The 72,089-nt window shown below is 42.9% G+C and overlaps 1 protein-coding gene and 1 non-coding gene across 3 annotated transcripts; one reads left to right on the plus strand and one right to left on the minus strand.

Annotated features, from left to right (window-relative positions):
• Positions 1-17,563: 17,563 nt before the first annotated feature.
• Positions 17,564-44,692, minus strand: POU2AF1 (POU class 2 associating factor 1). Of its 2 annotated transcripts, XM_025356930.1 has the most exons (6): positions 44,163-44,577; positions 42,765-42,843; positions 23,913-24,043; positions 23,038-23,080; positions 22,688-22,953; positions 19,385-19,859 (listed from the first exon to the last, which is right to left on the minus strand). In XM_025356930.1, exons 2-6 carry the CDS (start codon positions 42,838-42,840, stop codon positions 19,545-19,547), a joined length of 831 nt encoding a protein of 276 aa, XP_025212715.1. In that variant the 5' UTR covers positions 42,841-42,843; positions 44,163-44,577; the 3' UTR covers positions 19,385-19,544. The 2 variants fall into 2 exon arrangements, with proteins under 2 accessions (XP_025212716.1, XP_025212715.1); XM_025356931.1 differs by lacking the exon at positions 42,765-42,843 and having other exon boundaries at positions 17,564-19,859; positions 44,163-44,692.
• A 3,422-nt stretch (positions 44,693-48,114) lies between these two features.
• Positions 48,115-48,300, plus strand: LOC112607531. The gene has a single exon (XR_003115860.1). It is a non-coding gene; the product is annotated as a U2 spliceosomal RNA (small nuclear RNA).
• Positions 48,301-72,089: the final 23,789 nt, after the last annotated feature.

Genomic DNA, 72,089 nt, shown 5'->3' on the forward strand with positions numbered 1-72,089 from the left:
GTAGGTGGGGAAGTGGGGATTGGGAGCGGGTAAAGAGCTGGATCATCAGGCTTCCTGGTGTCTGAGGCTGCCGACAAAACTCAGGCCTACCAGCCCAGAGATCAGTGGGGCCAGCCCGGAGGTCAGAGGGAGTCTAAGAGTCCCAGGCCTCTAGCAAGAGACAGGCTTGAAGTGACATTACAAAGGGGCAAAGGTTATCCTCAACTCCCAGCTGGTGCCTTTGGACCTTTCAGTGACATCCAGGACCTGGGCCTCTTCGCTGTGCTTTCCCTGAGAGCATTCCAGATCCCTGAATATTCAAGGGAAAACACAGTGAATGGGTTTAGGATGGTCAAGACTCCTGTCCTCCCTTCCACTAAAGGGGCAGGATTGGAATAGGAGTTTCTCCCTGGAGATGCGGCGAGGGGGACCCTATGTCCTAGGCTGCCTTGTTAACAGAGAGCTTCGGGATCTTCTTCACAAAGAGGGCTTCTCATGGTAGAGAGCACTCCAGCTAAGAAGGGGCAAATGTTCAGATGTTCAGTAGGGTGATGAGCTTAGGCCCTTTTAACTCCCTCTGCAGGCATAAGCCAAGGTTTCTGCTGCACCTGGCAAAGAAGTGAATCAGATCAGAAGCGTAAATGCACGGAGCTGAGTTTTCTGCCTGGACGGTGTCCTAAGACTCTCCAGTAGGATCTCTGGTTTAACAACTTCCTGTGCTTTCTTTATCATTTCACCAGACAGCAGATCTCCTGAGGGCATGGAGATCCCCATGTAAGTGGAAACCCTGATCACCCCCAATGGAATTCCAGAGTTTAGAAAGGTGGTGGCCACATGTCTCTAGAACACAGTAGACAGTTTTCTGTTCAGGGGAGAGCACATTGGCATCAAATCCCACAGACTTCAGAGAGAAATCCCTGAGAAAGCAGGTTTTCCTCCTCATTGTCATCATAGCCACCCATCACATAAAACATCAGGTCCTAGGCTGAGTGCTTTGTGTGTATGATCTCATTTAATCTTCAACGCAATCTCTTGAGGACCCATCTTATAAATGGGAAAACCGGGACAGATGGGCACCAAACAACTTGCTCTTGGTCACAGATCTATGAAGTGATAGAACCAGGCTTTGAAGCTAAGATCTGTCTGACCTCCCAGGTCATGCTCACCATAGCCAGTCACAGACTCTGAGCCAGAATGCTGAGGTTGCCATAGGAGGGAATGAGTTAATATCTGTTAAGTACTTTCAACAGTGCTTAACACATAGTAAGTCCTATATAAGTGCTTACTAAATAATTAGAGGTTTTGTGGGACAACAGAAGATGACTTTGCACACCTGTGTGACTGGGATAAGTCCTATGAAAAGAAATAGAATGGGGCAAGACTGAAGAGCCCCTCAGCCCTTTGTGCCTTACTCCTGACCTTACTGCTAACCCTATCTGGTGAGAAGGTGGTGATAGTCACCTGTAGCATAATTCTTACCCCCAACATAGGAAGTTCTGTCAGGACTTTTGCTGTCTGTCCCCTGGGCTGGAGGATCTGCAAGAACTCCCAACAGTTATCTGCAAAGGCTCCCAGGAATGGGCCAGCCAGACTCCTTAGCCACCAAGGCTAACACAGCTGGAGCTTATTTGCATTGGGATTGCAGGGCACTGCATCATCCAGGAGATAAGTCTGCATTATCCAGGTTACTTGTGCTAATTCTCCAGAAATTACTGAGCCACAGGGGGATTGCCTAACTGCTTAACCCTTTCTATCTAGCTATAGAGCTAAAGTAGACACCACTGGTCAATGCAAAGAGTCTTCCCCAGACATGACAACTTGATGAGTGGAGAGTGACTGGTAACCAGCAGAAACCTTGGCGTATGCCTACAGAGGGAGTTAAAAGGGCCTAAGCTCATCACCCTTCTGAACATCTGAACATTTGCCCCTCCTTAGCTGGAGTGCTCTCTACCATGAGAAGCCCTCTTTGTGAAGAAGATCCCGAAGCTCTCTGTTAACTTGATGAGTGGAGAGTGACCACTCAGGACTGGTGTAACCGGTGCACACCTCACCCAGTGGGTTTGTCCTTGCCCCATGGGGTATGAAGCCCAGCCCCTGCCTATGTACACCTTCTGAAGGGGAGTGGGTTTCCTCCTGGAGATGCTCAAGGTTCGCTGGAAGGGGAAGGATGTCTTCAACAGGCTTTGGGAGTTCAGAGTCATTTACTCTGGCCATATTGGGTCGGTGGGGAGCTCTCAGATAAAGTGGTATTTGAACTGGGCATTAGATGTGAGTCAATGAGGAGAAAAAGGGCATGTCGAAAACATAGGCGCGGAAGGTCACAGCTTATTTTAGGAACAACAAATTGCAGAAGCATAGATTATAGCATTGGATTAGGTGGCAAAAGAAAGCAAAATAAAATTTTGTTAGATAAATCACCAGAATGAAGCTAGGAATAACTAATAAAATCACAAGTCCAAGCCTACGAGTTAAGAAACACACCATTTGAAAAAAAACCAAACTAATTAAAAACTACTGTTCAGATTTTCTAGACAGAATCTCTTCTAGTGGGCACTGGAGATTTAAAAACAAGAGGTGAGGTTGCCACAAATACAAACTCATAATGGGTATTTGCATAGCTGAGCTCCTGGGTCCAGCTGGAACAACCAAGCCTGGGGGACCCACAGCTTGGCCGCTTGGGACATAGATTGCCAGATGAGTAGCAAGGAAGGGCTCCTGCAAGGAAAGTCAGTTTCTCCATCTGACCGGCACCTCAAGACATCAACTTCTCTTGTGGCTCCCCTAAGAAGGAATCATGGAATCTTAGGGTAGGTAGCCCAGCAGAGATCATCTTATCCTGCCCTCTGCCTCTAGGCCAAACTATAATACATACAACATAATGAAGGTAATTGGATGATGGCCATTACGTGTGTATGTTGTGACAGTGACATTTAGAGCCCAGCCTCTTCTTTGACACTGACAGATCTTGCTGATCCATTCACTCCAGTACTCCTGACAATGCCTCACCAACTTTATAACCAAAAGTTTCTTCTTTACAGCCAATCTTTTTTTTTCTTTTGAAGCAGGGTCTCGCATTGTCAATAAGGCTGAAGTGCAATGTGATGAACACAGCTCATTGCAGCCTCAACTTCCCAGGCTCAAGCCATCCTCCCACCTCGGCTCACCAAGTAGCTGGGACAACAGGCGCATGCCACCAACATACCCAGCTAATTTTTTTATTTTTTATAGAGACAGGGTTCTGCCATGTTGCCCAGGTTGGTCTTGAACTCCTGGGCTCAAGCGATCTACACACCTCTGTCTCCCAAAGTGCTGTGATTACAGGCATGAGCCACTGTCCCTTGAGCCCTGGAGTGGAACTATGAACACTGTGTCTTTGGAAGACACCTTCTCCATATACACTTCCTACCTTCGCTCTCACCTATCCTGTGATTTGCCACACAGGATCTCTCCAATTCTCCTTCCACTTAATCTGTAGAGGATGGCATAGCATAATGGTCAAGAGTCCAGGAATCAGGGTAAAACAGTGACCAGGCTGGTGCTCACTCACCACTGTGATCTCGGGACAGTCACATAATTCCTGTGGACTCAGTTTAATCTCTGTAAAATGGAGATAACAATATTATTTATCTCTAAGATTGCTGAGAATATCAAAGGAGAGCATAAAAGCCAATCTCTTCATCAATAATGTACCATATAAATATAAAATTTTACAATATTATTTCTACTTACAAAAGTAACACAAGTGCCACTGAGCAAACAGTAAGCATAAGGAGATTAAGTGTCTATATTTATATCAAATAAAGTAGATTTCAAGACAATCAGTATCAGCAGAGATAAAAAGGGATATTTTACAATGATAAGACAGCCTACTCATGAGAAATGCCTAACAATCATAAATGTGTATATCTCAAATAACAGAGATTCAAAACACATGAATCAAAAGTCAACAGAATTAAATGGAGAAATAAATTGAAAATAATAACTAGAGATTTTAACATTTTCAACCAAAATAATCAATAAATACACAGAAGTCGTGAACAACACTATCACCTTGACTAAATTAATGTTTATTAGTTAATTGTTATGAAGCACACTACACCCAACCATTACAGAATTTACTTTTTTTTCAAGATAACGTGGTATATTCCCCAAGAAACACTAAACGTTTGTTCGTAAAACAAGTCTCAATACATCTAAAAAGACTGAAGTCTTACGGAGTATATTTTCTCACAAAGGAATTAAATTGCAAAGAGGTAACAATGTATCTAGAAAAATGCCAAAATACTTGGAAATTAAACAGAACATATCTAAATAAATTATGGGCCATACAAGAAAGCATAAAGAAAATTAGAAAATATTTCTAATTGAATAATAAAATAAAAAATATTAAAACTTAAATGCAGCTAAGATAGTATTAAAGGAAATGTATAGCTTTGAATATGTATATTAGGAAAGAAAAAAGATACTAAAAGAAAAATCAATGACTTTAAGCTATATCTTTAAAATATAGATCAATAATTCTCAACCAGAAGTTACTTTGTTCCCCAATATCTAGAGACATTTTTGTTTTCACAACTGGGTGGGGAAGAGCTATTGGCATCTAATGGGTAAAGGCCAGGGTTGATACTGAACGCCCTACAATATGTAGGCTAGCTCCTCCCAACAAAGAATTGTCCAATCAAAAATGTCAATAGTGCCAAGGTTGAGAAACACTGATCTAGTTGAAGAAGAGTGAAGTAAAACCAAATTAAGTAGAAGGAAGAAATAATAAAAGATAAGAGTAGAAATCAATGACATACAACATTGAAAAACAATAGACAACATTCACAAAGCCGAATAATTCTTTGGAAAAATCAAGAAAGATCAAGAAAATTAATAAACCCTAGCTAGATAAGTTGAGGTAAAAAAGAAAGAGAGAGAGTTCAAGTTGCCAATATCAGGAATGAAAGACATCACTACAGATTCTACAGTCACTAAAAGAACAACAATAACATATTGTTAACAACTTTATGCCAATAAATTTGACAACTTTGATGAAACGAACAAAGTCCTTGAAAAATAAAAATTACCACAAATGACACTGGTTTTTTGGAAATCTAAGTAGTCATTTATCTATTAAAGAAATTGAACTTGTCATCAAAAACATTTCCACAAAGAAAATTCTAGGCCCAGATAATTTCACTGGTGAATTATGTCAACATTTGAGGGGAAAAGTAACACCAATCTTTTATGAACTATTTGCGGAAAACAGAAAAGGAATACTTCTTAATTCAGTTTATGCAGCTATACAAAAATCTGACAAAGACATTATGAGAAAAAAATTACAGACAAATAGTCCTCATGAATGTAGACAAAAAATCTTTACCAGAAAAACAATATGTTGTGGCTAAGTCAGATTTATCCCAGGAATACAAGGTTAATTTAACTTTCAAAATAATCTATCAATATAGTTCACTATATTAATAGTGAATGAGGGAGAAAAATCAGCATGATCATCCCAATGGATCAAAAAAATCATATGACAAATTCAACGCCACTTGTGATTTTCTTTTCTGCAAATTGGAAATAAAAGGGTGCTTTTTCAAGCTGACGAAGGGTACCCATAAAAAATCTACAACTAATATCACACACAATGGTGAAAGATTGAGTGCTTTCTCTGTAAGACTGGAAACAAAGCAACAACGCTGTCTCTCACTGCTTCTATTCATCATTGTACTGGAGATCGTAGCCAATGCAATACAATTTTTTTAAAAAGAATACCAATTGGAAGGAAAAAAAAGAAGGAAAACCTCAATTGAGATATGAAATGTTTACATATAAAAACCTAAGGAATAAAAAAAGAGCGGCCAGGTGCGGTGGCTCACTCCTGAGATCCCAGCACTTTGGGAGGCCAAGGCGGGCAGACCACCTGATGTCGAGAGTTCAAGACCAGCCTGACCCACGTGGAGAAACCCTGTCTCTACTAAAAATACAAAATTAGCCAGTGTGGTGGCACATGCCTGTAATCCCAGCTACTCAGGGGCTGAGGAAGGAAGATCACTTGAACCCGGGAGGTGGAGGTTGTGGTGAGCTGAGATCACTCCATTGCACTCCTGCCTGGGGGACAAGAGTGAGACTTTGTCTCAAAAATAAAATAAAATAAAATAAAATAGCTACTAGAACCAACAAGTGTGCTTAGCAAGATTGCAGGATACAATCTCAATCCACAAAAATTAATGATATTTGTATCTACTAGCAGCAATTAGAAAATAAAATTTTAAAAAATTCTTTTTACAAAAACGTAAAATACTTAGGACTACATTTTAAAAACATGTGCATGACTTATGCACTGAAGACTACAAAACCTTGCTGAGAAAAAGTTTAAAAGATCTAAATCTGTGAAGAGACATACCATGTTTTTGGGTTGGAAGATACAATGTTTTAAGATGTCAATTATCTAAAAATTGATCTAAAGATTTATCACAATCCCAATTACAATTTCAACAGGTTTTCTTTGTAGGAATTGACAAGCTGATTCTAAAATTTATATGAAACTACAGAAGACCTAAAATATTTAAAGTAATCTTGAAAAAAAAAACAAAGTTCGGGAACTTACATATTTGATTTTAAAACTTCTTATAGAGCTGTATTAAGACAGTATGGTACTGACGTAGGATAGATAAATAAATCAGTAGATCAGAAAACAGTCTAGAAATAGAATCACACATATAATTTAATTTTCAACAAAAGCATCAGAGCAATCTAAAAAAGAAAGGAAAGGGTTTTCAACAACAATGTGCTAGACAACGAAATATCCATGTAGAAAACAAAAGAAAACCTCGACTCCTGCCTCATACCACACATACACACACACACACACACACACACACACACACACACACTGAATTATAAATTTAATTGTAAAACATAAAACTATCAACTTTCTAGAAGAAAATAAGCTATCTTCACAATTTGAGGGGCAAGCAAAGATTTCCTAGATAGGAAACAGAAATACATACCCATTAAAAATGATAAATTGTACTGCATTGAATTTTAAAACTTCACAAAATACACCAGTAGAAAAATGAATAGGCAAGCTGCAGCCTGGGAAAAAATGTTCACAGAACGTATATCTGATGAAGGAATTGTATTCAGAATGGATAAAGGACTATAATTCGATAATAAAAAGACAAGTCGCCCTATTAAAAAGTGATCAAAAGATTTAAACAGACACTTCACAATGGAAGATAAATAAACATCAAATACATATATGACAAAATGTCTTTCATTAGTCATCAAAGAAATGAAAATTATACCCCAAATGTTGGGGTGAAATACCCCAAATATTGTCGAAGATGTGGAATAACCAGAATTCTTATTTGTTGGTGGTGAGAGTAAAAAATGGCACAACCACTTTGGAAAAAGTCTGATGGTTATCTTGTAAAACTAAACATATATCTACTATACGAGCCAGTGATTCATTCTTAAGTATTTACCCAAAAGAAATAAAAACATGCAAAAAAAAAAAAAACTGTACAAAAATGTTCTTAGCAGCTGTATTCATAATAGCCAAAAACTGGAAACAGCCCAGGTATAGATCAATAGGAGAATAAATAACCAAAGTATGGTAGATTCATGCAATGGAATAATATTCAGCAGAAAAGGAACTGCCTATACATGCAACAATATATGGATGAGTATGGAAAAACATTATGCTAAGTGAAAGAAGAGCTACACAGAGTGCATGCTGTTTAATTCCATTCACACTTATTCTACAAGCAATGCTAATCTACGGTGAAAAGAAATTGGTGGTTGCCTCTAAGGAGATAGAAGTGGAGACAGATTGATAAGGAGCATGAGGAAATTTGGGGATTAATAGTATTGTTTTGTATATTAATAGAGATTTGGGTTACACCTCTGTACGTATTTTCCAAAACTCATCGAATGATATCCTTAAGATTTGTATGTTTTGCTCTATGTGAATTTGACCTCACAATAAAAAAAAGAAAGAGCTTTAGGTTAATATCAGTTTAATATATACATCCTAAAGTCTATAGGGTGAGTGCACTGATGGCTTAGCTTACTTTGAAATGCATCTAACAGAAAAATACAGGGTCAATAGATGGATTGATAGATTTCTGGTTATCTAGTGCTAAATGTTCATTGTAGAATCTAGGTGATTACAGGCATTCACCGTATAATTCTTTAAACTTTTCTGCATGTTTAAAATTTTCATAATAAAATGATAGATAGAAGAAAAAAAAGTAACGCTGATGTGAAGTATCAAAACTCTCTATGGTAACCTCAGGGCATAAACCTAAGGAACCGAGCCCCATTAGATATACCTCTCCCGGCTACTTACCAGCCCACCTGTGTCTTGAATGGGTTATCCAACACCCAAGCTTCTGATCAACCTGGACTATTGCATTGCATTTTCAAAGCAGAAGTATATGCAGGGTTTTCAGTAAGACTGTGTGTACATTCTAATTTTAATAACTGCAATTACTAGTATGATAAAGCTTCTGACAATCACATAATTTAAGTATATAAAAGGTACTTTTACTTCAGACTGAAAACTGGTGAAAAATGACTGCGATATGGAAGAAAGTAATTATTTTCCAGCCAGGAGATTCTATATCTATAAGAAAAATAATTTATATTTAAATTTTGTTTATAAAGTATTTCTATCATACCTGTGAGCTGTTTTTAATTTTTTTTTTTTTTTTTTTTTTTTTGAGATGGAGTCGCTCTGTCGTCCAGGCTGGAATGCAGTGGTGCAATCTTGGCTCACTGCAACCTCCTCCTCATGGGTTCAAGGGATTCTCCTGCCTTAGCCTCCTGAATACCTAGGACTATAGGTGCCTGCCACCATGCCTGGCTTGGCTGGCTAACTTTTTTTTTTTTTTGTATTTAGTAGAGATGGGGTTTCACCATGTTGGCCAGGCTCATCTAGAACTCATGATTTCAGGTGATCCCACCCACCTTGGCCTCCCAAAGTGCTGGGATTACAGGCATGAGCCACTGAACCTGGCCAACTGTTTTTAAATTTTAAAAGTTTAAGATGCAAGGCCTAGTCTTCTGCTTATGGTATGTCATCAGTGGACATTCTGTGTATGTAACCATATAATAATGGAACACAGCAGTGAACAGATGCACAGCAGTCTGAATTCTTCCCTGTGTATTGCTGCTGAGTCACTGTTGGGATCTGGCAAGGCTCCTCAAAGCCCCTGAGCCTCACTAGGATCTCCGGCCTGCCTCTTGGTCTTCAAGTACACAGACCAGGAAGTCACTGTTCCTGAGAGGTGAATAGGGCCAAATGATGCAGCCCTGAAAAAGCTTTCCTCTAACTTACTTTCCCAAGGCAGAGAGAATTTCTCTAGAAATCAAGTCAGCCATGTTATTTAGGCATTTTTATTGCATCTTTTCCCCCAAGGCCCTGGGACTCTGTGTTTGTGTATACACAAAGGATTATACTCTTTTTGTTTAGTAAGATGGCTTGCTGATTTCAGTTTACAAGGTGAGAACATGGATATGTAAGTCTGAGTCATTTGGAAAAACAAAAGACAATCACTTTTAGAATAAAGAGAAATACTTATTTAGAATTTTCTCTGTAAAAACATCACATTGATCACATCTTTCCGTCTTCTGAAAGGCATTTTAAACCAAATCTACAGATTAGAAAATTTTGACAGATAACTTATCAGAACTGTATTTTGTGTTAAAACTGACCAAAATGCTTAATACATTTACTTTTAGTCTTTTAAATATTCTGACTTGTGTTAAATATGTCAGGAAACAAAGAAGTAAGGCAACCTTCTTGATGTGTACAGTGTCCAAGTTCTAGGCTGGACATAGTAGTTGCTCACTAAGCATTTGTTGAATCGGTAAATAATATATCCCTAAAAAAGGCCTAAAAAAGGAGCGTAATGAAAATAAAGCTGCCACAATCGGGCCCCTTGATTTCATAAAGCACCGAGGCATCAACTTGCATCAAGTACTTCTGCAGACACAATCTCGAAATGCCTCATTCTCTAAGAAATGGGCAAATGATACTCTCTTTGATTGATGGAGAAAAAGAATCTGAGCCCAAGAAGGCACGGCAGACTCAGAATTTTAATTGCAACTTGCAAGATCAGAACACCCAGAAAAAAACCCCTGCACACAGCAATGCTGCTGCCTCTGCTGACCTATTCATTGGCTATAAGTCAACCGAGGGACAAAGTTCAACAGAGACCACAAAAGTACCAGAAGGCAAGAATTCCAGCTATAATCTGTGTGTATCCATTAAATATGTCTATTTATGTAGATTCATGTTTATTCCTCTGTCTCCTAAGTGTGTACACTGTGGATTTAAAATAAAATTACTTCATTCTGTTACTTCATTCATTTCCAAACCATGAGGTTTGGAAATTAATACATAGGCAATCAGCATGGTAAGATGAAAGTTTAGGATGCCATTAGGCTACTAGAACCTATATATGATTTTGAAGAGAAGACCACTAACCATCTAGATTCTAGATCACAGGGGCACAGAGCAACCAACATGCTGGCAGAAAATATTGCCTTTCTCTCTGCATGTCTACTCTGAATTCAGAACTGGCTAGATGTCCCAGAGCACAAGCATGAAACTTTCACATCCACTTTTCTCTGTCTGCTCCTCTCAGTGTGAATTCTCCCATTATATAAGCCGCTGAGTTGCCATAATCTGAGGTACTCCAGGTGGAAACATTCCAACCATCCAGTCCTCTTCATCCATAGTGTCTGCCACGACAGAAAGACACTCAATAAACACTTGATGTATTGATGTGAGCTAAGGCTTGATAAAATAAAAATAGCAGTCATCCAAATAGCCACCAGTAATGTCGGTAGCTATGTGGCTACAGGATTAAAAGAACAAACATTGGCCGGGCGCGGTGGCTCAAGCCTGTAATCCCAGCACTTTGGGAGGCCGAGACGGGCAGATCACGAGGTCAGGAGATCGAGACCATCCTGGCTAACACGGTGAAACCCCGTCTCTATTAAGAAATAAAAAAAAAAAAAAAAAAACTAGCTGGGCGAGGTGGCGGGCGCCTGTAGTCCCAGCTACTCGGGAGGCTGAGGCTGGAGAATGGCGTGAACCCGGGAGGCGGAGCTTGCAGTGAGCTGAGATCCGGCCACTGCACTCCAGCCTGGGTGACAGAGCAAGACTCCGTCTCAAAAAAAAAAAAAAAAAAAAAAAGAACAAACATTGATTGAACATGCTGGATTTGAACACCAGCACTGCCGTTGACTGACTGTGTAAACTTGCATGAGTGACTTAACCTCTTTAAGTCTGTTTCTCCCTCCTATACATGGGAATTAAAGTAGTGCATCCCTTATTTGCTTTCTGAGAGGCTTAAGTGAGAGCATTGTAACATCTCCTTAGCAAATGTGAGATGAACAGCACCTGTGTTTATATCTACCACTCTACCTGTTTTACTATATTATAACCTTCCATTTGCCCCAATAACTCTGAGTTTCTTGTGATCAAGGATGCACCTGACTTTTCTTTGAATTTCTTAGCAGGTAGCACAGTATCCAGCACATAAATGTTATAGCACATTGTAAAGGAAGCAAGGGTCTCCATTCTCATCTACCAGAAGTTGGTGACAATCTTCTTCAGGCTCCTGAGCCCCAAGTCCTCCAGCTCTTTCAGCTACTACAGACAATAAAACCTTTCTCCACTGAAATAGGTAGAATCAAAAATAGGAAATAAGGACACTAGTTGTGGAACTACACTAGTTGTGGAACACTAGTTCTTATTAGGAAAAGCAGATTTATCAGTCCTATATGGTTCATTCTTTAAATTTTGGTTTGACTTGAATGTCATAAAGCCCTTTGCCCAGGGAGGCACTGAGCGGACTTCAGATAAAGGCTTAAATGTGGGGTTCTACCATACTTGCTGTCTCCATTATCTTTTCACCTGACCACCTTGCCCCATATTTGAATACGTCAATCTACTACTGAGGTTTAAAAGTACACAGGTGAGACAAGGAGCAGATGCCTCTGACATCTTGCTATTTTCTTTATGTTTCATTCTTGCATTTGCTTATGGGTCTGCACACATGAAAAGGAAATCGTCATGCTGCCAGATAAAAGACATTTAAAATCACTTCAGCTGATACCTTCTTGCTGAGTCAGTCTACTCTAAAGACCTTCTATAGTGACTGCTAAGACCACTGGGCTTTCACTCTCTAATGACGAGAGTCCGCATTACCCTAACCCTGCCTGGTTTAGTAAGGGGGGAAAAAAACCTCTAATTGAATAGGACAGCATCCATGCTACATGCCACACACAAGTTGCCTCTGAGAACTCTTTCTTAGCATTCAGATTCAACCACAGTCCCACCCCCCACAGGAGGGGAAAGGTAGATGCGTGGTGGTTCTCAGCTTTCACCACACATTGGAAACGCCTGGAAGAGCTTTAAAAATTCCTGATGCCTGCATCCACCCCCAGCAAGTCCATTTTAATCAGCCAAAGGCACAGTCTGGACACAGGGATTTTTCAGATTCCCAAGTGATTCTAATGTGCAGCCAAGGTTGAGAACTGCTGTTATAGATTTCCAACTAATTGGCTTGGGTGGGGTAAGACAACATCTGGATCTTATGAAAAGTGTGTTTTCTTCCTCTTAAGGTTTTCCTAGATGAGTTAAACATTATCATATTAATATGAGTGTAACTTTAGGATAGGTTGGATAAAGAAAACTTTTAATGAGAAGCGGATTTTTGTTGCAGGAGAGCATATAAAGATGGTGTATCCCATGCTACTCCACTCCTGACAAACACCATGATCACCCCCTGGCAGAACCACTGATGCCCCTGGACCCAGTCCCATCTTAGAACAAATAACATCAGTGTTCCTCAGGCCAGAGCCAACTTCTCTCCTGTGGTGTCCAGAGGGGATCTGAGTGAGAAATCTGTTACGCAAGAATTGCTTTCACAAGCTCCAAAGAGACCAAAGTGGGTTGCACGTGTCTTAGGGACCACATGAGACAATCCATTGGAATGAAAAAAGAAACTCCTAATTTATTTTTAAAAAAAGAAGAAGAAAAAGGAAAAAAGAAAGAAAAAAGAAAAAGAAGTAAAAGAAAAAATAAGCAAAGGAAAAGGAAATTAAGATTTATTTATATTTGAATAATAAACATAAATAATAAACCTGGACATTCGGTCACACCAGTCCACATTAACATGGACCAGACAATATTAATGTGGACTGGTGTGACCAAATGTCCAGGTTTGCCCCAGACTGAAGGATATATTAGAACAGGACTTTCAATGCTAAAGCCATGAAATTCCCAGGCAAACCAAGATGAGTTGGTCACCGTAGTGCTGGTGCTCTCCACACTTTAGTTATGTGTGACTCATGGTTCTGAGCGTGTCCTCAGATACAAGAGGAAGTTATGCATGGAAACGGGGTGTAACGGTGATGCCCTCAGTTAATTCACTCCCATCATATTGCAACATATTGAGATTTAAGGATGATATCAGTGTGGTTAATTTTACAGACCCAACATCACTAGATGTACAGTCTTTATAATGATATGAGACCCTTTTGTGCCATAAAAAGAATCACTGATTATCTCATGACTAAAGACACCCAAAGAACTGTGAAACTTAAAAATGAATCACATATATAATTAAATTAATGAATTATATAGAATTAAGTTAATCATATAATTAAATTAATGAATTCTATATAATTAAATTAAATTAATTAACAATACATATTTACTTAATACAAATACAAGCACACTAAATTTGCTGATCTTTTTTGGTTGATAAGTTGGTTGTCCAAAATATGTTACCTGCAGATATTTTTTAAGTAGTAAACACAATTTGTACTTAATCCAGCCCATCAAGATCAAGATAACATTAATGCTTTTTGAAATTCATGCAATGAGGGGAACATTTATAAAGTGAAAATTTAGTAGATATCTAGGAATGTTTCCATCATGTGATATTGTTGCTAACAACAATATAGGTGTGTGTCACCCATAAAAACTTCCACATCTTCAGTCTTTTTAAAAAGATGTAGAAGCAGAATTTTTTAGGTTGCTGAAAATTTTTCCAAATAAAGAGTTTGAGTGGGTTTAACTCAATGAGCTAAAAAGGCAACTCCTTCAATAAGTGTGTAAGACCAGTTGACATCAGCTAAGATGGAAATTTACTGACTGAATTTTAAAATAACACCTTTGCATGATTGATGGAAGAAATTTTAAAATAGTTTTTGTAATTCATTTAGCACAGCCAATGATATACTCTTTTTATTTGGATCTAAATATCTTTGTGTGATATCTTTTTCAGCTATGACAAAACACCGAAATCAATTGAAGCTAAACCCAGATCTTCAAATCATTATATCACAAAGATGCTCCTTCTAGATATTATTTACAGTTAATGAGGTCAAAGGAATTGTTGGAGTCAATAAATAAAATAGTTAACGTACTTATTTTCATATTTACCTCATCTTTTAAAATTCCTATTATCGTGAATGTTTTATAGTTTATACAATTAGCTATATGTTTGTAGGGTACAAATAGCTCAAGAATACAATTTATAAATAACTAAATGTACATGTATAAGAATGGACACTCATACTGAAAAGAGATCACTAAGCTAGAAAACTATTTCAAAGCAGACATCTATAATAATCCACTATGCCTGCCTAGCCCAGAGTTGGCACTCAATAAATATGTGCTGATGGCTAACATATTTATGAAAAAAAAAAGTTCAACATCACTAATCATTGGAGAAATGCAAATTAAAACAATGAGATATCATTTCACACCTGTCAGAATGGCTGTTATCAAAAAGAAAAGATAGCAAGTGTTGGCAAGGATGTAGAGAAAAGGAAACCCCTGTACACTGTTGGTGGGAATGTAAATTAGTACAGCCATTATGGAAAACTGTATGGACATTCCTTGAAAAGTTGAAAGTAGAATTACCATATGATCCAGCAATCTCACTTCTGGCTACTTACCCAGAAGATTTTAAATCCTTGTGTCAAAAAGACGTCTGCATTCCAATGTTCATTACAGCGCTATTCACAATAACCAAGTTATGAAATCAACCTAAGTGTCCTCAAGCAATGAACGGATAGAGAAAATGTGGCATATATACATAATGGAATACTATTCAGCCTTTAAAACTAAAGGAATTCTACCATTGGCAACAATGTGGATGAATGGAGAACATTATGCTGAGTGAAACAAGCCAGACACAGAAAGACAGATACTGCATGTTTTCCCTTATATGTGGAATCTAAAAGAATCGAACACATAGAAGCAGAGAGTAGAATGCTAGTTATAGAGGCTGGGGTACGGGGGAATGGAGATATGTTCAAATGGTACAAAGTCTTAGTTAGAAAGGAGGAACAAGTTTGTTGTGTTTTTTTTTTTGAGATCTATTGCACAGCATGGTGAATATAATTAATAATAATGTATTGTACATTTCAAAATTTCTAAGAGAGTAAACTGCAAATGTTCTCACCACAAAAAAATAAGTAGTGGAGATAATGGATATGTTAGCTTGATTTAAGTGTTTCACAATGTATTCATAAGTTATAACATCAATCTGTAAATTGCATCCCGTAATATATTATATTATATTCATACCCCACAAACATATATAAATTGTCAATTTTCAATAAAATAAAATTTTTAAAATCTGTGTTGAATGAATGAATGAAACACCTTCCACAGCAGCCACAGCTGTAGAAGAACTGACAAACAGATTAATAGCACCAGCTTATGGATGTTTCTACTCAAGCTTTCAGAAAAAACATCTGCCAAGGATCATGTCTCTGTCCATCCAATAAAGGAGACTTCATTATAATCAACTTGCAATCATCTATATCAATATTTAGAAGTAGTGGATAGGGAATCCCCCCATTTAATTCAATTCAGCAGGAAATTATTGAGAGAGTCTCATATTTGACACTCAAATGAAGTAAGTTAATGCAAAATAAGTTATCTGTGGTTTCTGATTTCAAGAAATTTGTGTTTAGCTTTAGAACATGTCTTCAGATTTCCACTTAGAGATGAGTGCAGCCTGATATTCAGAGAATTTAAGACACTTGGTCATGTGATTTTGTTCTTTTCCAGATGTCTACCTTCTTCATCTTAGCCACATACTTGTCTCCTTGCTATCCTGTTTTATGCTGGAATTGGACAGCCTCATGGATCAGAATCTCGTAAAGCAGTAGTCTACATCGCACTGGCCACACTCTTCTACAAGTTGCAGATCAAGTTGTTCAAGCCTCTACCTCAAAAGAGGGTAAGGCAAATGCATTTTTAATAGATCTTCCCTTTCACTTGAGCCTCACTAAAGCTGAAGATAAAACCTCAAAACCCTTTCCTTCCATGTCATTTTTCTAGGTTCTGGTTTTCAGGGAGAATAGGCCAAAAAGACAATGGTGCTGGTAACCTAAAGAGGGCTAAATCACTGGATGTGCTCTCGTCCTCCAAAATCTGGAAATAAGACACATAGCAGAATAGTGTGGATAATTTTTAAACAATTACTCCAACAAAGATTAACAATGAAGGCAGTGAGCTCAGAGGACTTTAGAAACTCAGAAAATCATCAGGAAAAGGAGACCCCTTCCAAACTGTAACTCACTCCATGGACTGATCTTGGAGAGGACTAATTGGCTTCTGGAATTTTCATTCCGTGGTGATGTCTGGCCCTATGAGATGGCTTCCTTAGGTCACGGTTCCCACCTGATGTCACATGCTCCTGGATCCTGATTGATGGATTTTCAGAGCCTGCTGTGGAGATGCCCATGGTAGAACTTATCCCTGAACACTCAGCATCATGAGAAGTTACTCATGATGGCATGAATAACAGGAAGAGCCATCAAGTTAAAAGATTTCCTTCCTCTCCTTAGCTCCCCACTCTCCTGGACAACAAGCCCACTAGTCACACGCATGTTCTGCTTGGGAGAAGTGGACTGTAGGCACAGTGGGGGCTGGTTTTATCTTCTTCTGCAACAGATCAATTTGCAAAGTCAATAAGACTAGTGTTAAGTTCCTTCCTCTAATCACACTGTCTAACATGCGACTGAAAGCTTAGGGGGATTAACTTGATAAGAAATGAAACACTTTGGCACAGAAAAGTCTCTACAAATCTTTATGAAAATGTTTCCATCTTAGCAGAGTAACTCGGGAAGAAACCCAGATGTACTACTACCAAGACATTTGACCTCAAGATAAGAGAAAAAATAGACCATTTATCTTAGCAAATACGTAAAGTACTTTTAATTCTTTGCTGGTTTTTGCCAACTTTAACTCCTTTATGGAGGTTGCTTCTGAACCCTCTCAAATAGTACACTGAAAAATCTTGCATAATAGTGTCTTTTCTTATGAAAAACCAGGGCTTTTAATCAAACAGGACTGAAACCGCCACCCACCTACTTACCATCACTACCAAAAAAGATGTAAATGTATCGTCTCAAATGCTGTCTTGAGCTTTTAAATCTAAAAAATATCTGAATAAAAACAATCCAAGATTTGTGTAGTGGGATTTTAGGCAGACACAGAGAAATCTGGGTCAAAACTAATCCTAAGTAGAAAAAAAAATCCAAAACAGGCAACTTTCTCCAGAGTTTTTATTTAACGTGGGCAAAGAAAATGTGTCAAAGAAACTGTCATTTCCCAGAAAAGTCCATGACTTCTACATGGATTCTACCAGCTGAAGTGTCTGCTTAATAGTGACGATGTGCTATTAGCAGATGAATGTGCCAGTTCCAAGGTACACGTTCACTATCAGGAGCTAAGCATCCCTGCTAACAACTCAGTCTCCTACAAACCTGATGTTTCTTCAGCAAAACAAATTAAAATTAAACCTAACGGTACTTCTGGCTGAGGCTCTAGAAGTCCACAGGAGGGAGGGTGTTTGGGTAGAGGGGACCTTGGCTCCACAGAATGGTGGGTTATGGATGCTTTTAGGACACTAAAGAAACCCACATGGTAAAAGGCCGAGTGCGGTGGCTCATGCCTGTAATCCCAGCACTTTGAGAGACCAAGGCGGGCAGATCACAAGGTCAGGAGTTCGAGACCAGCCTGGCCAACATGGTGAAACTCCATCTCTACTAAAAATACAAAAATTAGCCAGGCATGGTGGCATGCACCTGTAATCCCAGCTATTCAGGAGGCTGAGGCAGGAGAATCACTTGAACCTGGGAGACGGAGGTTGCAGTGAGCCAAGATCATGCCATTGCACTCCAGCCTGGACAATAGAGTGAGACTCCATCTCAAGAAAAAAACAAGAAAGAAAGAAAGAAAGAAAGAAAGAAAGAAAGAAAGAAAGAAAGAAAGAAAGAAAGAAAGAAAGAAAGAAAGAAAGAAAGAAAGAAAAAGAAAAGAAAAGAAACCCACATGGTAGCACTAAGCCTAGGCAAGGACCCATCACCTTTAGGCTTCATGGGGTCTTGGCCTCCACAGCACCAGCAGAGGGCCTAGAGGTGAGACAGAAATGGTCAAACACGTCCTTCGCCCTGTTTACAACAGCCCAACTTCCCTTGCACATATCCTCAGGGAGAGCAGTGGTTTTCACCACTTCAAGCAATGCTTTCCTTCAGTTTATTGTTCTTCTTAATAACCAAGTAATCTGGAGCCAAGTCATTCCTCAGACTTCCTCCTCCCTGCATCAAACTCAAGCTTCCTCCCACACCCCTCTCTCCAACTAAGACGCACAGCCTGTTCCCATCCCTCCTCTGTCCCTCTCTTCGTCACTGGCCTGTCCCCACCCACCCTAATGTTCTTTTTTCCCTCCCACCCACTCCCCACCCCTTACTACCCTGAGCCCCAGGCCTTGCGATTTTGCTGCCCAAACTGTAAATCTGGCTGATGCTGAGAAGAGCAAACAAAGGAGCAACTGTGGGAACTGACAGCTCAAGGACTCTGGCATCAGGGTAGGCCCTTGGCTGCCTTTCTCAGGAGATGCTGTCAGGGCTGATCTTCCTGCTGGCCACCGCATACATCTTAAAATGACAGAGGGTGTGAGTGGCCCTAAGAAGTTTCAGCAGACACTGGAGAAAGGGAGCCTTTTCCAAGAAATGAAATGTAACAGAAATGAAAGCCCATGGACCACAGACTTGGCAACATTTGACATAAAACGTTATTGCTAAAATCCCTATAATTACCTCCCAAAATGGGACAGAATCGAAAAAAGAAGTAAGGAAGAAAGAAGAAGCGAGAGAGGAGGGGGAGGGAGGAAGGGAGGGAGGGAAGGAAAGGGAGAAGGAAGGAGGGAAGGGAGGGACGGAAGGAGGAAAAGGAAGGAAGGGGTTGGGAAGGAAAGAGGGAGGGAGGGGAAGAAGGGAAGGAGAGGGGGAGAGGAAGGAAGTGAGGGAGGGAGGGGAAGGAGGAAGGGAAGGAGAGAGGGAGGAAGTGAGGGATGGAGGGAGGGGAAGGAAGAAGGGAAGGAAGGTTTACAAGTCTACAATTCTAGCTGTGTGTAGAAAGTGTAGTTATCAAATAACTACTCCAAACAAGCTTGAATTCGGGGCTCAATTCCAGGCTCATTTTCAAATCCCAGTTTCAGGGAACAGGACTCAGGTGGGAGCCACCCCTAAAAGCCTTCCACAGAGAGAGTGTGGTTGAGCGCGTAGGCGTCGCTATCCTCTTCCTCCAAAAGCAGCTTGTCGATGGTCAGTGAGCTGGTGGCTCTCCTGGGATCTTCCATGTCCTGAAGGACTGGCTCTGGGATAGAGATGGGGAGCTGGACAAACTGGGGCCCAGGTAGGGCTGGGGCCGGAGGCTGGTACTGCAGGGTGGAGGTGGGTAGCGTGGAAAGGGGCTGAGGCCACGGGAAATAGGTGAGGGGTGCCTGGTGCTCTGGGCCCTCCAGCGGAGGCCCCACTGCGGGCGTGGCGGAGCTTCTTGTCTGTGACAGGGAAACACGGGACAGAGGGTTAGCAGCCCTGGGAGACCCACCCACCCATCCTTGCCCTTAGAGGGGTCTCCATCTCCCCCTTCAACTCTGCCCTTTCCTGGTTTCTCACTTCATGGGACTCCACCTCCTCCTGCTCAAAGTCTCCCCCAAGAGAGAAGCCAGGCAGACTTCAACCGCAGCCCCAACCCTGACCCTTCCTAGCTATATGTCTTTGCTCAGGCCACTTCTTGCTTGGAAGGCTCATTTTTCTCATCTACGAAATAGAATACAAATAGTAATGAACTCATTGGGTTAAGCCAATTAGAGAGGATTTTCCAGGTTTCGTTGAATACAAAATTCATTTCTATTTCAGAGATCTTAAAATGTGAAAAATAAATGCACCTTAAAATCTGTGAAAATACGTGTTAAACCATAGCGTGGCAGCTGTATCTGGAAGGTGGCCACTACCCTGCCCAGACACAAAGACAGTCCAGGCTCCACACAACAGCTTTGGAGGTCCCCATGAGCCAACACAGTTCTGTCGCCTCTAGTAATGGCCAGCATGGGGAAGCCTGGCCATCCCCAGCTGGGGGAAGCACTACTTTGTCAGCAAACTTGGCCTTGCTTCCTGCTGCTGCCTGGTGCCTTCCACATCCTCATCCTCCTCTGTCTCTGAGCTGATCTCCATCGCTGTCCCACTTATGGGCACCCACCATGACCCTCCAAGGGTTAGAATCCTTCTCCTGCCTGCCTGCTCTACGAGTCATACCTCTCACCTGCACGGGCGACTTCCCTCACAAACCTCAGGTCAGGCCTGCAACAGAGGCGGGGCCTGGATTCTTACTTCTCTTTCACACTTGAGGAAAGCAGATAGAAGAGGATGCTCTTTGCATGGATTCATGAGAGAGATGCCAAAATCTCTCCCTACCATCCCCGTCTCTCCTGTCACATATTGCTCCTATTGTCACTGTGTCTTGACAGCAAACTGTTAGAATCATTTAGGGCAAGGCTTTTCTTAACCTCCTGCAGATCTTGTTACAATGCAGCTTCCGGCACAAGAAGTCTGGGATTTTGCATATCTAATCAGATCTCAGGGGACTCCAATGTGGCCAGTCCAGGGACCAGAGTTTGAGTAGCAAGATTTTAGGGTGTTTTTGCATAGAATGATAGAGCTGGAAATGGTCTCAGAGGCCTTCCAGCCTTCCAAAATCTGGGCTGAGGTGTAAGCCAGTGGTCCCTATCCCAGTGTCCTGAAACCAGACAGAATCCGGGAAAGCCTCATTATTCCCAGCTTTCAAAAATCCAGATGGAAATTCTACATTTCCCAGTCATACACCTGTACAAATCTATTGCAACTATAGGTTTATTTGCTGGGGAATAGAATTACATCCACTCAGCACCACAGCAGGTCTTATCTCTGCTGATCAGGAGTGTGGACTTATAGCTCTAGACAGCTTTGATGAGTTAATTCACAAAATGGCAAAACAAATAAACTAATTCTTAATAAATACCGTTTGTTTGATATACAGAACTTTTCAAAGCAAAAGGTGGGGATGATGAAAGGGGATAAACAATGAAAGGAATCCTTGGTAATGAAATGGCTGGAAACCATGAGTCCTCCACCCACCACCCTCTCCCCAGGCTCCCTGACATGGAAATGAGGTGCCTGGGAGAGGGAGTTGGATTAACTCCTTCTTATCTATCATCATCCAGCCTCCAAAATTGGTTTGCTGGGTAGCAGGTGGACCTGAGATGGAAGGGCTCCTGCAGGCCTTTCATAGAAGGTGTTTGGAGGCAGGGGCAGGTGCATCAGGATGACACTGGACCCTGGAGGGAAATGGAGGAGACAAGGTGGACCAAAGCAAGCTCCACCATCGAAGGCGGGCTCTGGGACTGCTGAAGGCCAAGCTCTACTTCTCATGGTTTCCCTGGACTGGAGCTGAATACAGCTGTAACCACAGGTCTTTTTGCCCTTGAACACTTGCAAAATTCCCATTCCTTTAGTCAAATAGGCACCATTAATATAAATCTCTTTCCTCTCCTTCCTTCACTCCCGGGGGAAGAAGCTCTTCCTTTCCCCTCAGGCCCTTAGTTAATGTTAGCAGATTTTGATATGATGATAATAACTAATATATATTAGTGATTTCTGTATGCCAGACACTGCTAAGCCCTCCACATGCATTATTTCATTTGAACCTGACAATGACCCTTTTCTTGGTATTCCCATTTTACAGATGAAGACACTGAGGTTCAGAGAGTTTTAAGTCACTAAACCCAGAGTCACATAGCTAATAAGTGAAGGGGCAGGGATTTGAACACAGGCAATCTGACAATAGAGACAGAACTTTAAAAAATTACCCCACAAGTGGGTCTGACGCCATCAAAAATATCACCTGTTGTTCAGCCTAGAAATCTTCTGTTAAGTCCCATTATTAAGTGAACGATCACTCCCTAAGTTATCTGAATAGAAAGGAAAGCCTGGTTCCAACACAAGACCCCATGTAGATCTCACATGGTACCCCATTCACTAAAAACTTCAACTCAAAACCAAGACTCACTGCTTGCAGGGAAGCTGGGGAGATTTAGAACAGGGAATCAGAGAAGACCTCCCCAGTCCTGAGGAGCAGAAAGGATGACAAGAGAGGCTGTGAGATATCTTTGTGAAAGATATTTCAGCAAATGAGAATCAGAGCAGGCCTCCATGGAGGACAAGGCAAGCTTTGATGGCCTGATTATCCTGAGAATCAATAGCAAGGAAGATCAGGGTCGGGAAGTCAGCTCTGGTTCTAAAAGGGTGCACTCAGCATGGGCGGGTGCAGCTCTGCCTTTGTGTGACGTACCGTGACATTGGTGATGAGTGGCGGAGAGGCATAGGTCAACACTGAGGAGGGCCCCACCACCGTGTAGCTGGGGCACACGGGCTGCACATACATGTCAGCTGAGTAGGGACAGCTGACGGCTTCATGGGGCACATACTCGGTGTAAGGTGTCCATGGGGCCAGGGGCTGGAGGGTGGCCGGAGTGGGCTGGGAGAGCCAGCCGGCACACAGAGCACCTTCCTCCGTCACTGCAGACACAGAGCCTTCCATGTCCAGGCAGGAAGGACCTGTGGGAAGAAGGAAATTTCAGAACTGCAGATGCCACCCAGATGAGAGGCCTGGGGGCCACCAGGGCTACGGGGCACTCTTACCCACTGTGGTGTAGGTCGCCAGGGGCTGATGGGGCAGCACCACCTAGAGGGGAGAGGAGAAGACCAGGGTCAGTGTTTAGCCATTGCCAACTGGCCCTGTGCAGGGAACTTGTCCAGAGGGCCTCAGGGCAGGAGAGTAGAAGGTAGGAAATGCTCTGGTTAGAACAAAACACCCCACCCGGTATCCCAACCATCACCACCTACACTTGAGGGATTTGTGTTTCCATTTAGCAGGAAGTCTGTGTGCTCAGGGAGCTGGTGTCTTCCTCTTCTCAGGGTGAGCCCCCAACTCACATCAGGGTATGTGAGTCATTCGCTCACTCAGGCCTTGACAGTAGCTGTGTTCAGTGGGCCAATCCTCTGATCCCTCATCCCAGCTGTTCCACCCTGGCTCTATCTCTGGCAGCCTCCACCATGCGACCTGCACTCCTTCCTGCCTGATCCCCTTGGTCACCTCCCAACCCGTCTGCCTGCACACACACGCACACACTCTCACACACACACAAACACACACTCTCACACACACTCTCACACACTCTCACATGCACACACTCTCTCACACACTCACACACACACTCTCACACACGCTCACACATATGCTCTCTCACACTCACACGCATACTCTTCTACACACTCTCTCACACACTCCCTCATACACACATACACTCTCACACACGCTGACACACACGCACACACACATTCTCTCTCACACTCACACACACTACTCTGTCACACTCATACACACTGTCACACATACGCACTCACACACTCTCACACACACCCACACACTCCCTCACACACACATACACTCTCACACTATCTCTAACACACACATTCTGTCTCACACACTCACCCTCTCACACACACACTCTCACCGCCGTAGGTGCAGGCGCTGCCCCGTTGCTGGCGTGGCCTCGCTTCCTCCTCAGCAGTTCCTTCACTGGCTCCTTCACGCGGACGCCCTGGTATGGCCGGGCCGGCGCGGGGGCTTGCTCCGGAGCTGTGGCTGTGAAAAGCAATGTCCCTGGAGCCCATGGTCCTTCTCAGACGAGCCCACACCCTAAAGTGCTCATTTCCTCATGGATCTGTCTGCTCCCCTAAGTTGTGCTTGAACACAGAGAATCACGTGACACTTCCTAGAATGCTTCTCCAGCATTGTCACTCCTCCTACTCCCAAACCTTCTGTAGGCCCCCTGCACCCAGACAACGAAGGCCCATCTTCTTATTCTAGAATTGGGCAGCCTTCAGAATGAGATCCGAACCCATTTTTCTCACCACTTTGCACACTCTCTACTACACAAACCCTGTGTAGTAGAGACTAGAAGGTCTGTCTGCGTTCTCTACGTGTTCCTGCGTGTCTCACCTCCTCATCTGTGGTTGAGGTTTTCCACGGTCAGAATTCCCTCTCACTTCTTCCAACCTCTTGACTCTTGCTGACCCAACCCAAGTGCAGCCGTCCTGCTTGACCCCTGCAGCCTGAGGAATTTCCCCATTCTACAGCCTCTCAAACATTTCCAGATCTGATTAGTATTCATCAGGTGGCAGTAGGGGACAGCGGGAAGGGCAGGGACTCTGAGCCAGATGGCACAGTCCTCAAATCCTGCCCCTGCCACCACCTCGCTGTGTGTTCCTGAGCAAGTTCTAAACGTCTCTGTGCCTCTTAATCTTCAGTTTCTTTGTCAAAGGAATATGGAGAGAAGTCACCTGATGTGGCATATTGGTAGAACAGTATATGCCTCAAATAAACACAGCATAGACATTCAAAAAATTCAGTTATGTAACAGTTATTCTTTGTGATGGAAGTGTCTTATACCCACAACTAGATTATAAACGTCTCAAGGGAGTTCTTGTACCTTATTTCTCCATATCTTCCCAGTGGCATGCCCATCTGTTTTAAGCTCAGTTGATACTTATTGATTAATCGATTGAGTGATTCTTTAAGACATGCTGCCATTTGTCTTCCCTTCATCTCTCCTACACCTTTAGGATGAAGGCAAGTGGCTCCCAGGTTCTTGGTGAGTTCCACGGCATGGGACAGTTACCCAAGGGAGATCCATGTGCCCTGGGGCCAGAGAGTATCCACCTGCTGCTGAGGGAAGGTTTCCTTCCCCTCTTGCTGTCAAAGCCAGGAGACCAAAGCATTGACCCAAGTAAGAGCCAGTGCATAGGGCCCTTCCTGGCCTGGGAGAGCAATTGAAAAGCAGCCGTGGCTGGGAAGCGACAAGCTGTCCACCTAGACAGCCTGTGGCCTAGGGGCCCTGGGCTCTCAGAGAGCAGGCCTGGGTAAGCCAAGAAATACTAGCCCTTAGGACTTCCACAGGGAGCCCATTATTATCCACCGATAAGGGCCCCAGGGACCTGGGCTCTGAATCAAAGTCCCGGAAGCCTAGGTATCTGTTAAACCCGGATCTCCAGCGCTGCCCTGGTTGAACTTTGCTCAGTAAATACCCAGCTGATAAGGTCCCATGCCTGACTCGGCACCAGACCTCCCTCCAGGCTCCAGCCTCGAGCAAGGCCTGGCCTTGAAGCCCAGAAGGCAGAGAGAAGCTTGGGCAACAGGAAGTGGGAAGAGGCAACAGGAAGTGGGAAGTGAGCCCCAGAGGCAGATGAAGGGGGTCAGGAATCCCAGTATCTCAGGTGGACTTCAGACCCATCCTCCAAGGTCCCTCAGCTGGCCAGGTAGCAAATCAACCGGGAAATGATGCAATGTGCAGGTACAGGTCCTGCTCCGGGAAGAGTCTGATTCTAGTGGGCTGATATGGGCCTAGGAATCTGTATGCATAAAAATCTTTCTTGGGAGGCTGAGGTGGGTGGATCACAAGGTCGGGAGATTAAGACCATCCTGACCAACATGGTGAAAGCCTGTCTCTACTGAAATACAAAAAATTAGCTGGATGTGGTGGCAGATGCCTGTAATCCCAGTTACTTGGGAGGCTGACACAGGGGAATCGCTTGAACCTGGGAGGTGAGGTTGCAGTGAGCCGAGATCTCACCATTGCACTCCAGCCTGGCAACAGAGTGAGACTCTGTCTCAAAAAAAAAAAAAAATCTCTCAGGTAATTTTGAAAATATACTGGGATTACAACCGTTGATAATTCAGTCCTAATTTAACATAAGCATCTCCCGATAACATCCCAATAGCAGTTTCATTATCCTTATTTTAACTTCCCCAGTCTGAACAAGAGATCTCTACTGGTGTTCGTTCATTCTTTCAAATATTTCTAGCGCCTAGGAGTACAGCGCTGAGCAGGACCCATGCAGCCCCGGCCCACGCAGATCTTGCAGTCTAATGGGGAAGACAAGCAACAAAAGTTACCAGCAGATGAATGTGTCACAACTTGTGAAATTCAGGGTGCCATGGGAGTGTCTAGCCGGGGAACCAGCCTGGTTCTGTGCCCCGGGGCCACCAGTGCACCTCCACCTTTGCTCTGAACACAAATGACAGTAGACTTGAGAGCCACACCTACCTGTATTCAAATCTGGGCTGTCACTTACTGGTGGAAAGTTCTTAGATTTATTTAATGTCTCTAGGCTTCAATTTCCTCATTTGTAAAACGGGAATAATAATTCTCCTCTCACACAGTGGTTGTGAGGATTAACCGAAATAATACATGGGGAGCTCCAAAGGCCATGTCTGGCATAGGGTAGATGCTCGATACATGTGTTTTTAATTCTCTTCCCTCCGGCCTTTTCCACCTTCCTTTTGGGGAGATATTATGTCAGACAGGTCTTCCTCCTACTGAGGCTAACTTATGGTAACACACGTTGTATTTCCCTCCACTACCTTCTAATGAAACTCACAATTCTTAATCCATTTACCATTGTCTCATCTATAAAGTGAGGATCATAATGGTATGTATGTTGTAGGGTAATTTAAGAATTGCATGTGAAGTGTTTGGAATAGAGTTTGGCACAGAGCATTTAATACATGTGTGCTCCTATTATCATGAGTATTAGTAGTAATATTCCTTTCCCACATCTGAGGAGAGATACCAGGGGCCCCCCAGGTCTGAAGGGACTTCTCATTCCTCCAGCTATTTCTAAATGACATGGTTTTAGTCCCCCCACCTTCCTTCTAGGTGAGTCACTCTTGCACAAGTTCCATTTGCCACTTTCCCTACTGCTGGGTGGTGCCCGGGGATGACCACAGGCCCCAGGTACGATCTGACTTGTCAGCAAACAGGGCACCTGCCCTCCCACACTCTGCTCACTCTTTCTCAGGCTCACCCCATGGCCACATCAGCATTTTTGGTTTTAATCTTTGTGAGTACATAGTCAGTGTATGTATTTATGGGGTACACGAGATATTTGGATACGGGCATGCAATGCATACTCATCACATCTGGGTAGATAAAGCACCCGTCCCCTCAAGCATTTGTCACTTCTTTGTGTTATAAACAATCCAATTACGCTTTCAGTTATTTTTAAGTGTACCATAAATTATTGTTGACTATAGTCACCCTGTTGTGCTATCAAATACTAGATCATATTAATTCTATCTAACTATATTTTTGTACCCATTAATCATCCCCACTCCCACTCCCACTCCCCCTGCTGCCCTTCCCAGCTTCTGGTAGCCATCATTCTACTGTCTATCTCCATGAGTTCAACTGTGTGAATTTTTAGTTCCCGCATACAAGTGAGAGTATGAGAATTGTGTCTTTCTGTTCCTGGCTTATTCCCTTCACATAACGTCCTCCAGTTCCATCCATGCTGCTGCATATATCAGTTCTGTTCAGTCATATCCTGCAATTCACACTTGTCTTCAGTTGGGTTCCCAGCTATTCCTTAGGCATAAAGTACAGTCTGAGGCATTGTGTACTCGAGAGAAATTTGGGAAATGGGATTACTTGGGGGTCTGAGCACTGTGGTCACCCTCTTAATTCAGCTGAGGGACAAGAAGGGCTCAATCTCATATGCACATGGCTCAGACCATCTCAGAGACAGGTGTATGGCTCAGCCCCCTCTCGTTTGCATGTACACTTCTGAGGAAGGGCTCAGAGACCTGCTGGTCCCAGTCCCTCCCAGAAAGTGGACACACCACACACTTGGCTGGAAGGGGACCAGCTGGGTACTTCCAGGATCTTGTCAAGAGAGGGCTTCCTGCCTCCTACTGTTTCTAAATCAATTAACAAAGAGCGCTTGGCAGAGGTGCTGTGGACAGAGAGTATCACCCTGTAATGTCTGGACTTCCTTGGAACGCAGTGTCAACAGGTGTGCCCTGGCACAACAGACCATATGTGGAGCAATCTCTAAGTCCCCACCTCTTCCTATTGCCGTTGCAGGACTCCCACAGCTCCCAAGGGTCTCCTGACTGCCCGGCATGTGTCCACAGTCAGCTGCCAAGGAAACCTGTAACTGACTCCAACTGAGCAGGTAAGAGGGAGGGTGCTTCTCAGAGTGACTTTGTAAAGTGCTCATGAAATATCAGAATCTGAAGCCTCAAGACGATTCCAAAGGAGGCCACAGCCAAGTGTTTTTGCAAGTTGAAACTTGTAGTTGGTACCTTTCACACCAACCTATGTGCAGCAACAATAAACATTTTTAATTCCACAGTAAACACTGAGCTCCCTACTGCCACCAGCATGAGAACTGAGCCCACAAATACAAATTTGGGAGAGGAAAAAAGTGTGTCTAAAATCACGATTGCCTCACCTTGGGGCACCCGGATCCCTGAATTAACTTTAAAACAACTAAATTGTAATACATAAAAGAAATATTTTTAACTTTTTAAATACATTTCTTAAAATAATAATAATACATCTAAAGAAAATAAACCAGGAGATTGAAATAATAAGATAGAAGCCCAATTTCCCAAAGTCGAGTTCTCCAGAGATTTTAATAACCCCCCAATTAACTTGTAGCTCCAGGTAGTATAACCTCAAAGCCCGAAGCTTTCTCACCATTAATCCTGTGATCTGAGGGCCTTTTAAGTCTCCTGTGGGTATCCAAGAGTCCATCACGGAGGAAAATCTTTCCACCTTAGCATGAGCCTCTCGGCCCTGATTGGAAATCTCCTTTTTCGGGCTGAGAAGTTCACCATGTTGCCTTTCTATACCACTGGAATTCAAGCCAATGGAGTTTGAGGGGGGAAATCATCATTTACAGAAAAACCATCAATTTGGCCCCTATAAGGGCTTCCCTTTTCCAAAATGAGCAATGAAACAAAATCTGTAGGTATAAAAAGTCAGCAGAGACTATTTCAGTTCCCCCTGCCACACACCCAGACATGCTCTACATCACAAAAATAAGAGTCCTGCAGCTGCTGTTCTGCTGGAGAGCGCAGAGCATGAAAACTCAAGCAAACTGGTCACCTCAGCCAGCAACCTGGCTGCATGTGGACATTTGCGCCTGCTTTGCACCAAGCTAGGAACATATGGAGTGTCCTGATTTAAATAAATATGGTTCTCCAGTTCCTTGATGAAAGTATAACAAAATATCACCCAGGAAATATGCAAAATTGTCAGCACTTGTTTATTTAATGACACCTTGCAGACCACATTCACACCACAGTGCAGGAGCTACTCATCTAAGGAGGTAAGTCCCTCCTGATGGCTCTGAGCTAAGCAAACACCTAGGGCCTGGTCAATGGTAACTTCTCTTCTGGGGTAACTTTAAGACAGCCCATGTCAGAAGCCAGTCATTCCCTAAAACAGCCTCCAAGGCACCCTTGAGAGAAGGCCCTTTTCCCAGCCATTGTCCTCTTGTGACATCCCATGAGCTGCCAGGGCCAGGCACTGGAGTGGACAACAGTTAAGACAGTTGCTCTAATGGTGAGGTGGGCTGCAGGATAAGCATGCATTTCCGTCCCACCATCTCACCTACTGAGAATACCCTCCATTCACAACTGACTGGTTGAAACTTGAATCGGCAAGGCAGCACCACAGTGAGGGATGGAGCAGAGGAGAGGAATGTATCTTTCCTTATTAGATCAAGGCTTGAATCTGGAACTGCCCATCTGATCTAGGATAGGAATAACATGGGAATAATCTGTAGTTAGGCAGCTGGAGGAGGCAGCTGAATATCCAGTTGTTTGTTCTTTGATTTAAGCATTATCTAATTTGGGCTTTTCAAGACCAAAGAGAGCCTTATGAAAAAAATAACCTTTCCTGAGACCATTATGTAAGGACCACTTTCTTGGAGGATGGACTCTTCAGACCCCAGCATTAGTTTTGTATTTGGGGTCAGACCCAACTGCCCGAGTTCCAAGGCTCATGGTAGCCTGGGGTGCAGCCTACATGAGTGAGAGTAGCCCTAACAATGGATTCATGAGAGACATCACGGACAGTCAAGAGGAGCTTTCTGGATAATTCTCACCTTTACTAACCAGTGGCCCTCATGATACAAGGGATTCCTTTATGAAGGACATTGGAGAAAGGGAGTGGTTGTTAGTATCAAGCCTGAAAAAGAAGTCACTTGGTCAATTTTTTAGGAACTTACCTAAAAAACAGGTAAACCTTGTAGCCACACAAGGCCATTTTGAAAGATAAAAACTCCTAGCCCAGAAGGACATGTGACACACTGTTAATAGTGACACACTATGCTATTGAATCTTCAGTGTTTGTTTGTTTTTCTTTTTTAAAAAAAGAAAAAGAAAAAAAAAAGACCCACTGAGAAGAAATATAATTTTCTCTTTATTTGTAGCAAAACTAATTGAACAATAGGAATTCAAGACTATTGCCAATAAACTTGCCCTGGCTTCTAACTGAAAATCAAGTCACAATAGTTGCTGGCACCTGTCACTTTCATATAAAGAATTCTTTACATTTCATAGAAGAATTAGCTGGGTGCTGTGGCAGGAGCCTGTAATCTCAGCTACTCAGGAGGCTGAGGCAGAAGAATCACTTGAACCCAGGAGGCAGAGGTTGCAGTGAGCCGAGATCGCACCATTGCAGCCTGGGCGACAGAAGCGAAACTCTGTCTCAAAAAAAAAAAAAAAAGAGTTGTTTACATTTTCATGTAAAGAATTTTGTTTGTGCTTGTGGTCCAAGGACTTCTAGAGAACATTAACTCCAGTTGGCTAAAGGATTATTCACATCTTTAACTGAAATACTAATGTGGATGCTTTTCTTACGGTAACGGTCTGAGTCAGTTTTCAAATTTGTTCTTTCCATTCATGGACAATGGCTGATATTTTTCCAAACAGGAAGAAAGAAGTTGGGTTTTGGTCAAAGGTTGAACTTGACACACTACAGAAAGGCTTTCCCGCTCATTTACACTACATTGTGGTTTACCTTTTGTTGTTGTTGTTTTTTAATGTAGGCCAACAAAGAAATCCCATATGCATGTAAACGCAGGCTTTCCATTCACTAACATTTGAGCTGAGAGGACCCTGCAGCCAGGAAATACAAACACGTCACTCATATATCCTGCAATCTGGATGATACCCAGGACAGAAGAGAAAAAGACAGCAGGGGGGAAATGGTGGCTTTAAAGGTGACTGGAAGACATGAGAGAAAGGGGAACCACGACTGAAGTACAATTTGATGTTGCCTGCAAGGCTGCTGGACAGCCGAGGAATAAGTTGTAATGTTTTGCTTGGTAGGCTGGGATGCCTTTATCAGATCACAAAGATGGTGGCTGACCTCACATTCTCTGGTTTGGGTGGAGAAGATAAAGGAACAGACAGTGGCATGTGCCCTCCCTGTGTCCCCCATTCTAAAAGACTATCCCTTCCCATCAGCCCCAAAGAGCTCACTCATTAACCATAGGAAGGTCCCCTGGGAAAGGCTGAACCAGGGGCCACGGTCATTGAGAATTTCCCCAGACCTAGGCAAGCCACCAGGACCTAGAAAGAGCAGCCCTGACAATGGGACCCAGGGGACACTCTTAAGGTATGTTGGGGGTGACAGCAGAGGGTTGTTCAGTCTTAGAGCCACAGAGCCCCAGACCAAAGTGGTCTAGGGGCCGAGTGATTCCTACTTAACGGACGTCATAGCCAGCAGGGAATGGACCCCCAGGGCAGTCACACAGAGATCCCTCTAGGTTGTGTTAGGTTGAAGTCAAGAGCCCACTGACCCACAGAAGACCACCCATCTCCACCAAGCTCAGACCTGAGCATTTACACCCTGAGGCCTCAGGATTACCTGGATTGTCCCTAAACTTCTGGGTGTCCCACCCCACAACCGCAGGTGGGGGCAGCCAAAGGCCTCAAGTGCAAGAGGTTTCCACGTGGCAGCGGCCCTCTAACCCTTCCCTCACAGGCATTACTCCCAGGGATCCTTTCCCCGGCACTCTCCGTACCTTCCACACCACATCTCCCTTCCTCTGAGCCTCCTGCAGATCAGGTCAAGCACAAAAGGCTGTTTGTACCCATTCTCTGTTCCCAGGGACTCAGGTCTGTTGAATGAATGGGTGGCAAAGGTCCATGTGTTTCCTGGTCACATTCTTAACTCTCCGGAACTCTGAAATCACCACACTCCTATTTGCATGATGTTCCATAGAGATTTTGATGCTAATGATTGCAGATGGGGCCTCACTACAACGTATTCCTCTTCCCCTCCCTTTCTTTACCGAGAAGGAAAGAGATGCTCAGAGATGTTCAGTGACTTGCCTGAGGACTACACTTATAAGTAACAGTGTCCTCAACCAAGCCCAGGACCTGTGATTCCAAGTGCAGTCCACTTCCGCCTCACTGCCTGCCTCGTCCCTGCCCGGGCAAGTCCCGTTTATTTCTCTGAGTGACACTGCAGGTCAACCATCAAATGATTCCTGGCCCCGTCCTAACCCTCCTTGCTCCAGTTAAAGTCTGGACTTGGACTACCCTGATCCAGTCTCCCTCAATTGCCAATTTCCCCAAGAAATGCTGTTGCCCAGCCAAGAGAGGAGAGATCAGTCCACGAGAACCTTGTCAGCAGCCTTCTCACATGAGGAGTGACGAGAACTGAGAGACCCAAACAATTCCCCGCAAGGTTTTATTTTTGGTATTTTTCGACTGAAATGACAGCGGACAGGTCCACCTGAGAAAGCAGCTGCATCTGCCTGCCTTTTACAGAAACTGGGGTCACCAGAGCAGAAAGGGTTCCCATCGCAGATACACTGTGTCCCAGGGTAGGGGACAAGACCAAGAGACCCCTGGCAGAGCATTCACTGAGCAAGTACTTGCTGAGCAGAACAGATGAGGTTCTTGCCCTCTTGGAGCTTACAATCTAGCCTAGTGGGGTACACAGACTTTAATCAAATAATTGCACAAACAAATTTAGAATTACAAACTGTGACAGAGTTGCATCTGCCTCAGAACTGAAGTGGTTCTGTCTTGTTTGGATAGTTTCCACCTACACCTGGTTTAGTAAGGCTTGAACAAGCAGCAAATTGGGGCCCCAAGTCTGTAGAGACTGTATAGAGGAGAGTGCAAGAGATATGACTGTTCTGTCTCCAATGCAGAGGGGCTGGTCTGGGGCCAGAGGCTCGGGCCACACCATGAGCAGACCCTTGTCCCAGACACTCTAAGTGACAGGTCCTGAGTGAATCCTAAGGGTGTGTCACTAGCTGGTCCTATCCTATCTTGGCTGATTGGCCCATCAAGAGAAGAGGAGTCCAGGGAACTCAGATTCTAAAATGGAAATCAGCAGGTTTCAGAGCTTCCATGCCGAGTCTCGAGCGTGACTTGCTAAGATTCAACTTTGCAGAAGCTTTTTGTGCCAGGCTAGAGCTACCCTTGATGAAGTCATAACCTGCCTTCATCTAATTGAGGGCACTCTTCAACCGGGAGGAGAAGAAGGACGCAGTGCAACACTAAAATCCTTGTCATTGAGAAGCAGTGTGGTATAGTTTGGGACTAGACCTAGTTTAGAAAGTCTGCTATGAAGACTATACTTTCAGGGATCATTTCTATAGTTTGTTTAGAAAGTCTGCTATGTTGTTTATCACCTGTGTGACTCTTGGCAAATCACTTAACCAGTGTGTGCCTCAGTTTTCCCATCTGCAAAATGAAAGTAATAATATCCGTCTCAAAGGGTTATCATGAGAACTGTAGGAGATTAACACAATGAAACACCTGGTGCATAATGTGCTCCCAACAAACAGCCTTTTCTCCTTTGATCTCAGCCAACAATCCATGGCCCATCTGTCATCGGAGAAGTAGCCTTGGCACAGTGACCTAACTTGCCCCCATTCAGCTATATCCTGATACTGAATGTCTCTGTCTTCAGCATACCCAGGGCCTTCTGCTCCCTGCAAGGCGTGTCTCTACCTGCCTTCACTATGCTCCTGGAATTCATCTCTCAGGTACCTGGAATCCCCAGGCAGCAAGATACCCCCACTTAGGAGACAGGGAGGCCAATGATGCTGCAGAGGGGCTGGTCAAAGACCTCACTTTCATACAGCAATCCTAGACAGGAGATGCCAAACCCTGGAAATGGCCTTGTATAAAAAATACCATGAGTTGAGCAGAAGACTTCTTTCTTCAGCAGTCACCAGAAGATTAGGTTTGCAGCAGATTTGAGTTTTAAAAGGACGACTAGAAATGAAAACCTTGGATATTTGTGAATGGCAGTGATTAGGCTGCAGACAGAATATGATGACATTCCCTTGTCCTGACCTCAGATGCAGCCCCTTAAGGAACCTATACGTATCACCTAAAGGCCAGGGACACAGCCATGGCTGAGGCTGTGTTGTAGATACTCCTTCAAGGGGGCTAGAAAACTAGGAGCACATATCGCATATGGAATAGAAATGCGGCAATGGGCAAGGGAGGGCTCTTCAGTGCCCATAGATGGGAGTTTAATCACCTTGTAGAGCAAAGCAGATTCCTGGATTACATATTTGGCATTGCCTCAGCTCTGCTGAGAGTGGGGCATCAGAAGGAGAGAGAAAGGGCCTAAACAGAGCTCCAGACCTACCGTCCCAGATCAGAAGGTGAATGAGGAGAGTCCACCTACCCCAGTGGCCACCCCAATTCTATAACAAGGCAGCACCCCAGTGAGGGATGGAGCAAAGGAAAGGGCTGGCTCTTTCCTTATTAGATCAAGACTGGAATCTAGAATTGCCCACTGAGCTAGGATGGGAATAACCTGTGGTTAGGCAGCTGGAGGAGGCAGATGGATATCCGATTTTTTGTTCCTTGATTCAAACAATATCCAATTTTGGCTTTTCAAGACCAAAGAGAGCTTTATTGAAAAAAAGTAACTTTTCCTGAGACCATCACGTAAGGACCACTTCCTTGGAGGACGGACTTTTCAGACCCCAGCATTAGTTTTGTATTTGGAGTCAGACCCAACTGCCCAAGCTCCAAGGCTCGTGGTGGCTTGGGGTACAGCCTACGTGAGTGAGAGTAGCCCTAACAATGGATTCATGAGAGACAACACGGCCAGTCAAGAGGAGCTTTCTGCATAATCAGCTTTACTAGCCAACGGCTCTCATGATGCAAGGGATTCCTTTAGGATGGACATAGGAGAAGGGGAGTGGTTGTTAGTATCAAGCCTGAGAAAGAAGTCATTTGGTCAGTTTTTTAGGAATTTACCCCCTCCTTATTCACAAGAGACCCACAAAGACTGAACACATAGTTTTCACAGCTTCAAAGTTTGATGAAGACCAATGCAACATGTTTCACAGCCACTCACTGCCACTCTGTGTAACCAGCTAGCAGGGATCTTGCTAAAAAGAGGGGTAGATTGGCCAGGTCAGGGGGATCCAGCTGTGATCTGAAGAACCCTGGAATATAGTTGTGGTGCACGCAGGTGCCAACAGAGTGAGAACGGCAGGGAAATGTGGGGGAACATGAGCAATCAGAGCTCCAGATATCCCCCCAAAACTGCACCATTTTTATTCTTATACTGAAGTTTTACACTAGATTTGAATAAGGGAGTTTATAACAAAAATGTTATAGATATCAGTCTAGATATCTTTGGATTTTCTTCCCAGTACTAATATTTTATGTCCTAAGATACATCTGCACACTCCAGGATCTAAGCCAGAAGTCTGATTACCATCTATTCTTCAGGATCCAAACCCATTCTATATGTTCCATGACACCTTCCCTGATTCCATCGTCCCCACCTTCTGCTGAAGATCATTTATTTCATTGGTTGGTTTCTCTAGCTGGAAATAATTCCATTATTGGATGGATGCCTAGAGGGATGCATACCTGCATGGGATGATGAAGAGAAGGTTGATTTTCCTTCTATTCCTTTCCTTCCTGAATTGGTGTGCCTTTCGTCTAACATTAAGACTTGCTCCTATTGTCAAATTTCTTGCCTCTCTTCTTTTCTTTCCTTTCTGTCACCTCAGCATTTCCTAGTCCTGGAAAGTTTTAACAATGTCCTGTATGCTTGCTCTCTTCCAGTGAAACGTATGGCTCTTTTTAGTGGATTAAAAAGTAATTCAATTTAAGACTGGTCAAATCCTTTTTTGTCCCAGCACCTGGTCTGAGAATGATTCTGGTTTATAATTTTTTGGTGACCAGCTCTTCCCAGAAAGTGGTACTAATGAAACTGTTACTAAGAAAAGGAGGCCACACATTGTTGTTTCAGTTTTCGGTATCTATTTCTTGCATATTTCAAGTGTCATTCTGCTCACAACTGGATTACAAACACTCAGTCCAATCTTGTGAATTAAAAAAACAAACACAAGTTTGCCAGTCAGTACAAGCCTTGCCGCTACCCTACCTTACAAGGTCGGTAGGAAAATTGTGACCCGAGTTCCAAGTTTGATCACAGAATGGTCAGATTAATCATCAGAAGTAACCCTGATCACTAACCCACTACAAGTTGTAAGACTGGAGATATGTGGCCTGCCATTTCACAAGAAATGCAGAACTCAGAAGACGTACAAATTGTAATCTAAAATTAGCCGGCATAACCTTTGTCTTCAGAGGTAGATTGTGACAGAATGGGAAAATAATAACAGCAACTAATATTTATTGAGTGTTTACTTAATGCCAAGCACAGCAGAAAACCCCTACCATAATCCCGTAAAGTAAGAGTCACACCCCTGGTGCATACTTATAAAGAAATGGTGGCAGAAGGAGGAAAGCGTCACACAACCAGAAAGGCATAAACCTAGGACTCAACCTCAGATCCACCTGCCCCAGAAGCTAAACTGTAACTACTAAAGGCAAAGAAAGAACAGAAGTGTCACTCTCTAACTCAAAGTTAAACCCTACTCTGGACGCCTTACTCTCCATACCCCACCTAAACATACACACACACACACATACAGACACGCAGATATGAAGGAGCAGTCTGACTTTTCCAAAGTCTAGAAAGTTCAGAGTGAAGGAAGTGCCAAGGAGGCAGAAGCCTTGGCTCCCAGCAAAGGCTGCCTGCCACATCGGGCTCTCTACTAAAACTGCCCAGAAAACAGTAGGGCTGGGTTATTTGGGGGCAAACTCTAGGTCCTTCTCTGAACCTTTTATTGTAGCTAAAATGTCTTCAAAGAGTCCCCCAGAGGAGGCACAGCAGCAAGCAGAGCCTTGTTTTCTTCAACAAGTAAGCTGAAGTAAATGTTAAACAATCAAAATGAGTTCTCATGGTATGAACTACCGTCTCCAGGCCTCATTTTGCCATTGGTCCCTTATCTGACATGGAAGGCCTGTGCTTTTACCAGGAGTACCTCCTAAGCACTGTGAGAGAGACAGGCACTGTGGCAGGCAGACAGGACAGCTTAGCAGGCCAACACTTGAGGTCTGTTCAGATGAATTTTGCTTTGTGGGAGAGTTACTAACTTAATCTTCATGATTCAGTTTCCTCATCTATAACACGGACCTTACAATAGAATCTGCTTCATGGAGTTTTCATGAGGATTAAATGAGATAATGCACTCAACGCATAGTGAAGACTGGCAGTTGTTACACTCAACATCCGCCTTCCCTTCCTTTCTAACAACCCCTGCATTATGGAGGGTGGCAAGGTGCCCAGTTAAACAATTATGCTGTTCTCCCTTGTGGGTAGAAATGGCATCAGATGTCAGCAGAAGTTGCGTGTTGGGCAGGGAGAAGGGGCAGCGATTGGGAGGCATGATCTTTTGCTGTTCCCTTTTCTTCTTCTTTCTTGTCCGAAGATGTGATGATCACAGATGTGATGGCTGGAGTTACAATGGCAACTGTGAAAAAAACCTTGAGGACAAGAGCCACATGCCAGGGACAGCAGATTAGAAAGACAGAAGGAGTGTGGGATGATGTTGGCACCGTGAGACTCCATACGATCCTGAACACCGTACTGTGGACTTCTTTTATGTGAGAGAAAGGACACCACTGTCTTACTTAAATCTATGTTATTTCAGGTCTCTTCACCAGCAATCAAATGTAATCCAGACTGATCTAACAGAACATTTTGTATACTGCATAGCACCAAATAAGTTCTCCATCCCCCAAAGATGTTTGTTTATCACTGATATACGTATTGAGCATTCTTCTGCTCTTAGTAATGCCCAAAGGTTTATTAGAAGCCATCCATTTCAACCTCCAGGTCAGCAGTTCTCAGCCTTCCCCCCTGGGAGGCATTTGCAGCTCCCCTCCGATGCCCAGGACAATTTAATCAGAAGCTCTAGGTAGAGATCCAGGCATCTGTGTTTCTTAAATCTCCTCAGAGAATTCCAGTGTGTGGCCAAGGTGGAAAAACGCTACCTAAGCAGACATAAGAATCCCATCTATCAAATTAAGGACTTCTGATTTAAAATGTGTATTTATTTTTTATATAAACACTCAGGAAAACTCAGCAATTAGAACTGGAAAAGAACCTCAATCAAGTTCAATCTCTAGGAAAATTAGCCAGGAAAAGGCAAGTCCATTCCAACACTAGAAGATCTGAGACCCCAAGTGGTTAGGTGGCTTGCTTAAGGTCTCCCACCTAATTATCTTTAGAATGGAAAGTAGAACCCTGGCTCCTGCCTTCAAGGACAGTGCTTTGTCCCCAGCATCACACAAGCAGGACAAGAGTGTTTCAGAGAAGGCCTCCCCATCCCAGGTAGGCTCACTTTTGTCAAGCAGTTCTACAAAAACGAGAAAACTAGAGTGTTACTAAGCATTTCGTAAAGGTGAGAATTATGTTAATGTTCATAATCAGTTAGCCAACTTTGGTTTGGTTGGCTCAGAATAAGAAATTGGTGAACATCTTCATTAAGAGGGAAAATAAACTACTTTAGAAAGATGTCAAAGGGGGAAAAAACACTTACTTTGTAACAGGAAAGTTAAAAGCAAACATTTACAAGACTTCTTTATGAATTAAATGTCCACACATTTAATGAACAAGTGTAGGCAAACTTGATTTTTTTTTTTTTTTTTTTTTTTTTTTTGGTTCCTCATGAAAGAACGGAATCTCAAGTGTGAATTGGAAGAGAGCTTTCAAAACTTCTGAGTCAGTAACTTTGAGGACAAATCTGGCATTTTCTTTAGTAAATAAATGTAAGGGGCAGTAAGTAAAATATCCATCAAGAGCATCATCTGCTCTTTTACCAATTAAATCTGCGTGTTTTGTTGACGTTTGTCCTTTATTTCACCTCCAGAAGGTGCATGTGAATTTGTGTCTCTCTTTTGGATTCTACTTGCCCTTAACAGCAAGAACTGATTAATTGGCCAGGTGTGGTGGTTCACGCCTGTAATCCCAGCACTTTGGGAGGCCAAGACAGGTGGATCATTCGAGGTCAGGAGTTCGAGACCAGCCTGGCCAACATGGTGAAACCCCATCTCCAATAAAAATGCAAAATTAGCCAGGCATTGTGGCATGTGCCTGTAATCTCAGCTACACAGGAGGCTGAGGCAGGAGAATCGCTTGAATTCAGAGGCAGAGGTTGCAGTGAGCTGATATTGCACCACTGCACTCCAGCCTGGGTGACAGAGCAAGACTCCATCTCAAAAAAAGAACTGCTGAATCAATGGAATCAACTTGGTAAGAAGTAAAGGTGCTCACTAGGCTTATTAAATAAGCAAAGATTGTAACATATAATAGAAATATTAGAGGTTGTCCAGAAACCTAAATTCCTTCTCATTATATCTTGTGCTTAAATTTATGTGGGAGATAGGCTTCCAAAAATTGTATGTATAATACACATTTTACTTATCTTTAACTGCCTCCCAAAAAATGCTGGCTCTTTAGTGGAACCCTAGAGTAAATCTGGAGAGCAGAGTTCTATGTTGATGAGAATTTTAAGGCCTTAATTTTTCTGTTTCCTAAATCTCTGCTCTGTTCAAGTTGTCTGAAAGCAAAGGCATATCCATGACATAATAATTGGATACGATTTATTTCCTGTTTCAAGGTCAAGTCTACAGGACACCGAGACAATGAGCCAGTCCAAAGAAAATCAGTCAAGCCTGCCTTTGATTAGCATGTAGATTATTCCCTAATACAAACAACAACAATAAAAAGCAACTGTTGAATTTGTTCACTTTCTAACAAATGGAGTTCAGTTTATTATACACAGTCCTATCACTTTTAAGGAAGAAATTCAATTAAATCAATTTGGGGCATTGTCCAAATTATTTAATGAATTGGCTGCAAGTTTTATTTCCATTGGTGTTGGCATTGTACAACTCCAGGATACTGAGTATCTTAAGGAAATGAATGCCCGAAGAACCAAGCAAATCATCTGAGACCAGAGGTTGGCAATGTTTTTCTATAATAAGCCAGAGAGTAAATATTTTAGGCTTTGTATGCTGCACAGTCTCTATCACAACTACACAACTCTGCCGTGTAGCAAAAGCAGCCCTAGACAATATTCAAATGATAAACATAGCTGTGTTCCAGTAAAACTTTATTTACAAATGGGGTGATAGGCCTGATTTGGCACAGAGGCCATAGTTTGCAGACCCCTATTTTAGATCCTTGGAAAACTTTGCAATATCCTATCACCCAAGAATATTTAGACTGTGGCTTTTTTATTTTTATTTTATTTTAATTTTTTTTTTTGGAGACGGAGTCTCACTCCGTCTCCCAGGCTGGAGTGCAGTGGCGCCATCTCGGCTCACTGCAAGCTCCGCCTCCCGGGTTCAAGTCATTCTCCTGCCTCAGCCTCCCGAGTAGCTGGAACTACAGGCGCCCATAGACTGTGGCTTTTTAACTATTCTAATCAAAGTGTGGAAAAGGTTATACAAATTTAACATAACACTGATCACTCAAGATGGGCCCACAGGAGGTTTCCAGGACGGAAGGTACTAACTCACCACTATCACTACTTAGCAGGAAACTTGCTATCATTTTACCTACATTCTCTACTTTAATTCTCACAAAAACCTTGGGAGGCAGAATTAGAATTCCCGCTTCCCAGATGAGGAAATGAATGGAAATTTCCTTCTCACAAAAAAGAACTAAGTTGCACAGTCAACTTTCAAACCCAGACCGGTCTCCCTCCAAGGTTCCTGCTATTTCCACTACTAGCTGGGGAGGGATAGTAATGCTTCACATCTACACCTGACCAGCAGGTCCAAGTCCAGAACCCAGGGAGAGAATCTACAGATGGAGTGACTTCCTCATCCAGTTGGCCCATCAAGCAAATCTCACACCCATTGGTTGGGGCTTGAAGATTTCTACTTCTCTGTGCCAGCAGTTCTGGGCTTTGTCACGTTATGCTCTAATCTTAACCAAAAGCCAGGGTTCACATTTAGTCCACAAACTAGGGTCATGGGCTAGGTAGGGAGGAGGTAACATTCACAAAGTGAATGTTTTCTTAACCCTTTCCAGAACCCCATAGTACAGTCATTTCAGCTCATGCCTCGAGGGTGTTTTCTGAAAAAAGAAAGTGCCCTTTCAGCACTCTTGGTGTCTGATTTCAAACCCTGCCCTTCCACCGGGTGATTCTAAGTGGGCTGACATGCTGCCCTGTTTTTACTGATTTTCCCACAGGGTTTAGTCACCCAGGTGCCCTCTATACCACATACTTGGGTTCGGGCTAAGGGGATGGGTCCAGAGCCCAGGGTCTCTCCTACTTTTCCTTTAAGGCTTAAAAGACAATTCAAGATAATTTTGATTCGTGTTCATCTGAACATGGGGAAACATTCACCCCAGTTATTCCATTGATGAGCTTACAATGCGGTCTCCCTTACAATGGAGTTTTGCTGTATCTGACTGGTCTCCAGAGTGTGAGCAGGAAGCATGCCCTCCAGCATCCCCTTTAAAAAAATTGGGGGATAGGCACGGTGACTCACACCTGTTATCCCAGCACTCGCCGAAGCGAATGGATCACTTGAGTCCAGCCTGGACAACATACTAAAACACCATCTCTACTAAAAATACAAAAAAATTGCCTGGGTGTGGTGGCAGGCACCTGTAGTCCCAGTTACTAGGGAGGCTGAGGGGAGAGAATCACTTGAACCCAGGAGGCAGAGGTTGCAGTGAGCCGAGATCGCACCACTGCACTCCAACCTGGGCAACAGAGCAAGACTCTGTCTCAAAAAAAAAAAAAAAAAAAACACAAAGAAAAAGTCTGTTCATCTCTTAGAAGGAATTAGAAACGAAAAAATGTAGTACGGAACCAAGAGGGGAGAATATGGCAGATTGTGAATGCAGGGAAGCAACTCATATCTCAGAGGCTGAGAGGCTGATGCAGACAGAGCAATGAACATGACTTCAGTGGCACCTCACTTACTAAGGGTAGGTCCTCAGAGTGGGTATGATTTTTACCCCCACTTCACATACGAAAAATCTAAGGATTGAGAAAAAGGAAAGTGACTTGCTCATAGAAGGCAGGAGCTGAGGCAAAACTCCCTCCAGGGGCTCACACAAAAATCAAATGATGCAGCCCTAAGTGTAAAGACACACAGATGCTTAGGAGACCCCAGTAAAGAGATGAATGCCCACCTGCTCTCATCCACAGAGCATTCACAACAGGGTCAGCTGCCATGGTCCCATGAAGGATAGGCTGCCGCTGCCCCATCGCCTGTTGGTAAGAGTTGCATGCCAACCATTCTTGAATATTCCTAGTTATCTGGGAAGGAGTCCATAACTCTCAAACCCAAATTAAAGTTCATTTCCCTTTATTTTTTAAAAAATGGATCTTACTGATATCAAACAATGGTGGGTCTTCACAATCTGAGAAATTTTGAAATCACTCTTCTGTGTTACTTGTTAATCAGCTTAATTCCAGAGAAATTTACATAAGATATAAAGCAAAGAGAGTAAATTGGTGATAAGGTGACAGTGTAACATTTTAATCAATGAAGTTATATTTTCAGAACTTTAATGGATCCAATTGAGTATCTTTCCATAAAATAAACATACTCCCTAATTTATCTTTTTCTGTAAATCTAGATTCTCTTATATTAAGTTTGCTTGAGGCACGGCGTACTTAAGTTAATTAAAAGCCATTTTAAGGAACTAAGAATCTTTAAGCGAAAGAGCAATTTTTTGTCATTCTTCTTGCTTGAGGAAGTATAGAACTAAGCCCCAATAAGGTTCAACTCTCAGAGCTGATGAGTTGACTTCGTTTACCTCATGAAAAGAATGTTGTAAATAATCTGTATTATTTCAGTTATTAGTAAGGTAAGTCACTGTTTGCTCCACATAAAGAAAAATAAAGTTCACAGTTGTTCCGTCCAACTCCAGGGATAAAAATCAAGGCCAAAGATAAACCCACTGCTCCCTTTGCAGTGGGATAGACAAGCCTTGTCACAGAGGGGGAAAAAGAATGATGAAAGGCAAGACAGTGGAGCGAGTGAGGACACGCTTCACCAAGCCAGGTCTCCACTCCTCCCAGGGTATCCACAGGAACAAGTCACTCCCTGGCAGAAAGCTAAGTCACTCAGCTAGAAACAGGCCCAGGGAATTCAACAGCAGGCTGAAGAGCCACTACTTATGGAAATAAAGCCCCTCCTGTAAAGAACTGCATGGCTTTTCCCTCCAAACACCAAACCCATCCCACATCTGGCTTTTGTTGTGTGAATCATAAATTGCCCTTTCTTCACCACAGTGATTCATGCACAGAAGCGGAGGTACCCTGAGCCGTCCCACCTTGGAACACTAGTTCGTTCCCCTCCAGCCTGGAAAATCAGCATCACCTCTGACAGGCTAGTTTCTCCACCAGGCTCCATCCCGCCCACCTCCCAGCTCCCCACTCCTGGGCTTGGAACCTAGACCCCCCCCCCCCTCCCCCGTGACCCCATCTCCTCCACCACCAGCTCCCCAATTCCAGGCCAAGCGGTGATCGCCCGGCCCTGCTGGCGCTGGCTTGGGTCTGACAGCCACAGCCAAACCACTTACGTTTTTGCCAGAGCATGGCCTGTGACAGGATGTTGCCTTTTCTCTTTGAAGCCGACAGTTTGGCTTCTTTAATGTGAGACCGGGGTGTGTTTTCCTCCAGTGGAGCCACCGCTTGCGCTGAGGCTGTTTCCTGGGCTTTTTAAAGGCCTGGGTTCCCGCTGCGTGGGCCGCGTCATCACATCCTCCCACCTCAGGCACGGGTGCAACGTTTCTGCAGCCAGGCTGCCTGTCACCCCACTGTGCGCGCCCCAGAGGCCCCGGCCCAGAGTGCTCCACACCCGGAGCCAGCCAGCTGGGACAGAGCAACAGCGCAGCGCGGGCAGCCACGGCCTGCACCGGCCCCACGGGGACCTGCTGGGTGTGGGTGTGAAGGTGGTGTGGAGCAAGCTGTGGGAACCCCGTGTCAAGCCCTCCCCAGGCCAGTGATGAGCCCAAAAGCTCCTCTGGAAAACGTTGGTCTTTGCACGGCGCCCATGCAGGCTTCCAGGCCACCAGGGCATGGGCAGGACTCAGCCCGCCATGGGGTCTGCTCAGCGGGAAATGCGATTCCCAGGGGTCACTGGTTCTCAACTGGGAGGAAACACCTGTCATCTCTTCAAGCCTCAGTAAACAACCTCCTCATTCTTTTAATATTGCTTTTCTGTTTATTCCATTTTGAAACACAATAGCCCCTCCCCTCGCCCCCAGCCACCCCCAAAATGGCAAGGCTTAATCATGCTGAAATATGGGGGCGCTGGTTCTGATGGCGGCTATGCCCACGGAGAAGGAGGCCAACCCTCAGGGAAGAAAGGAGAACATGCCCGTGCTCTTTGACTGGAGCTGGGCTTGTAGGCACAGGATGAACAGGGCCTCTCTGCGAGTGCCCAGCCACTGATAACAGGAAGCTTCTTGAAGTAAAAGTCATGGGCTCCCCGTCTGGAAGTGTAGGGGGTGTTGGCTACTGGCTCCTTCCCAGTTTGGAAGCCTTCTGCCACTGCATATCTGAGGTCCACATGCTCAGGCTCCAGGGACTCAGTCAGTTTGGGGTCAAGACCCCTTGGCTATGACCCCTAGAGCTGGCATGGGGCCTTGCTGCTCTGCCGTCCATACTGCCTCAGAGCCATCTTGCACCCCCTAGAGCTGATCATGCTGTCATCTGGCCTACAAAGCATTCACCTTCTCCCTTCAGCCACAGAGCTGGAGGCCTAGAAGGCCTCCCACAATCGAGCCCTTGCCTTCCTTTCCAGCCTCACCACCCACTGCCCTCCTACCACTGGTCCCAGTGCCCTCTAAGCACCACCAAACACCCATGCAATTCCCTGCCTTTGACCTTGCTGTCCTCTCTTGCCGGAAGGACAAACCCCCTAGCCCAGAAAATATTTGTCCCTCTTCTCAGATCTTAGAGCACTTTGTTCATTATGTGATGGTGAATTGTCACACGACTCTGTCAGTTTCTCAAAGAGGTTTCATCTTTGCCTCTCCAGTGCCCCACACAAGACCTGAAGCATACTGAACCCCCCCGTAAAAATTCATCTGATGAAGTTAGGAATTACTGTCTCCAATAGGTTGTTGATTTGAGGGCAGGTCTTGAGGAGAATTGCTGTCCACATTTCATAAACGACTCACTCAAAAGCCAGGGAAGGCTGTCTCCTGGCTGGCTCTAAGCCCTCCCCGCAAAGCCTCTGAAGTTCAGGACAGCGGAGGCCCCCATGCTGTGGTGGCTGGCAGTCCACACCCTGGTCTGGCAGGGGGCAGCATCACAGGGCTTTAGGCTGCACCAAGGAGTTTCCATGAGAAACAGAGGCACATCCCTCAGGCCTGCCTCAGTCACAGGAGTTGTGGGTTCCCATGAAGGCTCTGACACTCACTCGCTGTGTCCCCTTCAACAAGTCACATAACTCATCTAGCCTCAGTTTCCTCATTTATAAAATGAAGAACCAGTTCTGTGAGTGTCTCACAGGTTCTTAGGAGGATATGTGACCTTGCTGGTCCTCTCTCCCATGGGTCTGTCTTTTGTCTATTTTGGTCATATCTTATTCTCTCCAAGTCCGTGAAATTCAGAACTTTTTCCTATTCATCTCAGTTTCTCCCCACAGGCCTAGCACAACGATTTCCACAAAGTAATAATAATAACCACTTATGTGCAGGAGGCTCCATGTTAAGCCTTAAATACGTTACCTAATCTAGTCACCACAACAACGCTGTAAGGAAACTTCTGTCTGTATTGTTCAGAGAAACAAACAAATGCTTAGGGAATTTCATCTGTCTAATGTCACCAAGCTATCAGGTTATAGGTTGATGCCAGACCCAAGTTCATCTGACTAGAGTCAGAGCTCTAAATAATTACACTAAGAGATATTTATTAAGTTGAAAGCAGTAAATGCCAAGTGTCAGCCATGTTTGTTAGTAGTAATATAGGATCATTATTATTAAAACCTGAAGCAGATCAATAGAAGCTATATCTCATGGGATAAATTTCTGTCCGTTGAAAAGAGCGAAGGAAAAGGTGAGACCGACAGCTACTCTGACAAATCAGATCTTGTACAGTGGCAGAAAAACAAAATGTCAGTAGGCAAGCCCACCATCATGGCCAGCAATAAACCCATCCACTCTTATGGCCTCAAAGCTCATGAGGCAGATTCCAGCTCATTTCTTCCAGCAAATACCCTGCATATCAGTGACCATATATAGGCAGATGCTTTGGAATCAAGCTTGATCAAAACAGCAAATATTTTCCAGGAAAACATTTTCTGTGACTTAGAATCAAAAGTCAAACTGCATGGCATAGTTCAAAAGAGGCGCCTATGTTTATGCAGTGTCTCAAGAAGTGGAAGAAAAGAAAAAAAATCTGTGAACATGATCCAGATGTCTCCAAATACAGGTGTGCTCACATTTTAAGGAATTTGATATGCCAAGATCAAAACTTCTAAAATAATTTATTAAAGAGCACTGATTCATACTGCAAAAGAAATTTTAGCCTTGCAAAAAGATTCACCATCGACTTCATTTTTTCCATCATTTAATAAATATTTACAGAGTGCTTATTGTATGCCATTACCTCTGCCAAGTCTTGATCTTTTCTTTTCATTTAGCCTTTAATCATCTTCATTCTCATCATTTTTGATTTCTGAAAGCCCCTATCTTATTTTGCCCCATAATTTATTTATTCATTCATCTACTTTCCCCCTTATTTTCCATGTCTATTCTTTTTCCTGTCCCCTCATACCCCCACCACCCACCCACCATTCCAATCAGGGCAACTCTTTTCAGTGGTTGATGTTGAAGCTTTTATTTGTAGACATTTGTGCCTGTTCTTATAAGATATGTATTGTTTGGCATGTCTAGATTTTTAACTCATGTAGATGATGTTATATTATGCATTTCACATCGTTTCTTATTTTTTTAATTCAGCACAGTGTTGTAAGATCTATCCACATCGATGTAGACATTCCGTGCATCACTTCTAACACCTGCAAAGTATTCTATGGTGTGCGAGCACTGCATTTCACTTAAGCAGATTGTCTCCAGCTTCCTCTTCCACAAACAAAGCATCGATGAACATTCTTATATGCATCTTTTTTCAGAGGCATGTGAAAATTTCCTTGAGGTTATATACCCAGAGGTGGAATTACTGGGCCAAAGAATAGGCATATGTTTAATCTGACTAAATACAAACAAATTGCTGTCCAAGACTTCCACCAGCAGTTCATTCTTCCACCAGCTTCTCATATTTCCACTTTACCACCAAACTTGGCATTATCCAAGGTCTAAATGTTGCCAGTGTGGTAGATGTAGTGATAGCAACAGTGTAGTGGTTTTCTTTGTTTTTTGTTTGTTTGTTTGTTTGTTTTTAGTGTAATAGTGCAGTGATAGCATCGTGGTTTATTTCACATTACTAATACTAATAAATGTAAGCATGTCTTCCTATGCATGTTAACCCTATGGAGTTTCTCTTCTCCAAAATACCCCTTCAATCACTTCTTGGCCTTTTGGCTAAGATCAAGTGTAGTATCTGTTCTTGCCAGTTTAAAATGTCTGTTCATTCCTTTGCCAATTTCTATACTGGGATTGCTCTTTTCCTTGTTGATCAGCAGAAATTCTTGGCACATCTGTATTCTAGTTGTACAGTTCTAGATATTTTCAGTTTTACTTAACACAAATTTCTTCACTCTTGTCATCTGCTAACTTTATTCATAGTATGCTTTTGTTAAATATAAATACATACTTTATGTACATGGACCTATTTTATTTTACTGGTCTCATTGTTCTTGTACCTTATAGTTTTTATTGTTATTTATTATAGTACAGCTTAAATTTTTCAAATAAGTTTATCAAGTTCCTCAAAAAATCCAGCCAGCACCATGGCTCACGCCTGTAATCCCAGCACTTTGGGAGGCCGAGGCAGATGGATTACCTGAGGTCAGGAGTTCGAGACCAGCCTGGCCAAAATGGCAAAACCCCGTCTCTACTAAAAATACAAAAATCAGCTGGGCATGGTGGTGAGCACCTATAATCCCAGCTACATAGGAGGCTGAGGCAGGAGAATAGCTTGAACCCAGGAGATGGAGGTTGCAGTGAGCCAAGATCGCGCCACTGCACTCCAGCCTGGGCAACAAGGAGAGACTCCCCCTGTACCCAAAAAAAAAAAAAAAAAAAAACTGAAATTTGTATTGGTTTTCATTGAATTTATAGATTACTTCAAGCAAGAGTGATGTCATTATAAAATTAATTTGGCCCAGCTGAGCATGGGATAGCTCTCCATCTCTTCAGATCATATTCCATGTCTTTTATTATTAGAGTTTTAAAATTTTCTCCACAGGAGCATAGTATAATTCTTAAATAAACATTCTCAATTATGCTATAGTTTCTGTTGACATTGTGAATGGCATCTTGTTTTTTATATAATTTTCTAGTTGGTTAGTGATACTATAGAAAAATTCCAATATTTGAGAGTTTATCTTATTTCTAGAAACCTTGCTGAACTATTTTATGTATTCTAATAGTTTGTTGGTTATCATAGTCTTTCTAGGTAGAAGGTGATCTCTTCTGAAAGCAATGGCAGTTTTATTTTTTCCCTTCCAATTCTTCCATCTCTTATTTTTTTCCTTTCCTATAGTGTTGGCCAGTACTGACAAGTAACAATGGAAATAGTGGTTATTCTTGCCTTGTCCTTGTCTTACAGAAATGACAAATTCCTAAAATTGAAAAAAAAAAAAAAGATGAAAAATCTTTGATTGAAAGGCCTCATGGACAACAATAGAGGTAAGGTAAAACAAACACTTCGATATGTTATAATGAAACTTTAAAACAACTAGTACAAAGAGGACATTCTAAAAGCTTACTGAGAAAAAGAATATATTTATAGCTAAGGAACAAGAATCAAAATGACAGTATACTTCTCCACAGCAAAACTAGATGCAAGCAGATAATGAAGAAATATTTTTAAAGTATTTAAGAAAATGAACACTGAACCTATAATTTTAAATCTAGCCAAATTTCCATTCAAATATTGTAGCATAATGAAAACATCTTCAACCCTACAAGACTCCCATTAAAACTGCTCTTAGAGAAAGCATTCAAAAGAAAAGAGTGACCCAGGAGGATGTTGCAAGAAATATGAGAGCAAAAGGTAATCAAATACTGGATAAAGTATATTATAGGAATTTTCTTAAAGCTGGGAAAAGAAGAAAATTCATCCATAACAACACAAAACAAAATATCTTTAAAATAACATGATTACACAAGTCCAGAGAATACCATTTGTATTATATTATATATAATTTTCCAAAATGTGACCCTTGAGGAGATCAAAGAGAAATCAAAATGCACTAGTGCTTTTGTTTTCTAAGGAAAAAATACAGCTATCAATAAATTTAAGAAATCAATAGGGACAAATAAACATAAAAGTGGATCGGAAGGACAAATAAACACAAAAATGGATCTGAAGTAAGAGGCAACCGCCACTTTTGTTCTTATCATAAAAACAAAAAAAAATTTTTTTTTTTTTTTTTTTTTTTTGAGACGGAGTCTCGCTCTGTCACCCAGGCTGGACTGCAGTGGCCGGATCTCAGCTCACTGCAAGCTCCACCTCCCGGGTTCACGCCATTCTCCGGCCTCAGCCTCCCGAGTAGCTGGGACTACAGGCGCCGGCCACCTCGCCCGGCTAGTTTTTTGTATTTCTTAATAGAGACGGGGTTTCACCGTGTTCGCCAGGATGGTCTCGATCTCCTGACCTCGTGATCTGCCCGTCTCGGCCTCCCAAAGTGCTGGGATTACAGGCTTGAGCCACCGCGCCTGGCCTAAAAAAAAATTTTTATAAAAAAAACATTATAACAAAACAAAAAAGTTAAACTTTTAAACATTCTAACTTTTTCATAAATTAAATTTTAAACATTCTGTTTAACTTTTAATGTTTAAAAGTTTAGCTTTTAAATTTTAAACATTTAACTTTTGAGCATTCTGAGAGAAACTGAATCTTTCTATGAAAAACGGGAAGGATATATTTAAAAATTACAATGAATGGAAAACAGGAATAAGTTGGCAGGATAGGTTCTACTAGCTCAGTAACAATAATGAATTTAAGAAGATTAAACTCACCAATTAAAAGACAGATTTCTGCATTAAATTTAAATTACTTTAAAGATCCAATCATGTAATCTTGATTCTAAAACTAAATAAGGTCAATATAAGAAAAGAAAATTATAGGCCATCTAATTTGTGAACATCAATTCAAAAATCCTGAACAAAATATTTCCTTGCTGAATTCAATAGTATATTAAGGACTAATACATCATGATATAATAATAATACATTATAATATGTAAGATTTATCCCAGGAATGCAAGGATGGTTTATTCTTAGAAAACCTATCAGTGTAATTCACCACATTGATAAACTTTAGGAGAAAAATTATTAAATTATCTCAATCAAATATCTAAACATTTGATAAAGTCCAACATCTATTTGTAATTTAAGAAAAATAACTCTTAGAAACTTAGGACTAGAAGGAAACTTCCTTAACTTGAGAAAGTTTATATGCCAAAAATCTAGAGTGATGTTATACATAATAGAGAAGTTGTAAACAAATTCCCTTTAAGAACAAGTTGCTGGCCCGGTGCGTTGGCTCACACCTGCAATCCCAGCACTCTGGGAGGCCAAGGTGGGAGGATCGCTTGAGCCCAAAATTTCAAGACCAGCCTAGACAACATAGTGAGACCCAATTTCCACAAAAAAAAAAATTAAAAATTAGCCAGGCATGGTGGCATGTGCCTATAGCTACTTGAAGGTGGAGGTTGGAGGATTACTAGAGCCAAGTAGGTCAAGGTGAGCTGTGATCATGCCACTGCATTCCAGCCTGAGCAACAAAGAACAAGTTGTCTTATTGCATTTTCGTAATTAATTTCCAAACATTTTTACACACAATTTTACACATAATTTTTTGTATATAGAATGCAAAAAATAAAACATATAAATTATACCATGTAATTGTGCCAAGTTCTATTCCAGACTTTAGGGATATAGCAGTGAAAAAAACAGAAATGTTTAGTATCATATAGCTAGATATCCAGTGTTGGGTAGAAAGAAAATTCATATGACCTTTCAATAAACGATTTGTCATCAACTCAGACATAGACTAGTGCATAGAAAAATTGATGGCCTAGAGGCTCAACAACCTCTGAACTATGAAGATTTTCTATGGCCCAGAAATTCAGGGCAATTTGTAAAGTCAGATCTGTAGAGGATTTCTTGACCTGACACATGGGAGTAGAGGGGAGGACAAGGGTGATTTTAAAGGGGGGCCATGAATCCTATGTGTATATACATATTTTCTTTGGAAGACAGTTCATAGCGTTCATGAGAGTCTCAAAGTTAAGAACTACTGTTTATTATAGAGAAATACTATGATATCAAATTTTTAAATACATAAAAGATAAGTTGCTTTATGTCCAGTTAGGACAGTAATGGGCTCCAAGGTAAAATGGGTAATCCACAGGTAAAATACCGAAGTCCACTGTTGCCTTCAGGCAATTTCCCACATATTCTTTACATACTGAGTCAGCTAAACAAGCCCATTTCTCATTTCTCTGGCAAATGTATATCATTTCATTCTTATGCATAATTTCCCTCTGGGTTAGGCAGCAGGATATAGTGAAGAGATTATTTAATTTAGAGTCAGAGAGCCTGGTTTGGAATCTGGCTGCAGTGCTAGCAATGTGGCCTTGGTCACATTGTTTTAACTCTCCTAGCTTTAATTTCCTCCTCTTCCAAGTTGAAATAATAATAATAATTGTTGCATTGATAGGCTAGTATAGAGTTTTCTACGTACACTAATTTTATTGTTCCATTCAGATCAAGAGAATATATCACTGAATTCCCTTTCATATCTTTGATCTCAAAATTCATGCACACTAGGGAGCCCTTCGAACTTTGCCAATTTCAAGTTTTCTGAGAAAAGATCAGGCCTGCAAAAGATCAGGCCCACAAAAGATCAGGCCCTGCTACCCATTATTATAAAAACGAAATCTTCTGATTCTGATTCTGAAGAAACAGGAAGATCCAAACCACCTCTCATCCCAAGTTCTCAGACACCATCTGCAAATATGGCTGACTGCTGGATGGCAGGTTCTTATCTAGGAATAGGCCTAATCATTGGAATTTTAGCTTTATTGTGCCTTCAATAATTAGACATTGTGACTAGGCACAACGAAAAGGAAATCATATTCATCTGATCAAATAGAGATTGCATCAACCCAAGTGGCGCCTGGATGAGTGCCAGTGTTCAGAAGCCAGGGCTTTATTGTGTGTGACAGCCTGGCCTCCACGGCAGGCTGGAAGGTGCCCAACTCTCTTTATGACCATTCCTGAACTCCCTCTGGTACTAGACAGATGGCCTCTAGCCACTCTGACAAACTTGCATTAACACAGGCAGCTGGCAAGTGTCCATGCCCTATTTTGCAGATGAGAAAACCAAGGACCAGGTGGCTTTAATTATTATCTATGGCCTGAGACTGCCATAAATGATCTTGGAAGATGATCAAGAAAGCCTGATAGTTATTACTTTTGGTGCTATTATGCCATGGAGTTTGGGGGAAAAATAGTCTTTGCAAAAAGAAAATGTTTCCGGACTATTCTACTCACCATGTGGTCTGTCCAAGGCAGAGAGACCTTTTTTTTTCTTTACCATTACTTAGCACCACACACTGAACATTGGGCTTTATTTGACAGTTTTGCCTCCATGTTACCAACATTATTTTTCCCCACTTCCTGCACAGTCAGTGGCCACCTTCAAGAAATATTTTCCATGATACTTCTACAAATACTTATTGACACAAACTTTGTGCTGGAAATAATGTTAGGGATAATAAGGTAAGAAAGTCCCTATGCTCAAGCAAGTTATTGCTGGTATGAAAAACCTGATGTATTTTTCTTATAACTGAAAGTCCCACAAGAATTCCTAGAGAACAATTTCCATCTAAATTACATGGGACACTTACTATGAAGAGATATTCATTGGGCCCCACCTCTAGAGAACCTGACTCAGTAGATCTGGAGTGGCCATGACTCTGTTGCTTGGTTGCTTGGTTGCTTAGTTGCTTGGTTGCTTGGTTGCTTGGTTGGTTGGTTGGTTGGTTGGCTGGCTGGCTGGTTTGGAGGTGTTTAAAAAAAAAAAATTCAGGTGACATTGCTTTGGGATTTTGGAAGCACAACCCTAGACAACCAAACACTAGTCCTTCCTTTTTTCTCAAGATCTCCTTTTCTATCTATCCCCTTTCAAGTATTCTTCATTGGAATGCCCCTAGAACACCCTGATTACCAAGAAAAACAAAAGCCTCCAGCTTAAGAGTAGCATGGAACATCCTTTGTCTAGCTAAACACATAACCATCATTTCCCACACACAACAGGGAGCTTGGCTTCATGAACGCTCCACACCCAGAAACAATTGCATTCCTATGGTTCTCCCAAGGAATAGTGATCCAGTGACCCTATGACCTGGCACACACTCTGCCTGTCCAGGACTCAAAGCTCTCAGCCTCATTTCTTCTCTGCGCAGCATTTAAAAGCCCACCAGGGGACAGAGCCTCCCAAAAACCATATATTGGGGATGCTGGTAGTTTAATCAATTACTGACCAATGCCCTGTTCCCCTTAAGCTAAAGGCTCAAAGGAGTAAAGTGAAAGGAGTTTGTCAAGTGATCGAGGTAATACTTGCCAAACATCCTTCTTTCTGAAGATGCCACACAGGAACCTCCTCCTCTTCCTCTTCCTCTTCCTGAAACTTCAAGCCCTCCAGTGACTCAGGAGTTTCACCAGGTGTATTTCATGATTTGTGCTGAAACACCATGAAAATAGGAATTACAATAAAGCCAAAGTCCATTTCCTTATGAATCAAAGGTATAGTTTCCTATAAAAAGAAAAAGGATCCAACATGTGAAGACAAGTCTATTTGCATGCGTGCCATGCTCCTGGGCAACTTTCGGTCACGGGTGGAGCTATAGGGCTGGCAGCTGTGCTGCTGTTTTTCAACTACCACTTCTATAATTTGGTGGGAAAGCAACTTGAATAAATGAATGAATGAAGAGACAGAGAAAATGAAAAGGAGATATAAATAGAAACGTCAGTGTAGGAAAAAAAAAGAGGAAACGGTGAGAAAGAGATAATGACAACTCAAAATTTTAGACATTTTGAAGGTCTAAAAGAAAAAAAAGAAATCTGCTTGCAAAGATAGAGCAGTCAGTTCAGTTAAGGATTAACTCTACATGAGGTGTTTTTTTGGCCATAGTAACACTAGAGTGAGACTAAAGCACAATGTAAGCTAAGCCTGGCCTCAGTGAACCCAGAGACAAAGTCTGACATTCGATCAATACCTGGGTATCCATGATCCCTGGTCCACCAAAGTGCACAATGCCCAGAATATAGAAAAGACTCTATAAATGGTAGCTAGTACTGTTATTACTACTTTTTCATTAATAAGGAATGTGAAAGATTTTGACTTGAGCCCAGTGTTGCTATCACTATCTGTGGGAGAAAATACTAATTTTTTTTTTAGAAAAAAGTAATAAATATAACAGGCACACAATAAATATAAACTGACTGGTATGAGTACTTTTTTCTTTCAAAAAAGTCTCTCTTAATTAATGTGTCCCATAAATAGACACAATCACACTATAAAAAAACAAAAGTGGAGGGAGACAGAAGGGAGATAAGACAACTCCAGGAGTTCCATGTGTGTCTTCCAGCTCACAGAGCCAGTGATAGCTAAGACTTCTGGAGCACTGACCATATGCAAGGAACTGTTCTAAATACTTTACACATATTAGTTCATTTAATCCTCATAACAATGCTTTGAAGTATTAGCCTCATTTTACATATGAGGAAACAGAGTGAGGTTAAGAAATTTGGCTAAAACACACAGTTTTTAAGGAAAAGAGCCAGGATTATAATCTGGGCAATCTGACTCCATAACTTATAATCACCACATCACATTATTCCCCACAACACGCACACACACAAGAAAGTTAAGTCCCAGACAGCTGATCATTCATTCATCCATTCATTCACTCACGCATTCATTCATTCATTCAGCAAATATTTGCTGAATGTCATCCCACTGTCATCCAGTCTGTATTTGGCATTGAGGATGGAACAGTGAACAAGGAAAGTAAGCCTCCTGACTTCTTAGAGCTTACATTCCAGTGGAAATGGGGAGAGGTAGAGGAGAGGCAGCCACAACAAATATCTTCCCATCAGAACAAGGAAAGCAGTGGGTCATAAAGTATCTTTCAAAATCAACATCTTGGGCACATTCAGAAAAGCATTTCTAAAAACCCAGCTAAGGGATACAGATAAAAACCACCAATGGCATCCAACCTAGATATTCTACATGCAACAAATTCAAGAAATATCAATTGAGCACCAGCTACTGCCCTCACAATAACAAAGTAGGAACTGAGCTCAGGGAGCTCTAAGCTCAGTCATGCCACAGGAAGTGGGCACTAAGGGCATATAGACATCAGTGGCTGCATCTGAATTTGGAGAGTAAGTTCTCCAGCCCACCTAGGTTAACTACAGTCATCAAGCCCCAGGGATCCTATTCATGCTGATTGTTGAAGACAATGGCCCCAGTTGCTTCAATAGACTCCAAACTCATACTTTTGAGAGTCTTGAGTCTTGAGCCAACATACCCATTTTCTGTTGCTCCAAATTTTTTATAGGTTTTGAAATACAGGCAGGAATGTAGCCAGGTTTATCTAGGAGAAATGTCATGGGAGCCTCAAGGAAGTATAGAGTTTTGCCAAATGTTGCATGAGAATCCTAGTCTTTATTTTCTTGTTTTAGCCACTGGACTCAGGTTCCACAGAACCTACAACCTCTGCTGGCCAGGACTTCTTTCTCCTCACCATCCTACAGGCCTGGGTGGCACAGGCAGAGTTATGTCTGAGGCCTCTCGCCTTTCCAAGGATCACAAGTAGTTTGGAATTGTGTTGCATCACTCTGGTCCTTGAAATTGTGTTCCAAGCTGCTTGTGATCCTTGGAAATGTCTTTCCAATTGTGTTCCATTTGTGTTCCATTGGGAAAATATGGGCAATAGGTAGCCGTGGCAGGATTTTCACTGAGGAGTGACAGGGTCACAGTCACGCTTCTTTTAAAAGTGGCTTTGGCAACAGTGTGAAGATAAATCAGAGTTAGGAGAAAGGGTGGGAGGTTAGAGAGAGTCTTTCTAACAATTGTTTCAGCAAGAATTAACTAGGGTTGAACCTGGAGTGGTAACCACAGATGATCCCAAGCCACGTGGCTCTCATTCTGTTCCATTCTGAAAGCTTCATGTCTCTGCATTCTCGGAATCAGTCACACAGTAAGCACTTAATAAATGTTTGCTGAATTAATGAAAAGTGACTAAATCTAGAGTGAACGCTTCATTTTTAAAATGAGGAAATAGGACCAGAGAGGTGAAATTACCTGCCTATGGTTACCTAGCTAGGCAAGGGCAGAGATAGCCCTAGAACCTAGCCTCCAGCTTCCCTTTTCCAGTGAGTTTCTTTTTTTTTTTTTTTTTTTTAATTTATTTATTATTATTATACTTTAAGTTGTAGGGTACATGTGCATAACGTGCGGGTTTGTTACATATGTATACTTGTGCCATGTTGCTGTGCTGCACCCATCAACTCATCTGTACCCATCAACTCGTCATTTACATCAGGTGTAACTCCCAATGCAATCCCTTACCCCTCCCCCCTCCCCATGATAGGCCCCGGTGTGTGATGTTCCCCTTCCTGAGTCCAAGTGATCTCATTGTTCAGTTCCCACCTATGAGTGAGAACATGCGGTGTTTGGTTTTCTGTTCTTGTGATAGTTTGCTAAGAATGATGGTTTCCAGCTGCATCCATGTCCCTACAAAGGACACAAACTCATCCTTTTTTATGGCTGCATAGTATTCCATGGTGTATATGTGCCACATTTTCTTAATCCAATCTGTCACTGATGGACATTTGGGTTGATTCCAAGTCTTTGCTATTGTGAATAGTGCTGCAATAAACATACGTGTGCATGTGTCTTTATAGCAGCATAATTTATAATCCTTTTCTCAATAGATGCAGAAAAGGCTTTTGACAAAATTCAACAGCCCTTCATGCTAAAAACGCTCAATAAATTCGGTATTGATGGAACGTACCTCAAAATAATAAGAGCTATTTATGACAAACCCACAGCCAATATCATACTGAATGGGCAAAAACTGGAAAAATTCCCTTTGAAAACTGGCACAAGACAGGGATGCCCTCTCTCACCACTCCTATTCAACATAGTGTTGGAAGTTCTGGCTAGGGCAATTAGGCAAGAGAAAGAAATCAAGGGTATTCAGTTAGGAAAAGAAGAAGTCAAATTGTCCCTGTTTGCAGATGACATGATTGTATATTTAGAAAACCCCATTGTCTCAGCCCAAAATCTCCTTAAGCTGATAAGCAACTTCAGCAAAGTCTCAGGATACAAAATTAATGTGCAAAAATCACAAGCATTCTTATACACCAGTAACAGACAAACAGAGAGCCAAATCAGGAATGAACTTCCATTCACAATTGCTTCAAAGAGTTTCTTTTTCTTTTCTTTTTTTTTTTCTTTTTTGAGACGGAGTCTTGCTCTGTCACCCAGGCTAGAGTGCAGTGGCGCGATCTCGGCTCACTGCAAGCTCCGCCTCCCAGGTTAATGCCATTCTCCTGCCTCAGCCTCCCAAGTAGCTGGGACTACAGGTACCCTCCACCTCACCCAGCTAATTTTTGGTATTCTTAGTAGAGATGAGGTTTCACCATGTTAGCCAGAATGGTCTTGATCTCCTGACCTTGTGATCCGCCTGCCTCGGCCTCCCAAAGTGCTAGAATTACAGGCGTGAGCCACCATGCGTGGCCTCCAGTGATTTTCAAACTTTGTCATGCATCCAAATCACCATTCCCAGGGTTTCTGATTTGGTAGGTCCAGGACAGGACCGGAGGGCTTGCATTTCTAACAAATTCTGAGGCTGCCGGTCCAGGGATCACATGTGAGAACCACTGCCTTATCTGGTTCTCTTCTATAACACCTAGCTATCTCGTTCAGAAAGCAGGACCTCACCCGGCTCCTTCATCCCTCACTGCTTGGCTCTGAGTTTTTGGGAGAATAGACATTCCAGCCAGCACAGTGGTAACATAGTTTGCTAGCTAAGAGCCCAGACCTGCCAGTCAAATGCTTGGGTTTGATCCTGCCTCCACCAACCTTGTCTCCTCTGGGTATGTACATTATAGAATTCTTGTGAGGGTGAGATTATTGAGTGTGTGTAAAACAGTACAACAGTGCCTGGCAAATAGTAAGCACCCAAAAGGGATAGCCATTCTTGCAATCCCATGGATAGGCTTGAGCCTGGGCCCTGAAGGGAGTCTTATGGTACTGTCTGAACTACAGAGAGGTGTGAGAATACACCACAGAGTAATGACAGATTATACCATATAGTCACCTAGATTCATGAACATACACATCAAAATGAGGGCAAAGATTGCTAGGAGGGATAGCACTGCGGCCTGATGCTGTCTGGATCTCCCCCAAGTTTCCTCCAAATCCACTGTTATCATGGATCTCTTATTACTCTGAGTCGAGGAACCAGATTAGTAAATCACAGTTTGTAAATTACAATGAGTCACTTTATCTAATCTAAATGGTCATATTCACTCATCTCTCAGAGGCTGTGATGTCAGCTTGGACTGATTAGAGCAACCAAAGCAAAGAGCAACATTGAAACACCTGTTCCTTGCAGCCCTCCACACCCTCAAGCAGCAGCAGCAGTGGCTGACTAGGGTGCACAGAACCCACGGTTGCCTGAGAAGGACACACTGAAGCCCGGAGGTAGCTGAGTTCAGGTCTCCAGGATGCTGGTTGCCCAAAGAACTGTATACTTTGATATCTACTACTCTAGTCCCAAATACAGGATGCACCATCACCATTTCCTCTTTAGCCACTCTCAGCTTTGGGGACAGATGGGAAGAGGTTGCAGAGAAAAGCCAGGAGGAAAAACTCCCCAGTTACTAAAGCAAAACCAGAGTGTCGAAGGTCTAGCATGAGGAGGAGAGGGAGATGCTCTAGGAGGGAAGGATTACTGACCAAGTGACATGACCTGTCCCCAAGCTCCACTTCATGCTGATTAAACTCTGGGAGCTCCACTACCCTTTGAAAAGCTTCATGCAAATGTGAACTCGAACTCTGCTCTTAGAAATACTCAGCACAGTTAAGACAAACTGGTACTGTCTAAGAAACTCCATAGCAAACAGCAATGAAGAATTTGATCTCTGGAATCAAATAGATCTGGGTTCAAATCTCAGGTCTACCTCTTAAAACTGTTACCTTGAGCAAAAGCACTTAATGCTCTGTGTCTTGATTTCATCACCTGTACAATATAGATACAAGAGATCCTCACCAGGGTGTCACAAGGATCAACTCAGATACTGCATGAAAAGGCACACCATGAAGCCTCACCAAGAAATGGCCATCGTATTGCTAAGCACTGAACAAGAGAGAGCACGCTAGGAATAACCCAGGGAACACTAGGCATGGGGAAGAGGTTAAGTTGATGAGTCCAGCTTTCTGAACTTGCTGTAGCCAGCCCATTCCTGTGGCCCAAAGTTCCTGCCCTTTCCATACTGATATGGTTTGGCTGTGTCCCCACCCAAATCTCATCTTGAATTGAGGCTCCTATAATTCCCACATGTTGTGAGAGAGACCCGGTGGGAGGTAATTGAATCATGGGGGCAGTTTCCCCCATACTGTTCTTGTGGCACTGAATAAGTCTCACGAGATCTGATGGTTTTATTAGGGGAAACCCCTTTTGCTTGGTTCTCATTCTCTCTTGTCTGCTGCCACGTAAGACATGCCTTTTGCCTTCCGCCATGATTGTGAGGCCCCCACAGCCATATGGAACTGTGAGTCCATTAAACTTCTTTTTCTTTATAAGATACCCAGTCTTGGCTATAGCTTTATCAACAGCATGAAAACAGACTAATACACATAATCAGTGTGAAAATTAATGTCTGGTCCACCTCCACAGCCTCTTCATTTCTACTGTTTATCTCTATATGGGCCCACTTTGACCTCCTCTTCAGACACTTGTGGCCAGCCCTGTGCCTGGTTTGAGAGGCAGACCTCGTCTTCAAGTAACTGACACAAGAAAGTTGTCATCTGGTGATAAAAACGACTGCCACTTACCAAGATATGGTCCTATCTTTGTTGGTCTAATAGTCTCAATAGAGTGGAAAAGCCTGAGATGCTCATAAAATCATTCATTCCACGTATATAGATGGAGAATCTATGAGGTGTCCTATCCATGAGTTTTCTCCCCCTCAGAAGCCATTTCATTGGAACTTAGTCCTCTCAGCTCAGGGAATCTGGCTCCTGGATAGTGAGTCCATGAGGTGACTAAGGAGGAAGGCCAAATGGCCTGAAGATAGTGGAGAATTTTTCCTGGAGCAGAGAGGGCAGTCCTCAACCACAACCAGGAAGTAAGGAAGAAATTGGCCCAGTCCAGGTGGGCTTGGCCATCCAGCAACAGCTCCTCCATCCTGAAGGCACCCAGGGGCTCTGCTGCAGGTGCGGTCAGGAGCTGTGCCAGGGGAGACCGGCCTGAGGTCCCATGTGGCTTCCTGCCTGGACAAACACGCCTCCGCAGCCCCGGTGGACTGTCACCTCCTCAGGCCCCTTCAGGCAGCACTCACACTAGCCCATTGTTCTTCCTCCTGCTGGCAGTTCACTGGCTCCTGCTCCCATCCCTGCTCCCGGCAACCCCAGCAGAGTTGCATCCCAGCACTCCAGCAGAGTACGTACACACTGAGCAGGTCCTGGGTTCAGTACTGTCATCCCTGTTGGTGTCTGAGAGTCAAGGACCTCCCCTATTTTAGGGACATGCCTTCAAGCATGGTAGGCATGGGACCAAAAGAGCACGTTGTGAAAAGGCTGTTCAAACGACAAAGATTTTCAACTGGTTTCTGTCAGCAGCATCCTTTTCTTTTTCAAATAAATTATTAAGCAGTTCTCCAAAATATAAAGCAGATAGAAAAGCCCCAACTTCAGTGAAAAGGGAGCAGGTGGGGCCAATAGGCTGTCTTTGGGGTCTTCCCACTCCTTTGGCTTCCCTAGCCCTCAGTCCAGGCAGCCCCACAAGCATCTCCAGAGAACATACAGAGTTGGAGATACTCTGCCCTAGGCAATGTCCCCTTGAACTCACCCTGCAGACAAACGTCTTCCAGCCAAACTTAGAGGCACGCCTCCTACATCACCTTGATCACTTTGCACAGTCCCTCAACCTGGTCCACCAGCCGGTACAGGTATCTCGCAGAAGCCACCCTGGAGGCATGCCCATCTTCTCCCAGCCCAGCCCAGACCTGACGCTGCTGTTGCGGGACAGTTTCAGTCCCTGTGCCCTTCAACCTTCTCCGCAGCCCCTGCCCAGGATGGTGGCAGGTGGCCATCAAGTAGCAAATGATACTTGAGACTTGAGAGCAATTCAGAGCCAATGTCCCCTTCAGAGCAGTTGAACTCCTACATAAGAACAGATTGTCTCCATGCTAAGGGGCAAAGAGTTGGGGCTTTGGGGATAGAGTTTTTAGAATGGTCCCTCCTGTTATATGTAACTTGTAAACTGCCTCGGCACTAGGTAACATTCTGAAACCCAGTCACCTTGATTTCCAGAGTGACCAGCCAGGGTTATGGAAGGCCCACAGCACTCCCTGTCCCCTCTGCCCTTTCCAGGCCTCTCCCAAGTCAGCCCCATTTCCCTTCCCAACCAAGTCTACCCACATGTCCCCATTCTGCTGCAGTTCCAGCAGGTGTGGCAGAAAAGTGACCACTAATTAAGATGGGAACATTTCACTACCCCCTTGTTTTTTGGCAACAGCTAGTATACTTTTCTATTGTGTCTGAGGGTCAGTCAACCTTCCCTGAAAATCAAGACAAATGTAACACCAAATGGGGATGCAACCACTAGGCCTAAGCTCACGCTACTCCCACCCTCAATGTGTTCTCAATCATATGGGTCCGCCCACCTCCCAGCATCCTTCAAAGGAAGGATGTAGGTGCCCAATACCTACACTTCCCTGAAATCATTTCTAACCCTCCTTTTACAGTGTTTATGATTCAGTTCCTCACTTTTTGATAATTATTCACATGGTGCTTGAATCTTCAATGAACAGCTAAGAGTTAAGAGTTTCTGTTTATTTTCATTACTCAATTGTTAGTTTCTCACAGGCAAGGACCGAGCCTTCCTGGAATCCCCCATGGTGCCCAGCAGTGTTTTAAAATGTTTGCCCACAGCTAATTTTCAATTAGTGTAGGTTGATTTATTCATGCCACTGGCTAGGAACAGTGTTGAGAACATACAAACTCTGAAGAGAGCTCTCATAGAGCTGTTTCATTCAAAGAAACGAAACTAGGGCTGAAAAAGAGCATAAGATGAAGCACATATTTTAATCTTCTAATTTCTTAGCTCGTTTCATATTTTCCCTAAGCAAACATTTGTAAATTTAATCCATATGACACCCGTCTCCTGACTGTCTCCAAATACCCACAATTCCTCCCCCAATCCACTTTCCAAATGTAGCCAAGAGATTTATATTTTATGCAAATCTCTCATCTTCTTCCATGGCTTTAAATCCTTCAATTGCCCTTCCAATTGCCCTTAGGCCCTAATCTAAATCCTTCATCTAACTTCCTAGGCCCTGTGGGAGCTGGGATGGCTGCCTTTCTAACCTCATTTCCTAACATATTCCCCCCATACTTTCTAGGATACAGCATATTCAGCTTGCAGTTCTTAAAATTTCCACACCAGGGTTTCTCTCTACTCCAGGCCTTCACACCAGCGCTTCTCTCTGCCTAGAATGTTCTTCTCTCCACCTTTTCCTTTACTTTCCTCTCTCCCTTTGCCTGACTGATTCCTGTTCAATTTTCAGTTTTCAGATTAAACATCACTTACCCAGAGAGGACTCATCTGAGTCCCAGATGTCAGATCAAGCCAAGTGGTAGGTGTTCACAGGGCATCTGTGTCTCCTCTTTAAGGGCAGGGGCGGTAAGGGGGGTTGTCTTCTCACTGATTTGTTTTCCTTCCTACATCCTGAGGTTATAGACAGTGTCTCTTGTTCATTGATGTATCCCAATACTAAGAATAGTGCTTATTGAATAGAATTGAAATGTCACCACATTTCAGCCGAATGTTCAGGAAATCCTTCTTATTTACGGTGCTTTCAGGCCGTAAAGATACTATGCTTCAAGTGATGCTTTGGGATCACTGTTTTTAAGATAAATGTATAGTTAAAGAAATACTGTGTGCAAGAGTTCCATGATCTCTAATTCAGTATAATTTCTCTTAAATAAAATCATTAACTTCCCCTACCACCACCTTATCCTCTGCTTCTGCCCTGTCTACCACCCTCACTTACAGTCTGTGGCTTGTGGGGCATCAGTGGAAAGAAGAGGGCAGTCATGACCACCATCACCACCACTAATTAGCCACTGTGTTGCTGCCGCTTTAGGTCAATCATCACTGTCTTTCCTACCGAAAGAAAAGGTTCCAACACCGCTAATCATCTGCAAGTCTGAGACAGCTTCAATAGATTGACAAGCAATCAGAGATAGCTCTATGTGTTTACAGAGCAGCCGACCATTGACCAAGTGTGGTTTCAGAGGACACCCCTGCGTTCCAACCACATTACTCCAAATCTTAACTAAAATGCTCCAGTAAGACCTTGGTCCTTTAGCCTAAGGCAGTGGTTTTCAAACTTTGGCATGCATCAGATTGCTAGGCCTCACCTCCAGAGTTTCTGATTCAGGAGGTCTTGTTCAGGCTGAAAATTTGCGTATCTTTTTTTTTTTTTCTTTTTTCCTTTTTTTTTTTTTTTTTTTTTTTTTGAGTCTCGCTCTGTCGCCCAGGCTGGAGTGCAGTGGCGCCATCTCGGCTCACTGCAAGCTCTGCCTCCCGGGTTCACGCCATTCTCCCGCCTCAGCCTCCCGAGTAGCTGGGACTACAGGCGCCCACAGGCACACCCGGCTAATTTTTTGTATTTTCAGTAGAGACGGGGTGAAAATTTGCATTTCTGTGCTCCAGGTGAAGGTGATGCTGCTGGTCTGGGAATCACACAGTGACACCTTCTCACTTAAACTAGGGATGGCTGTGAGGCCTGGTGGTGAGTGAGATTCACCTGTGGAGTTTTGTTTGTTTTTGTTTTTGTTTTTAACATTATAGAGTTTGAGTGGGGCCCAGTCTTCTATATTTGATAAATGTATCAAAAGTGATATTGCTGCAAGGCCAAGGTTGAGAACCATGTTTATCCCTGTTTAAAAGCAATGATGCCTGTAAAGGTCTAATATTTTGAGGCCGAGCCGGTGATTTACATGCTAGCATAAAAGAGTTCTTGAGCTTTCCCGAGAGATCTTAATGGGGCGAAAAGGCATGAAAACTGAAGATCCTACACCAAGAGGGATATGTGGATGAAGCACAACCCCAGAGGGAAACTGAGGCACCCAAACCTCACCTTTACCCACGTCACCACGTGGGTTGCCCAATCTGTGGAAGCCCCATGCAGGAGATGCCCTTGAAGCCGCAATTGCAGCCGCTTCCTTGGAGGCTTTCATGACCTTTGGCTCTGCTTCCTGTAGGATCCCCAGTTTTGGCCAAGACTGTCCAAATGGGCAATGTGAAAACTCCAGCCAGTCAGATATTTTGACTGAACCCCTGGATACCCCTTAGCCTCTGGCATGAGAAAGCTCTTCCCCTGACCTCCTGTAAACTTCATTGTCCAGGGAACCACTGGAAAGCATTCGCATGTGAATTTGATCATTGGACTCCCTTTGAACATAGGAGCCCAGTGGGATTTTAAGCTTCATTCCTTTCATGGGGAGACATGACCTATCTCCTGAGCAGGGCAAATTCAGCCAGATGTTTACCCCTTCACTTTCTAGCCCCAGGGGAAGTGGGTGGTAGGAGGAAGGGGGCAATGTTTTTCCTGTTTCCTCTCCCAAATGCAAACTGTGAGTCATATTGCCTCCTGAGAAGGTAAGACTTACTTGCTTAGTCCCTCCATGGCTTTAAGCGGGTGTGGTCTTCTAAGGGAATTGATCTCCTTGTTTCCGGGACGGCAGTCTCTGAGAGTGAACTCCAGATTTACTAGAGAGCTTCCACTTTTAAACCACAGCGTCTCCATCCTATACCAGAGCCTGACTAGAAGAGGTGTGGGACTTGCAGGCCACAGCTGAGGTTGGTGGGCTGGGATGCAGGGAAGTGGCTGAAGCCTGAGAGGTCCTTCTGCCCTCAGGGTGGTGGGTGTGGGCTGAGTGGGACTGAGGTGTGGCGGTATTTGCAATCCTGCATTGTCCTAAGTATGGTCTGGATAGAGGCCTTATTCCTGATCTACCGAGAGAAATGGGAGGCCCTGGAGAGAGGCGGGATGGGTGAAGATGGGGTGAGCGTGGAGTGAGGGGAGACGGTGTAAATCCCCTCTGTTACTGGGGAGGTCAGACAGGAATTTACAGCAAAAGAACCCTGAGAAGCAGGAGGCCCAGCCTCCCACTGACTGGCTGGGCAACCTCGGAAAAGTCATGTTTCCTCTCTGTGCCTCAGTTTCCCCATCTGTAAAGGGAGGAGACCAGAGCAGATGATTGTGCCCAGGCCTAGTGTTCTGTGATTCTACAGTTATGTGAATTGAACTACTATGGAGTCTCTTATCTTAAAATACAATAGGCAGTTCCTAAAACTGCTCTCAACTGAGGAAAGGGTATTGCATCTGTAGTACTTGAATTAGTTTACAAATAACAAGAACTTCAGAACACTCCAAAGAAAATTCATCTCTCTCCCTCTCTCCTTCTTTGTCTGTATTGCACAAGCTCATGTTAAATGATGAAGAATGTTCTAAACAAAGTTCAGTACAAACAGATTAAATGTCTAAGCTTTAATATAGCATAACTTTAACATCACTTCAAAGGAAAATAATCTTATGATTCTTAAAGCCCTTATCCCCAAAGACAAGACACATAAGTGAGGAAAACTCAAGAAGAAAGAAGGCTTCCTCTAGGAGATAGAGGTTAATCTCTCCCACTCCCACGCGGGCTGGTTAATGACTAGCTTCTAACAAAGAGTGTATGAAGGGGAAGAAATAACCTCACCACGGAGAGACCTAGCAGACACCACCTTAACCAAGTGACCAATGTTAATGTCACCTGTGACCAGTCATGTTCATATCATATAGCCTTGGCAGGATGTAGCGAGAAGCCCTCTTCACCTCTATAGTAGTCTTTCTAAAAAACCATAGCTCCAGAATAACCATAAGACAACACCAAACAAACCCAAACTGAGGGACATGCTATAAAATACCTTACCAGTACTCCTCAAAACTGTCAAGGTCATAAAAACAAGACTGAGAAACTCACAGAGCAGAGGACGCTAAAGAGTCACAATGAATGATTTCATAGGCTGTTCCTGACTGGAACCCGGAACATTAAAAAAAAAAAAAAAAAAAGGGAAATTGGTGAATCCAAATAAAGTTTGTAAGTTAGTTCATGGTATTACATAAATGCCAATTTCTTAGTTTTGATAAATGTACCATAGTTGCATAAGTTGATAACATTAAAGAAAACTGGGGCCGGGCACAGTGGCTCACACCTGTAATCCCAGCACTTCGGGAGGCCGAGGCGGGTGGATCACGAGGTCAGGAGATCAAGACCATCCTGTGAATGGTGAAACCCCGTCTCTACTAAAAACACAAAAAATTAGCTGGGCATGGTGGCGGGCGCCTGTAGTCCCAGCTACTCAGCAGACTGAGGCAGGAGGATGGCATGAACCTGGGAGGCAGAACTTGCAGTGATTCCAGCCTGGGTGACACAGACAGACTCCATCTCAAAAAATAAATAAATAAATAAAAGGGAAAAGAAAGCAGGGAGAAGGGAGCATATGAATCCTCTGTGCTTTATTTTTGCAACCCTTCTGCAAACCTAAAACTATTTCAAAATAAAAAGATTTTTAAAAACCAGGTTGTACATAGGGTGGGCAATGTCATTCACGCAAAAAAAATGTGTCAACTAGCAATGAATATAGCATGACTCTTTGGATGTAAGGTTTAAGATTTGTGCATCATAAACTTAAATTAAATGTCAACAAATACCATGGCCTCACTATCTTTGTTCTCATATTTACTAAATTAGACTATAATCTCTGAGGGGTTTTCTGCCCATCACTGTATCCCCATCACCTAATTCACAGTAGGCACTCAGAAAGTATGTGTTGAGTGAATGAGTGAATGAATGAATGGTATCATTCTGGGCTTGTACAAACATAATTGGATGAATTCAACCCCTGCCTTCTTGGAACACACAATCTAAGAATGTATAATTATATATTTTTATTCATATATTATTGATATGTGATAAGGTTTGGCTCTGTGTCTCCACCCAAATCTCACATTGAATTGTAATAATCCCTACATGTCTTAGGAGGGACCCGATGGGAAGTAATGGAATCACGGAGGCAGGTTTTTCCCATGCTGTTCTCGTGATAGTGAATAAGTCTCAGGAGATCTACTGGTTTTGTAAAGGGGAGTTTCCCTGCACGCGCCCTCTTGCCTGCTGCCACATAAGATGTGATTTTGTTGCTCATTCACCTTCTGCCATGATTGTGAGGCCTCCCCAGCCATGTGGAACTGTGAGTCAATTAAACATCTTTCCTTTATAAATTATCCAGTCTCAGGTATGTCTTTATTAGCAGCGTGATTACAGACTAATACAATATGTCAATATATTTAAATTTTATTACATGTTATTTTATATCAATCTAAGAAATCTAAGATCTATATATAAAATCTAAGATATATTTACATAATTCACACACACATACAGTCAGAGAGAACAAAATACCAATATTCAACCAACCTGAGGAAAAGGGAATGCTATGTCAGGAAGGATTGTTGCCTATTTTTGTTCACTGCTATATCCTTGGCACCTAGAATAGGTTTGGCACTAGCAGACGCTCAACAAATATTTGTTTGATGGATGAATGGAATAAGCCTCCTGTACCAGCCAACGGGATGTGCCTTCCAGATCCTCTCAGGGTTAGTATGTAGGAAGAGTGGGGGTGCTACAGAGAAAGCTTCAGCCTTCCCAGCCTCAAGGCAAGTTGGCATGTGCTGTATTTGTGCTAACTGTTCCCCTGAGATGCCTTAAAGATTCTCCCAACCAGCATTCAATGGTCTTTCAGAATCCACATTCTGCACAAAGGTCTGACTGTGTTTTCAGCCAAGAGCAAAATAATAATAATAATAATACATCAGAAATGTCTCCACACACTCATTTCCACATTGAAATTTGTGTTGACTTGGTGAAGAATTTCAATGGAACTGAACACCGCTTTGCAGAGTGGAACATTAAGTGGGAGCCCCAAAGCAAAAATTTCAGAATGAGTCCCTTTAGCCTTCTGAATTGCCAAATCGATCTCTCTCCAGAGAGGGACTTCTCTTACGGGAGCCCCAAGAGTCATAGGGCTGCTCCAGTGGTATTTATGCCCATCATCCTGTGAGCTCTTAACTTGAGCATGACTCTGGACAGAGCATGGGTAATTTCTCTACTTGAGAAACCCTCAAAGTAGAGCCTCAGGTTACAAAGATGAAACACAATTGTGTACACAGAAATCTGCCTGTGAAGCCAAAGGTAATTAACCTGTGCTTTTTATGCTTCAGAATCTCAACCTCAAACACTTCTGTTGTTTTCCTCCAGGCACTGCATTATGTAGGACTGAAATTAAAATGAAGTTCTCCCTTCACCATGACACTATAATTAATGGAGAAAGGGGAAATGCTGTTTGTGGGCTCAGGTCTCCTTTACCTGCATTGTGGGACAATGGAGAAAACCCAGTGAAGCAGTTTATCTCTGGGCCAGAACTGACAGCTGCAGGGGATCTGGGAAGCATCCAAAAGTCCATTTGGCCAAAACTAACTTCCTTTCTCTCCCACCATGGGGCCTACAATTGTTAGCATTAATTTTCAGTAAGTCACTCTCTTGCCCCTTGCAAACTTGAATAAAGATATTCCTGAGTGGGGTGACAAATTAAGCCATTGTCACTCAAAGAGAGCTTGGTATTTATCAGATTAACCAACAAGTCATTTGAATAGGTCCTAAGGAAATGGGACATGGGATGTACTGGTTAGATGATGACAGTGATGATGGTATTGATGATATTGATGATGTTGGTGGTAATGATGATGGTGATGATAATGGTGGTAGCAATGTGAGGATATTAGTAGTAGAACTAGTAACAAAAATATCATTTTAGAAAAAAGTATTTTGTACCAGTCAGGATGGTAAGGACTCTGTATTGATTATTTCAGCTTGTCCTCATGTACACTTTCATATATCCATTGATATGGTTTGGCTGTGTCCCCACCCAAATCTCATCTTGAATTCCCACATGTTGTGGGAGGGGACTCAGTTGGAGGTAATTGAATCATGGGGGCAGGTCTTTCCCATGGTGTTCTCATGATAGTGAATAAGTCTCATGAAATCTGATGGTTTTATAAAGGGGAGTTTCCCTGCACAAGTTCTCTTCTCTTGTCTGCCACCATGTAAGACGTGCCTTTCACCTTCTGCCATGATTGTGACGCCACCCCAGTCACATGGAGCTGTGAGTCCATTAAAGTTCTTTCTTTTGTAAATTGTCCAGGCTTGGGTATGTCTTCGTCAGCAGCATGAAAATGGACTAATACATCCATTTTATAGACGAAGAAAACTAAAATTCAAAAGAGAGTAAGCAACTTACCCAATGTCATCCTGCTAGAGGAGAAAGGGCTGCCACACATCAAAGAATTAAGATGATGCCTTACCTGAAGCAACCTAAGCATCTGTGGTTAGGAAGCCGTTTCTAGGTCCCTAGAGAGGTGAGGGCACACCACGAAACAGAGTGCAGGGAATCATCTGACATAACAACTTGACCCAAGTGCCCTCTGCTCTCCTCACTTTTTCAGGTATTACTTGAAGGGTAACAGACCCCAGATTGACTTATCTACCATCTCTGATGAAGAAATACATAGGAAAACACAAAAATACATCTCAGTGAATATGGCAGGAGCTGCTGAGTGAAGAATGTCCTTTTTCTTGGAATTGTTTCTCTAGGAAGAAAGGACAGGTCATTCATGCTGGGAGACATGAAAACTTGGAGCTTTGATATAAAGACCAGGAACTGAATGGTATACAATTAGCAGCATGTTCCCTTTATCTCTCATGGTCTCATTGTCAATATTGAACAGTTTCAATCATCACATTGTCACTTCATGTTATCTTGTTATCTTATTCTGTGGTTTCATCTGTTGGATCTTTCCAACTGGATTGCTAAATCTTTGTGGATACACACCACAATCCTGCTTCCTATACATCATCCCCCACATCCCAGCACTATGCTGGCCATAGTGTGGGTGCCTAATGCATATTTGTAGTCTGATTTCTGGAGTCACCTCCATTGCAGTCAGATTCAGCTACTGAGGACTCTGCTGGACATTAAGATGTCAGAACCAACCGGGCGCGGTGGCTCACACCTGTAATCCCAACCCTTTGGGAGGCCGAGGCGGGTGGATCATGAGGTCAGGAGTTCGAGGCCAGCCAGGCCAACATGGCGAAACCTTGTCTCTACTAAAAATACAAAAATTAGCCGGGCCTCGTGGTGGGCGCCTGTAATCCCAGCTACTCAGGAGGCTGAGGCAAGAGAATTGCCTGAACCTGAGAAGTAGAGAGTGTGGTGAGCCGAGATCATGCCATTGCACTCCAGCCTGGGTGATGAGAACGAGACTCCATCTCAAAAAAAAAAAAAAAAAAAAAAAAAAAAAAGTCAGAACCATGAGAACCCAGAGAGTTTGCAGAGGTTACCTGGCCTCTCACTGAGAACAAAACTGACCCTCTTTATCGTTTTCTGGAATATCAAACAAGCTTTGGCAAGATTTGGAATGTGTAGCAGACTCCAGATACTTTTTCAGGGGTGGATTGATCTCAGTATGAACAATAACCCAATGTTGCCGCTGCCAGAGAGTTTAGGGAGTGGGGAGGGAGGGCTACCTGAAATTATGCTTTATAAAATGTACATGCTCACATTCTTCATAAAGAGGAAGTATAGCGTGGCAGTTAGCACAGACTCAAAGCCTGATTTCAAATGTCGACTATGCTACTTGCTAGCTGTGTAACTTTGGACAATCTACTGAACCTCTCTGTGCCTTAGTTTTTTTCACTTGTAAAATAAATGATAGTACTTATCCTATAAGATTGTTGTAAGGATTAAATATGTATAAAACACTTAGAAGAGTTTCTGGCATATAGCAAGTGCTGTATAGAGATTAGATATTATTATTACTAGCATCCTTACTTAGTAATTATTATTACAGCATTCTGCAGATATAACATATCTTTACTACCCTTCGTAATGT

This window comes from Theropithecus gelada, chromosome 14, assembly GCF_003255815.1.
Source record: "Theropithecus gelada isolate Dixy chromosome 14, Tgel_1.0, whole genome shotgun sequence".
NCBI classification, from domain to species: domain Eukaryota; kingdom Metazoa; phylum Chordata; class Mammalia; order Primates; family Cercopithecidae; genus Theropithecus; species Theropithecus gelada.

What these genes read in the sequence shown, in the direction of transcription:
- POU2AF1 (XM_025356930.1), bottom strand. Translation starts at nt 42,840, where the DNA reads ATGGGGCAGCGGCAGCCTATCCTTCATGGGACCATGGCAGCTGACCCT. An exon ending in CAGCGCCTGCACCTACGGCG is followed by an intron (nt 23,081 to 23,912) that starts GTGAGAGTGTGT and finishes TCTCCCCTCTAG; the next exon opens with GTGGTGCTGCCCCATCAGCC. An exon ending in GGCGACCTACACCACAGTGG is followed by an intron (nt 22,954 to 23,037) that starts GTAAGAGTGCCC and finishes TTCTTCCCACAG; the next exon opens with GTCCTTCCTGCCTGGACATG.